Source organism: Dipodomys spectabilis, unplaced genomic scaffold (genome assembly GCF_019054845.1).
Source record: "Dipodomys spectabilis isolate Male_0828 unplaced genomic scaffold, ASM1905484v1 ptg000826l, whole genome shotgun sequence".
NCBI classification, from domain to species: Eukaryota; Metazoa; Chordata; class Mammalia; order Rodentia; family Heteromyidae; genus Dipodomys; species Dipodomys spectabilis.
This window is the reverse complement of record NW_024871503.1, coordinates 624531-675551: the sequence shown is the minus strand read 5'-3', so window position 1 is coordinate 675551 and position 51021 is coordinate 624531. Positions and strand designations below refer to the sequence as shown.

Genomic DNA, 51021 nt, shown 5'->3' with positions numbered 1-51021 from the left:
AAATGGTTCATAAATGAATGAGTAAACGAACTGAATTTCTGCAAAGTCTAGCAAGAGGAATTCTTTTATTTCTGAGTCATTGCACGCATCATCCCCCGAAGAGTCTGGACCACTTAGTCCACAGGCCTCAGTTGTCCCACCCTGGTCAGCTCCGCAGGCCGACTTCCGGAGGCGGTCCTCATCGTGGCCACGCCCCCGCCCGGATACCCAAGGCCAATTGAGGCAAGCGAGAGCCGGCCCGCAGCTTCCTCTTCGCGTGCGCAGTGCTCCGCCCCGCCCCTTCGGCCCCGCCCCTCCTTCCCTTCCCTCCTCTGCCTATTCCGTCCCGCCCTCTCCTCTCTGCCCCGCCCCTCGCCGTCCGCTCGGCTCCGCCCCGCCAGCTCAACCCCTCCTCCAACCCGCCCTCGAGGACACGCCCCCTTCCGCTCCCCCTACCCCCTCCGGCTCAGCGGGGGGGGGGGGCGCGCGCCGGCGCGGGAGGCGGCGGGGCGGGGGCGACGGACGCTGAGGGCGAGGGGCGGGCCCGGCCCGGCTCGGCCCGGCCGCCCGCCCGCCCGCCCGCCCGCCCGCCCGCGCGCGGCTCCTGGAGGCCCCGGGCTCGGCCCGGCGGCGTCGGCGGCGTCTCTAGTTGCAGGCCTCGGCGGCGCCCGCGCCCCACGCGGCAGCCATGGCCCTGGTGACCCTGCAGCGCTCGCCCACGCCCAGCGCCGCCTCCTCCTCGGCCAGCAACAGCGAGGTGAGCCGGGGCCGGCGCGGGGCCTGGGCCGCGCGTGCGGGGAGGGGACCCGGGACTCCGCTGGGTGGGACTGACGCGGACCCCCGGCGGGAGCGGCCTGCGGGGAAGCCGGGGCGTCGTGCCCACCGGGGCCCGACCCTGCCCGGCTGCCAGGCTGTCGCCCTGGCGGTGGCCCCGGGGGGGGTGGTGGCCGTGTCTCCTGGGTGGGTCCCTGTGTCCCTGCGTGACCATCACTGAGCATGCTCTGGGGCTCGGGGCTGGCTCTTGTGTCCGTGCGTGGTTGGGAATGGAGTTTTCCTTTTCCATCCTTCCGCCCTGTCTTCATCGGCGTGTTTTCTAGGCCTTTCTGGGGCTCGGGGGGGTTTCCAGACTGCTACGGGGCAGAGGGTGTATAGCTGCTCCGTGCCGGGGACCAGGCCCTGGTTTAGTGGGCTCTATGTTTTCTGGAATAATTGGGGCAAGTGCCTCCCCTATGAGTCTGCAGAATGAGGCTTTCTGCCCAAAGCCACGGCCCCATCCTTGGAGTTGGTCACAGCAGCAGCTGAAGGCTGGCCCACCTTCTCTTGGAGAGCCCTAAAGGCGAAAGTCCTAGCCGACTGAAGACGGCAGGGCAGCAGGAGCCCCTTAGCTCTGTGGAGAGAACAGAGCAGCAGCCCTGCAGGCCAGGGACGTAGCCAGCCAGCATCTGGGGTAGGCCAACTCTGGAGCTGCAGATCCACTGTCAACATGGGAAGGGTTGTGTGTGACCGTGTGAGACCTCTTCCCCCTTACAGCTCTTCAGCTTCTCTTTACTGGGACTGGCAAGAACTTTTGCAGAGTAGCTGTGAGGTAAAGCCTCCCCCTCCTGCCTACGGATTAGAGGCAAAAGAATATTGGTGGTCTCTTTCTGCAACCAAAAGTTAGGTTGTCCTGGTGACCCTGCCCTGCAGCGCTCTGTTCTCCTAATCACTCCTGTTACTGCCAGTCTGGAAGTTTTACAAAATACTTTCATGCACTTAATCTCACTTTTTTTTTTGTTTTGTTTTTGTTTGTTGGTCGTGGGGCCTGAACTCTGGGCCTGGGCGCTGTCCCTCAGCTCTTCAGCTCAAGGGTAGCTGCACTCTACCACTTGAGCCACAGCACCACTTCCGGCTTTTTCTGCTTATGTGGTGCTGAGGAATCAAACCCAGGGCTCATGCATGCAAGGCAAGTGCTCTACCACTGAGCCACTTTCCCAGACCCTAATCTCAGATTCTTTCACACACACACACACACACTACTGGGAGCTGGGGGAAAACACACACACACACACACACACACTACTGGGAGCTGGCGGAAAACACACACACACACTACTGGGAGCTGGCGGAAAACACACACACACTACTGGGAGCTGGGGGAAGCGACACACACACACACACACACACACACACACACACACACACACACACACACACACACACACACACACACACACACACACACACACACACACACACACACACACACACACACACACACACACACTCTACTGGGAGCTGGGGGAAGCGCCTGGCTGCCAGGAGCAGCAGAGCCTTTTTAGTCTGGATCTCTTGATTCCCAACTTCATGTCCCTTATGAAACTTAACACTTGATCTGCTCCTGTCTCAGACACATTTTTCAATTCCTCTTTTATCTTGCAGTGGAGATAGAATTCATGTACTGTCCACTCGCTGTTTCAAGCACACAAGTTGGTGGTTCTTTAGTATATTCACAGGATTGTTCAACCATCACCACTAATTTCAGAACCTTTTCCTCACCCCAGGAAGCAAACATAGCCATTAACTATTGCCCACTAATTCTTTCTCTCTCTCTTCCTCCCTCCCTCTCTCTCCCTCTCTTTCTCGCTCTCTCACTCTCTCTCTCAGGATTTGCCTGTTCTGACCATTTCATCTAAGAAGAATTGTGCATAATATGGCCTTTTATGTCTGGCTTCTTTCACTTAGCGTTATGGTTTAAAAATTCATCCACATTGTAGTATGTGCCAGTATTTAATTCCTTTTTGTGGCTGAATAATACTCTTTGGTTGTACTACATTTTGCTTCTATTAGACACATTTTAAATTATAAAACATGCATTATCAAGTGCCAGTGATATCAACAGACTGAAACGGCAGCCAGCTTTTCTGTTACTTCAGTACATTGGCACATGTCTGGCCCCATGAGGGAGCAGGGGCTGGGATGTACCTTGGAAGGCAAGAATCTTCCAGACTGTAGTCCATCTTTTCTCCAGTTGCCTTCCCCTTTGTCTGTGCCCCAGCTTGTCCAGACACCCACATTACCTCTTATGGGGTTCTTTGGCATCTGTAGCTTCTCAGGAATAACTGGCCGAACGTTGCCCTTCACCGGAGTACCTCAGAGGGTGACGGAGAGGTTTGTGCCCACAAATCACTGCATCACTCATCAAAATGCAACTCCTTCTGTGAGTCAGAAAAACTGCTTCCTGACACAGCCGGGCTGGCTGTGAGGCGTGGGAAAGGCAGGGAAATCACAGCCCTTTACCCTGAAGCAACTCCCCTCTTGGTTATTTTTTTTTTCTTCCTCATTCTTTAATTATCTCATGTATGTCATTTTCCTGTTAACCTAATCTCAACTCCTTTGTGAGAACAGGCAGCAAAGAGGCACAGATAAATGAGCGGTCTGCAGGAAGGGATGGCTCACATTGTTATTTTTGACCACTATTCAAAGTGACTAAATTTTTATGGGCAGATCTCCAGGCACTTGCAGGGAGGTTTCTAACACATGGGACCAGAACATTCTCCGTGATGGGGGCTGCCCTGTCCTGTGGAGTGTTTTAAAGCCTCTTGTCCTCTCCCCACTAGGTAGCAATAGCACCCTCCAAAATCCATGGCAGATATTGCCCAGTGTTCCTGGTGCAGGGGACTTGCTGTACGGTGCTGGCGTCCACCTTTGTTGTTACTATGGCTGTGTCGTTTGCCGCCCTGCAGGACGGATGACCCAGCTCTGTGGTCCGGAGTCCGCAGAGCCTTCCCCGGCTTTCCCACTGCCCCTCAGTGTAGGGTAGGACATGTCGGGGAAGGTGCCCTGGTGTGTGAGGCCATGTCATTCCATACAGACATGGTCATGCAGGGCCCGTGGTGGGCTCATTCTTGGTTGAGATGACCACCTCCCACCTTAAAGCGCTAGATTGTTGTTTTGCCCCTGACTTTGGCCTCCTTTCTGTCCCCAGTCAGCCTTGCATCCCTCCTGGCCAAGATGCTGTTCCAGGATTCTCATCCCATTCGGTGGGCACCTTCTGTGTAACATGCAGATGTGCCAAGGCCCTGTGATGCGGCGGCCCTGGAGATGTGAATTCTTCTACAAAAGTGAAATAAAGAAAAATTGTGATGGAGGCTGAAGTCAGAGTTAATTTTGGAGATCAACCTCTTGGCCTTTGGCTTTTAGAAATATCGAATATTCTTTTCTGTCAATTATATAAATAAACTAACAGTCTCCAATGATTCATATTAAATATTTAAGTTTTTCTGAGAACTAGCAAAAGCTTTTGAGCTCCACAGCCTGACCCCTGGCTGCCTTCTATGGTACAAGTCTTGCTGAAATAGACTGGTTTTGCTTGTTTTTATTTCTTGAGACAGGATCTTCTAGCTCAGGCTGGTCTTGAACTCCTGGACTCGAGGATCTTCCTGCTTCAGTCTTCTTAGTAGCTGTGAGGTGATAGGTATGGAGCCACCTTTGGGACAGAGTTTTGTTTACTTATTTGGAATTTTTAAATTTTTTTACATTTGTGGATTGAACTAAGGGCCTCACGCTTGCTAAGCACACGCACTATACTTGAGCCATACCACTAGTCCCTTTCTGCATTGGTTCTTTTCCTTTTTGTGTGCCAATACCAGGGCCTGAACTCAGGGTCTCATGTTCTTGCTCATAGTTAGTGCTCTACCTTGTGAACCTCTAATCTAGTGGTTTGTTGTTGTTGTTTTCTTTTGTTAATTGGAGATGGAGTCTCTCAGACTCCTACTCATGATCCTCCAGGTCTCAGACTCCTGAGTAGCTGAGATTTCAGGTGTGATTCACTGGCTGCATTCATTGGTTATGTCCAAAATAGGATCTTACTTTCTGCCCAGGCCAGCTTGGGTGTGCGTCCCTGTGTTGCTGGCGATGGTAGTAGTTTGCCATTGTGCCCATACATTGGTTGAGAGGCCTGGGCTGGCCTGGGCCCATGATTCTCCCACCCCCGTCTCCACCTCCCAGGAAGGTAGGCTGATCGGCATGAAACACTCACTATACCACTTTGGATTTTTTATTTTATTTTTTTGAGATAGGGTCAACTGTGTAGCCCAAGCTGGCTTTGGATTCAAATGGAGTTCCTTGTTTAGCTGTTGCCTGGCTTTTGACAGAAGGGATGCATTCTCTTAAGATCCTAGCCCCTTTCCTTAAAAGCAAAACAGGATAAGATCCAGAACAAATTTTGGGAAGTTGAAAGCTGAGGGCTAAAAGATGGTTGGGTAGCGACACCCGTTAGGAAATCCTGTGTTCACAAGGGTCGGTCCCCCGGATGGTGGCAAGAATGTGCGTAAACATTTAGAAATCTGGAAATTCCTCAAAGGAGCAGCAGAGCAGGTTGGGGAGGAAAGGGCAGGGCTGTTCAGAAGTAGCCAGGTTTCCTGGATGTCTTTTATCTACTCTCTGGACACCAGGGAAGAGAACGTGAGCTGCTGGCTGAGGCCGAGGCCACCCAAGAGTGCTGTCTGGTGTAACATTCTCTTTCTTTCCCTGTAGCTGGAGGCTGGCAGCGATGAAGAACGAAAGTTAAACCTCAGGTAAGCAGATTGTATTTGGGTTTCTTCAGTCTTTCTTCCAAGCATGGAAGGGTTACATTTGTTGCCTTTGGGAAGGAAAAACCCTCAGGAATGCACTGGGATTAAAAAAAAAAAATTTTTTTTTTTTTTAGTGCTTTAAAATTTTTACCTTAAAGCATAAAAGTCATGCTTACAAAACTGCATAACTACAGTGTTAAAAGCTGGGTGAAGGCACGCTTGGAATCATAGCGGTTTGGGAGACTGAGGATTGTGAATTCAAGAGCAGCTTGAGGCAAGACCCTGTCTCAAAATGAAATGAGATAAAAAAAAAATAATTGAACATATTTGTCCATAGACAGGTTTAATTGGACATATTTAACTGTAGATGGTAGGGGCGGGGAGATGGGTGATGCTAGGAATCAAACCCAGGGCCTTAAACCTGTTAAGTTGTATGACTAAGCTCCAACCCCCGCCTTTTAAACAGCTGTAATAACAGTATATCACATTTAGAAAGAAAGTGTTGCAGTTATTCTGCCATCTTAGCATGCTAAGCATCTTTGTGTATTTTCCTGTAGACTTTTCCTGTGTGGTTAAAAATATAGCCTCTATAGTATGCCCTTACTTTCCTATCCTGTTTGGGTTAGCTTTTCATTTTCCGGTTAAATATACCGCCAGTTTGAAATTGATCTTCAGCCTCTTAGTTAATCAGCTAATTCAAGGTGGGCTATTTGCATGAACTTGTGAGAAATCTTCAGCTATCTATGCTTATTTTTTAAAATCCCTAATAATGTATTCCTGTGTACTATATTCACAAGTAGATCCCAAAGACATTTGTTTTTTGTTTTTTTCTCTCGCCAGAAATGAGAGCCTTCCCTTTGTTCTGGTATTTGCCGGTTTACAGAAGAGCAGGCACTCACTTCATTATACAACATTCCTTTGTAGCGTGGAGGTCAGCGAACTTTAGAACATCAGCACCATAAACAAACCATCAAGGATTTCATTCCTTAAAAACAAATATCTGTTTCATCTTATGAGGAGGAAGAACATTAGTTGGGAGAGGAAAGAAGTATTCAGAAATTGGGGTCAGCCATTCATTGCTGGGAGCAGGATGTTTTCTTGGCCTAAACTCATGCAGAAGTGGGGGAAATATGCTCATCCCATCTTTGAAGTTTTCTAATGTTCAAGCAAAGGGAGGGAAGCTGATCTTGGTGATTGTGGCACCCCCTGTTTGTAAAGATTATGGGGCTAGGGAAATAGTAGCTTGCAAAAATCAGAGATGTCTCTTCGTAGCGGCTGGGTCTTGTTTAGAATGTTAGTTCGGCTCAGGGCAGAGGACAAATAGCTTCTTTCACCCCTAGGGTTTGGGGCTGGTCAGGGCCAAGGCCTGGGTTCCCAAGCTAGAAGCCAAAGCCTTTGAGCTCACAAGTAGGAGTGGTAATGGGTCTTACTGCTTCAGCATCTGGTGGAGGAAGAGGGGAAATGGAATCCAGACCGGAACTGGGAAAGGAGTTTGCTGACCCCTGGGACTGGCCCTCAGGGCCTCTGCAGCTGTGTGCCACCCCCTGCCCCCTCCCCTGCACCCTCACTGCCCTTTCCTGGGGTTAGAATTCCTTCTACCTTCCACCTACCCCTTTCCAGGCTCTGGTACCAGTTTAGCATTGAGCTTGCTCCCATGGACTGTCTTTGGGCAGTGAATTGGTCTGTTAATTACCCTTCCTGAGCTGACAGCCTATTGTTTGGAGGAGTGTACAGTTAAGAGCTATCCCAGTGTGTGGAGAAATGTGGATGTGGTCCGCTTTCGCTGGCAAAGACCCCTTTCCTGCCTGGAGGAACTCGATCCAAAGGATGGATTGGAACTCACCTCACCCCAGCTTTATGTGTTGTCCTGCTTTATCTTCAAAACAGCCCCAAAGGAAGGCATTTTTAACTGATTCCAGGTGGGGAGCAAGAAGGTTGCATGTGAGAAATAACCACATTCAGATTGACGCTCCCTCACCTCTAAACCCCAGGAAGACCATACGACCTTTCTGGAGACCAGGCCAGTTGTCCTGGTGAACCAGCTGTCCTGAACTTGCAGGGGAGGGTACTTGTCTCAGGACAGGCCGGTGGCTCAGTGACAGGCCCAGAACCTGGCTAACTCCAGGCAGCTGTCTCTTGGAGCCTCAGGTCACTCTGGGCTCACAGCAGGTCTTCAATGCCATTGGTGACACCTGGAGCTCTTGGGGACCAAGCCTCTCACCCAGGATGAGATGCTGGTTTCTGAGCTTATCCAAGTCCTGATTCAGTTGTCCTCACAGATCATCCCTCTTTTTTGTTTTTTGGGATTTTGGGTTTTTTTTGGGGGTGGTACTCTCAGCCTGTGTACTATCCGGAAGCTCCTTTTGCTCGAGGCTAGCACTCTACCACTTGAGCTACAGTACTGCCTCCAGCTTTTTCTTTGATTAACTAGAGATAAGAAGTTCGCTGACTTTCCTTCTCAGGCTGGCTTCAAACTGCCATCCTCGGATCTCAGCCTCCTGAGTAGCTAGGATGACAGCTGTGAGCCGCTGGCACCTGGCCTGATATTTATTTAGCCCGTCCTAGAGCTTGAACTCAGGCCTGAGCACTGTCCCTAGGCTTCTTTTTGCACTCTCACTTGAGCCACAGCGCCACTTCCGGCTTTTTCTGTGTATGTGGTACTAAGGAATCAAACCTAGGGCTTCATGCATGCTAGACGAGCACTCTACAACTAAGCCAGTTTTATTTTTGTGCCAGTCCTGGGGCTGAACTCAGGGCCTTAGCCCTGTCCCTGAGCTTCTTCTGCTCAAGGCTCTACCACTGAGCCACAGCATCGCTGCTAGCTGTTTTGGTAGTCTTAGGGATTTTTTTGCTGAGGCTGGTTCCAAACCCAATTCTCAGATCTCAGCCTCTTAAGTATCTAGGATTACTGGTGTGAGTCACTGACACCTGGCCTTTTTTAGGCAAAGAAAACCATTCTACTTTCTGTTCCTTTCCCAAACAGGAAGGTTCTGTGTCCTGGTTTAACCTTTGAACCTTATTTGCATTTTTAGGCCAAGTCTGTTGTAGAAAAACATTGTGGGGTCTGTGGTGGTTTGTGTTTTGGCAGAATTGAGGGAGAGATTCCTTTCTGCTTCATATTGATCTAGGAGGTACTGTTGTTGTTTCTTTTTTCCCTGAGACAGGTCTTACTGTATAGCTCAGCTTGAGCTTGTGAAATTCCTGCTTTACCATCCCAAGTTCTGGGATTATAGGTGTGAACTACCATGCCTGGCTGAATTATAGTTCCTAAAGAATGCTGATAGGGAGAAAAACTAGGGGAGCAGGGGCTTCCCTCTCCTTCACTCAGTCCATTATTTATTATGCCTAGTCCTCTGTATTCTTGCTCCCGCATCCCCAGGTTCCAACCACCCAGGCTGTTACAATGTTGCTGGCCAGCACATGTACAGTTTTTCCTAAACAATACAGGATAGCAACTGTTTACAAAGTGTTTACTAGTAGTTGGGTCTTAAGCAATCAAGGCATGATTTAAAGTACATGGGAGAGTATAAGCCGGTTCCATGTAAACAGGAAGCCATTTTATATGGGTGACTTGAGTACCTGCACAGTTTAGTATCTGTAGGGCATCCTTGAGTCCCTGGCCCATGGATGTGGGGATAGTTTAGTTCTTCAGTCGTCGAAGTCAGAGGGAGTCATCCATGCACAGCAATTCGTTGGATCCCTGGGTTGTGGTCCTCTTCTGTGTCCCCTTGGTGCCTCCTCCTGGCCTCATTCCCTTACCTCCCATTGCATCTCAGGTTCATCCATCAGCCTACCCTTCTCCCAGAGCGTGGCGCCGCAGGGCCCTTGGTGCTTCTCCCTCCTGGTCCCCCTTTCCTTCCCATCCTCTGGCATGTACTGTTTCTCCATTTGATTTTGGGACTACGCCCTGTCCCTCCCCACGCCCTGTCCCTAGTCTGTTTCTTTCCCACTGGCCTATTCAAGTGCCCGTCCAGCCACTGTCATCAGTGTGTTTCTTTGTGACAGAGGCTGTCATAACCACCCTGTGGCTGCTGTGTGTTTTGTCCTAGTCCTGACTGCAAGTGCTCTCTTCCCTGGCAGGCTTCATTCTCTGCCTGCCAACAGCACCTACACAATTGAAGAGGGGAACTTTGGGCCTTGCAGACATTGCAGGCCTGTGAAAATAGTAGGAGCTCCAAGTCAGGCAGGCACGCATGTAGCTTCTGGTTCCTATGCCCACATTCAAACTTCCATGCCTGTGTAAGTGCCCAGAGGCTCTGGGGCAGAGCTCTGTGTCGGTGTGGGTTCCTGGGGCTCCGTGGGGTAGCTAGCAGCTTGTCTGAAGCCCCTTGCACAGAATAGTGTGCTCATGGGCTTGGGGCTGTTTGGTATTGCTCAATGCAGTTTCGCCTCTTGGCAGTGCTGTGTCCTGGCCTTAGAGGGTCACTGTGGGTAAGCACCGTGCCTAGGAGCAGCCCTCCTGACTTCAGCTCTGTTTCTATAAGATGTAAACCAATGCACCCTGGAGGGATTTTGACAGTTTCTCTGAAGGCCTTCTAGAAAAGTCTCAGGAACTAACCATCTCTCACTCAGACATAGACAATTGGTGCCCAGTGGCAGAGCCCAGGTTTTCTCCTCGTTCCTTGCACACAGCTGCTGGGCCTGAGCTGGGCTCTTCTGGAAGGGGTGCTGTTCAGACTGTGGGAATCGGTGAGCAGATGGCACTGCTGGCACAGCTCCTGGCTCCCTTGCCATCCTGGGAGCTGGCTCAGGCTGGCATCAGATACAAGTGGTTGTGCGCCAGGCAGAGCACTGGGGAGAGGAGATGGTAGTGAGGTCCCCAGTGTGTGGATTGGGAGTGAGGGCTTCTTTCTTTAATCTGGTATTTCTTGTTTTGTTTTGGGAGAGGGAGTTGGCAGTACTGGGTATGGAACTCAGGACTTTAGGCTTGCTAGACAGGTATTTACCACTTGAGTCCCAACTTCAGCCCTTATAGCATTCATTACTTTTTTTTTTTTTGGTCGGTCATGGGGCTTGAACTCTGGGCCTGGGCGCTGTCCCTCAGCTCTTCAGCTCTACTACTTGAGCTACAGCGCCACTTCCGGTTTTCTGGTGGGTTTATTGGAGATAGGAGTCTCATGGTCTCTCCTGCCCGGGCTGGCTTTGAACCGCGTTCCTCAGATCTCAGCCTCCTGAGTAGCTAGGATTACAGGCGTGAGCCACCAGCGCCCGGCTGCGTTAATTACTTTTTAGATAGCATTTTATGCATATGCCTGGTCATATATCCGGATAGTAGTCCTATGTATGCTTCCTGTGTAGCTGGGATGACAGGTGCACACCACGGCACGCAGCTTTGTTCTCTGTTTTATTTGGTTTCAGTGGTAAACTGTAAAACTCCCTTCCACCTCTCTCTGCTGTCCTCAATACTCCTTCCCCTTCTGGTCTTGACCTGGGGTTCACGGGAACCCTGTTCTGCCTTCAGCTTCTGGAAATCTGGGTTTGTCTTCTCTCCCTTCCACAGGGCGGGGATGGGCAGAGTCAGCCTGTCCCTGCCCTGAGGGCCACACTTCCTCTTCTTCATTGAGCGCCTGTCTTGTGCCCCATCTACTCTCTAGGACTCCCCTCTTCTTGCCCAAGAGTGATTTCAGCCTGGCCTTCATAATCTCTGTTGATCTGCCTAGGAGAGTCCTGGGGAGAGGTTGCCCCTGCCACGTGTCCAGGTTCTGTGTTTGGCTTCCATGCTGCCTCTGGTCATGTGTGTCGGTTATTGTCAAATCACCCATTGCTGCAAAACAAGTGATTGCAAACTTTTTTTTTTTTTTTTTTGTCAGTCGTGGGGCTTGAACTCTGGGCCTGGGCGCTGTCCCTCAGCTCTTCAGCTCAAGGCGAGCGCTCTACCACTTGAGCTACAGCGCCACTTCCGGTTTTCTGGTGGTTTATTGGAGATAAGAGTCTCATGGTCTCTCCTGCCCGGGCTGGCTTTGAACCGCGATCCTCAGATCTCAGCCTCCTGAGTAGCTAGGATTACAGGCGTGAGCCACCAGCGCCCGGCGTGATTGCAAACTTTTAGCAGTTAAAAACAGTACACAGTTGTCAGTCTGGGAGTGTAGTTCAGTGGGAGAGCACTTACCTCCATGTGCAAGTCCCTGGGTTCCGTTCCTAACGCACACGCATGCACACACACGCAAGCACATGTGTGCGCACACACACAAGAACCAGTTCATGTTTGCCATCACGATGCAGAGTATAGGGTGTGAATGAGCTGTCAGCCCTTTCCAGCAGACCAAGGACTCTGGAGGGCAGGCCTTCCTAGCCTTTGGCTCACAATGCCCAGCGTGCACCGGCTGGCCCATGGAGTTCGTGTACATCGAGTTTTCCGTGTTGTCTTGCATGGAGCAGCCAAGAGTGGTCGTGGACCACATCCCATAAACAGGACGAAGAGTCCTCCCTGCCCTTTTCCTCTGCAGCTGGCGGCAGAAGCACTTTTGAGCAGCCTCGGTACCCTTCTACCCAATCTCTAAACCAAGGAGCCATTTATTATCAAATGTTTATTGAGCTCCTACTGTGTGCCAAGCTTTGTTCTGGCACGAGGGAATACAGCAGTGGCTGTGACAGACAAAACTCCTGCCCCAAGGCTGATGTTCTGTTGGCAGACGAGACTGGAAGTCACTGAGGAGGAAAGTAAAGCTGGGATGGAGGACGTGAACTGAGTGCTCAGCTACACCCTTAAGTGTGGGTCTCATTTCACCTATGCTAAGGTCCTGGCAGGAAGACACTGTGTTTTATTCTGCTCTGCCCAGCTGGGTGAATGAGAAGACAGACTCGTTTTATATGGCGGTACACAGCGGAGCACGGCAAAAACGCCAGCACCTCACCCCCTCCTCCCACAGAGCACTAGGTGGCAGCGTGGAGTTGTCTCGAAGACCATTCTGGCTGCAGACATCTGGTCCAGGCTGAGCTGTGTGCTTTCCTGAGAAGATAACTGGGGGCTGGGCCTGTAGGTCAGGCCCTGAGCTGGGCTCTGAATCTGTGAACACAGGTGTGTCCTTCCTCTCTCTGGACTCCCCTCTCAGGAGTTGCAGAGCTACACATGTGCCAGTCTGTGTGTAGTTTGTGCCAATCTGTCCTGTCCCTTCCCTTCCCCATGGCCTCTCACTCCCTTTGAATACTGAGCTACACAGACTGTTAAGCTTGTGGGCCTTTGAGCCTGGAGCTGTGGCTCGTGTCTGTACTTCTAGTTACTCAGGAGTTGAGATGTGGAGGATCAAAGTTTGAAGCCAGCCAGCCTTGTCAGAAAAATCCTGGAGACTTCATGTCCATTTAACCAGCAAAACGTTATAGTGGAGGCATGGTTCAAGGTAGAGTACTAGCCACGAGCAAAGGTTTGAAACTCATGGTTTGAAGTTCAGGCAATACCAGCACAACACAAAGAAATCTGGGCTATTGTAATATACTTGGGAGGTTCCTTTTAGTTCAACTTAGGTGTTATTCCCAAATAGGTTTTTTTATTTTGAAATCAGAATTTTCCTTCAATGTGTATCTATGTTTGTGTGTGTGTGTGTGTATAATTTTTCGTACCTGTAGCAGTTGTGAGTTGAAGACAGTGAGGTGAAGAGTTAATTTGGCCTTATCAGATCTTAATTAAACTTCTCATTACAGTTAAATAAAATTTGCCTAGCATTTGTTACTAGGCTCCATTAACCTTTTGAAATGCCAGTACTCGAGTTCAGAAGAGCACTCTGGTCTCATTCTCTTCATTCTGGAATGTGCCATACAGGAGCCAGGAGCACCGGAAGCCTGACGGTGGCTCTGGGGTATGGGGGTGAAGCTGCTGCTCTCTCCTTCACCCATGCAGTGAGGGGACTTGCTCAGGAGCCTCTGCCCACCGGGGAGAACACCTGGGCAGCCTTACCACTGAGACAGGAGGGTGGCAGAGAGGAGGGTCTCTTGTGAAGCAACCTGGTCATAAGGGTGTTTCTTACTTTGTTATTTGCTTTATTAACCCAGTCAGTGTGCATTTGGTGCTTATCTATGGCTTCTGTGCCAAATACTCGGAATTCCATGTTGAGTAAGAAGAGTCCTTCCCCCTTCTTCTTACCCGTAATGTGTGGGCCATGTCTACTGTGGCTCATTCCTGAAATGATTTGAAATAGCTTTAAATTCATAGAAAGCAATGGATTATTACATTAGTGAGAACATTGAGGCATGGTGAATGTAGAGAGAAATAAGATAAAGTTGGGTAAAATTTATACATGACATACATTGATAGTTACCAGAGTTTGACTGCAAGTCTGACTGAGCCTCTTAGTCATCAATGTAAGAGAGAAACAAGATCTATGGCTTGATTCATTGTGCCCTTAAAATATGAGCAAGTCAGAGAGCCAAGCATGGTAGTACACGCCTGTAGTCCCAACTACTTGGGAGTCTGTGTTAAGATCACTTGGAAAATTACTTGAATTCTTGAGTTTGAGACCAGCCTGGGATAACATTAGCCAGTTCAGTCTCAAAACAAGTAAGCAGTTCCTCTGAATAACTCTCCGAGAAATAATGTGTGATGCTTCACCAGGACGCACCATGGGACAAATGAGCAAGCAGGTTGTCTTGGATGTGGTCCTAAGGCCCACAGGGAAGGCCTGGTGCTGCATGTCCGTCTTGCCAGTTAACCTGGGTAATTGCGGGTGAGGTAAAAGCAGCACTCCGTGCCAAGGCTACCACTGCCCCAAACATGGGAGCAGGATGCTGAGTCACATCCTGCTGGGCTGAGCATCCTGGCTTCCCTGCTTCTCACAATGGGAGGCCCGGTCAGGCAGGGCGGCCCTTGTGATCCCGACATGCGGTCCCAGCAGGAGAATGCTAAAATTAGGTCTTCTGTATGGGAGAGCCCTGGGGTCTGTGCATGCAGATGAGAGGCCCTGGGAGAGCCGAGATTCCTGCTCTTCTCACCCTCTCTGTTCTGGGAAACACTAAGAGGGAAAAGGGCCTCAGGCCCGGGAAGGGCTCCATTAGTGAAGGTAAAGAGATGGAAAGGGGAGAGTCATGAAATATGCCAGTAAAAATGATCAGTATAGTGACGCATACCTGTATCCCAGCACTAGAGAGCTGTAGGAAGAGGGATCGCTAATTTGGGGCCAGCCTGGTCTACATGTTAAAACCCTGTCTTTAAAAAGCCACAAACCCAAATCACGGCAAAACAAAACGGTCAGCAAATGGGCTGAGTGTAGCTTCATGGTAGCATATTGGCCTAGCATGTCCCAGGCATGGATTTCATCCCCAGTTACACACACACACACACACACACACACACACACACACACACACACACACACACACACACACACATTACAAAAATCTGATTAACAGACTTTTAAAAGGAAACAAGTTTTAATTTCAAACTTACAGAGAAGTTGTTCCTACAGTGTCCTTCATTATAAAAGCAGCTAGCTCGGGAGGGCTCATTGCCTTTAGCTTTCTGATTTAGTCTGGCCTAGTCCTCCGACTTCCTCTGGCTTTTACAACCTGGGCACTGTGGTATCTGAGCACACATTTGGTAGTGTGTGGCATCTTGGTATGGTGTCTGCTGGCTCTTGAGTGGCCATGTTCGTCTTTGGCAGAAACAGAACCGCATGTGACTGAGGCAAAGGCAGAAACAGAACCGCATGTGACTGAGGCAAAGCCTTTTAACACGTGATCCTGTGCAGGATACTCACCCGAGCCCTCTTGGTGGGTTTTGCCTGGCTTCTGAGAAAATTAGATTACAGTCTGGTCCCCGTCAGTGGTGGACTTCTTAGTGTATTTGTGTCTGTATGCACATGTGGTGTACCATCTGGTAATTATGTCATTACCATTCAGACGTCTCACGGTGGCTTCAGCGTGCCTCTGACATGTGCGTGAGATATTTCTGTGTGTTTTGGTACTGGATTTTCCAGGCCTCATTGTGCCCTTCCCTGCCTGCTTCCTTTCAGTAGAGGATGAGGTTTAGGGGTCATTGGGCCTAGCTTTATTGCTTTGGGATATCGTAGCCTTGGGTCCTCTGGGGCAGAGTTAGAGAGCATATGTGTGGATGTGCATGTATAAGCACATGAATTTATGTTTAAACATGCTGAAAACCAAGAATTCAAACTTATGCCTCCGGTTCTCATACCACACCTCCCAGTCTATCTTGAGTGTTTTTTTTTTCCTCCCTTCATATTATGTAGTCTCCTCCACCCACTCCTACCCACCCCCCACCTCACCCTGGCTTTTGTCACTCTCTAAGTGTGTGAGTTTGAGCAAGTAGTTCAACCATAGAGGAAAGAGAGCCATGGCCTCAGCTAGGGCAGCCAGGGAAGGCTTCCTGGGGGAAACGAGGTGTCAGAAGGCAGCACCCTGGAGAGAGGGGGAGGCCATGCTAGCACCCAGGGTCTCTAAGGACCACAGTGGGCAAGGAGGTGTCAGGAAATGTGGTGTGGCAGAGGAGGAAGTCACGTGAGAGTTTGTACGAGGAAGACTTTTATTACAGTCTTTTCTCTGACTGGATTATGAGCTCCCTGAGTTCAGGGCTGTCAGATTAATGAAACTGAAGTTAATGACCTGTGACCAACAGCTATAGACTGTTGTGACTGCCATAGAAAACCTTAGCCCAGGAAGTTTGGGCTGTGTGGATAATGTCATGTTGTGGAAAGTTCTGGGGCTGGCGAGGAATGCACTGAAATCAATGGCTAAACTGTGCGGAGCAGGCTTGAGACCCAGAGGCCTCTGCCTGGCTTCTCGCCAGCCGGAGGCTCCCTTGGCCTCAGCCATAGGCTGAGGTAAAATTGCTATTATTTTTTTATAGTACTAGGAATTGAACCCAGAGTCTCACATACGCTAGGCAAGTATTCTTACTATAATACTAAGTCAATTAGCAGTTTAGTTCTTTGGTCACACTGACCAAATTTCAAGTGTCCAGTAGGCCCCTATAGGCCAGTAGCTACCATAGTGGGCAGTACTAAGAAAACATGTCCACCTTCTCAGACAGCTCTGCCCTACGGGACATTCTGGGCCCCCCGGCTCTAGGGGGCTGGGGGATTGTTGTAAGACTGGAACTCGAGGTTCTCAGAAGCTAGGAAGCCCCTGAAAAATTTGTGTCCAGGTAACTAGTGCCTAGGCGACGGAGCGACAGCATGAACAGCACTGAGTACCTGCGATGGCGCAGCTAATCTGCTGTGGGAACTCGTGTTGTTACAGAATCAGTTCCTCCGCGCCTGCCGTTTCTGGCTGGCTGGCTGGCTTTGCTGCCATAGCGTTTCCTGCACAATGCAGCCTTTATGCCTTCTGCCCCCAGGAAGGGGGGCTTCAGGCCGGCCTGGTATCTCAGATGACGAAGGCCGCAGAACTCTGGTCCCACCTGCCAGAGGGCGCCCAGGGTTCATCAAAGAGCTATCCTAAGGTTTGAAGGGCCTTGTCGGGCTCATCATTAGCCGTCTTTCTCTCTTCTTAGGTGAACGAATGGGTTGCTTACCCCCCTGCCCATTAGTATGAAGGCGGCTGTGAAGCTGGCTGGAAGACTGTCTCTTGCTGTCTGAAATGCTGCTGGACATTCCTTCTCTCTGAGAGAAACCTACGCCTCCAGCCAAACAATACATAGCCTGGCAGCACAGACGTCTATAATAAGTCCTGTCCCTGGGCATCCAGCCCCGCACAGCCAGTTTCCCTCTAGTCAGCACTGTGTGTTTAGGAGAACAATTTGGGAACGCTCACTGACAAGTGTGTCCCCTGAGCCACCTGTTTCCTTGTGCTCTGAAGAATGGGGTTTGGAGCAAGGCCCCGCTGAATCACACACACACATTTGAGATCAAAGAATAGCAGCTCATCTAATGTGTGTGAAATGAGTGAGCATAACCTCTTTGTACATCATCTTTATAATAACAAATTTTGTTTTGTTTTGTTTTGTTTGTCCTAGGGCTTGAACTCAGCCTGAGTGCTGGCCCTGAGTTCTGTTTTTGTTCAAGGCTAGCACTTTACCACTTTGAGCCACAGTGCCACTTCTGTTTTTCTGGTGGTTTATTGGAGATAAGAGTCTCGCACACTTTTCTGCCTGGGCTGTCTTCGTACTGTGATCCTCAGATCTCAGCCTCCTGAGCAGCTACGATTACAGGGGTGAGCCACCAGCGCCCAGCTAAAAAATTTAATAAAGAAAAAAATGAGTGAGGAAAGCCCCTGTGGGAGAGCATTAGAAACCTGCTGTCCTTAACTAATCTCTCCAAATAGTAAGTCTTCATTCTCCTTTTCATCTAGTGTTCAATTTATATCCTTCTAAACCACCGTATTTTGAGGCTGTTCTGTGTCCATGAGCCTTGTCTGTTGCCATAGCTGCTGCAGGTCCAACCATCTGGCCCTCTGCCCTGGGATTCAGCAGGAAAAGACCATGGCTTGGAGCTTCCCCACTCTATCCTGCCCACTTTCCATAGACCTACAGAAGCTGTGCATCTTCTCCCAGTCTTGGTTCTTTCATCATAAGAATGGAATTGCACTGGTTAAGTGAAACGACATTGGGTGAGCCTTCTGTAAACGACAAAGCGCCATTCAGACCAGAGCTGTAATTTACTTATTTAAGTCCATGTGCACTGAGTGCCTGCAGGGGACCAGGCTTTTGGGTGCTGAGAACCTGCTATGCTGACAGATTGATGGCTCAGCCACAAGCCTAGGGTTTGGTTTCTCAGCGTTGTACATTCTGCAACTTGATTTCTGAGTTTACCCAGTGATGATCAAGTTCTGAGGAGCCACTTTATGCTCACTAAGCATCTAAGGAACTGACAAGGAAAGAATTTACACACACATATTTGTGAACATTCATCCACAGTGGGGCCTTTTACAAAAGAAGCTACATCCTCTTCTGGTCCCTGGAGGGCATGTGTCACATGTCCTTTCGACCCTGCTCTTTAGTGATGTTCTTGCAGCCTGGCTCAGTCTCAGGAGCCCCTGTGAGTGCATGCCTGCAGTACCTGAATCTCCTTTCCTGAGCCTGTCTGACCCACAAGACTGTGCGATATTCTCTGGGCAGATGCTGGATTGGTGTTTTTAGTCCCAGGGCTTAGCCCTCTCTGGGCACTGTAGACATTCAGTAAATATTTCTTGATCTAGGGGCTGGGAAGGTGGCTCAGTGGTAGAGCGCTTGCCTTGCATGCATGAGGCCCTGGGTTCGATTCCTCAGCAACACATAAGCAAAAAGAAAAAAGCCGGAAGTGGCGCTGTGGCTCAAGTGGTAGAGCGCTAGCCTTGAGCTGAAGAGCTGAGGGACAGTGCCCAGGCCTAGAGTTCAGGCCCCAAAAAAGAAAAAATTTCTTGATCTAAAGAATTAGCAAGGCCTCTCTGACATGCATCTCATCTGCAGTGACTTCATGTTAGTTCTTTTTAACTCTGTAATCCCTTCAGCAGTCACCATTGATCCATAGTATCACTTCTGGTTTTGGAGCGGTTAATTGGAGATAACAGTCTCATGGGAGACTTTTCTGCCCAGGCTGGCTTTGAACTGTCATCCTCAGAGCTCAGCCTCCTGAGTAGCTAGAATTATAGGCATGAGCCACTGGCGGCCAGCTTTAAGGGTTTTCTGTGAAATCCAACAAGTGGTCTTCTATCACTGTTCCATTCAAGGTCTTTGAGTCCTGGATGGACACCCAGCCAGCACCTGCAACTTTATAAGAGGCTGGGCCTCAGAGTTCCAAAGGCTGTTAAGGTATGTGGCCAGCAATCACAGTTACTGTGTTTACACAGTAACCTATTTGTGTTCTATAAGCAATTGTGTTCATGATGGCGTGGCATGTCCTCACTCAATGTAGGCACATGCATTCCCCCTGTGCCCTTCACTGACCAAGAGATCAGGTGTGTGAACAAGTGATCAGGTGTGTGAAGGAGTGTGCATTCAAACCCAGACAGCTTGTGGGGTGGCTCTGTGCTAGAGCACTTCCTAGCATGGCTGAGGCCCGGGGCTCATCCCAGCATCTCAACCAATAATCATAATGAGAAGATCCTAGAAGATGGGTTCCCAGACCAGTGCTTTTTATTTCCTTAGGCTTTCATGTGCCCCAGAATCCCACTGTGGGTGCCCAGGCTGTCTTTGGGGATTTGAGTTCCGAGTCTGCCTGATTCTTTGACTTGTTTTTGTGGAGAATAAATTGCTGAGCTGCAGGAAGTTGACAACGCGGGTGGCTGAGCACCACACAGGCCTCTGCCAACTTGGTCCACACTCATCGAGGGGAGTCCACTTTGAAAGCATGGACCTTTCATTCAGGACTAGCTGATCACTTGGGAGCTGGGGGGAAGCCTCCCAGACAAGACCTTCTAGAATCATCTTCCTCATGCTCCATCCCCTCCTGTGTTCCCTACCTACCACTTGTTTGCTGACTTTCCTCTTCTAGTTAGGACACTTACCGTATCTTCCCTTGTGGTTATTCATGTCCTTATTCCCAGAGTGAAGGAAGGGCCCCAAAACAGCCCACTCCTGGAAGTTTGGCTGGTAAATTTGAGGATTGTGGTCCCCCCCCCCCCCCCCCCCCCCCCGTGGGCCTGGTCCAACACTCCCCATAGAAGCTTCCAGGTGTGGCTCCCTCCATCTAGACTGTCCCCAGCTGAGGGTCACTAGGCTGCTCACGTAGCTGTTAGCATGACTGAAGCAATTTCAGAATGTAAAAGCACTTCTGAAAATGGGGACTGAGTAACTGTGGTGCTGCCCACGTCCCTCTTCGTCCCCTGTTGGGTGGATGTGTGATTATTTGAAAGAACATTGATTCTAACCAGAATGGGGTCCTCTTGCTTGTGTTTTGTTACTCGGTGGCCAGCTGTGTCCCCTCGTGGCTCTCAGTGCACCCCCATGGCTTGTTCCCAAAGCCACCGCAGCAAAGCTGTAGGAGTGAAGTGATGAGAGGAACTTAGGCTGTTTCGCTCCTCTGAATGGGTCCCTTTCATCCTGCAAGGCTGGGACAAGGGCCTTTTCAAGCCAAAATATCAGAGCAAGACAAGAGCCACTTGCTCCTTGGGTGTGACCGTCGTGGAAGGAGGACTTCACCACTGCCACTCCTGTGGAAGAGCGGCCAGCCTCCTCACCTGCCCTGTGTCCGGTGGGGAGTGGACGGCAGGGCTCCTCAGCACTGGATGTCTCAGAGGGGGTGGTAAATATGTGAACTCTGCACTTTGCCGTCATGGACCTCTGTTATTTTTCTGACTTCTGCGTCTTCCTTCGACCAACTAAGTACCTCCACTGTTCCGAGGTTTGCAGCCCAAATTAGTACGTATGACCACAGCAGCCTGTCTTCCCCCTGCCCGTGGGTTCTGGATGGCACCTGCTGTTTATGTTCCAACGGCTGGGCTGCGGGGGGGGGGGGGGGGGGGGAGCGCTGATTGAAGGTTGTGTCTGTCTTCCTGTCTTCTTTGCTTGTAGAAGCTTTCATCTTGCAGGGTCTCCTCAGAGGGCTGTAGTCAGTGTCTGAGGAGAAGGCACTGGCACTGCAGAGATAAAAGCACTGAGTTGAGGTGGTGGGGAGGGAGTGGCCTAACTTTTTTTTTTTAATTCACTTGGCAAGAGTTTTCTTAGCAGTGGAGGAGTGTGACCCAGTGTGTCTTTTGGGGACACGGACTCCTTTTGTGAGAAGGCTGGTTTGTTGGTGCCTGGGGTCGGCGGTAGATGGGTTTATAGGCTTCCTCGCTGTGGTGCACACCATCGTCCATGAGGACTTCTTAAACAGCCTCTCCAGCAGGTGCCCTGGGTGCCCATGGGTCTGGGGACTGAGCTGCTGGGTGTTGGAAGCTGCAGAGAGAACCCTGGGAGGCCCTGGAGTTCCACTGGGAATAGTCCTCCAAACCCTCGCAGGAGAGGCTATGGGTGACAGTCGTGCAGGGGCCAGGTCACAGATAGTGTCTGCACGGATGCCTTGACTGGTCACATTCTGTGGCACCTAAACTGAGCAGCATCCCAGGACGTGGGTGAGCTCAGCCTGCCCTCTTCTGAGCTGTCAAGCTTGCTCTCTGTGAGGCTTCCAGGACCCCAGACTTGGTGCGTGTGGTTGTGGTTGGGGGGGGAGGGACTCCGATTCTTATCAGGCTGAGCATAGTCAGTTTGTAGTGATCACAGAGTTCAACCAACTTTTTTTTTAATTGTTCCCTTTTTTCCAAAGGAAATGTAAGGGAAGCTAAGGGGAATTTTTGCCCATGATTTCCAAGGCAAAGGTCACCATTCGTGGTTGGCTGTTTCCAGTGTGTTGTGGTTTCTGGTCAGTATGGATTTTTTTTTTTTCTTTTCCCCAAACTCATGAACAAAGAAAGGATGATGTTGCCTTGAAAGGCTTCCCCCAGCTGCTTTGATTGTTTTGCTTCATGGGCCTGAGAGTCCCTGGCCGGGCTCTTTGGGTTTGGAGGAACACACATAACAAATGAGGTGTGTGAGGATCAGCATAGCTCCACTGACTTGGTGGGACAGTTGGGTGGGACGATTAGGGGGTCCAGTGGCCTGCCGAGGAGACCGCCTGCATTGTGGCTGTGCCAGGTGGGTACTCAAGTGCTCCGCGCTTCATGTGGGTGAGGGGAGGCAGGGGAAAAGGATCCATCTCCCTTCTTTCACTGCTTACTGCCCGGGGCTTCCTGGTCCTTGGAACTCAAAGCAGGAAGGGAAACTTGGCAGCAGATTGGGGTAGTAGCTAAAAAAGTGCTGCATACCTGTGAATTGTAGGTGTCAGAAATAATCAGTTGTTGGTATTACAAAGGCCCGTAGTTGCAAGGCAGACCAAGGCTTACTTTTCAGGGCCGAGCACTCTGTTGTAGCATAGGAATTTAGCCGGAACAGTGAACAGATCTGATGATGGACTTTCTCAGAAGCCACTGGCCTACTTGCTAGTTCATATGCTACTTCCTTAACACTTGGAGTTATATTCTGAACTTAGCTGAGTTTTTGTTGTTTGTTCCAGACGGGATCTTTCTATGTATCCAGGATGACTTCGAACTTGAAATACTATCTCAGTCTCCCAAGTGCTAGGATTATGGGTGTGCACTACTTTTTCTCTCTTTTACTACTAAGTTTTTTCTGAGATAAAAAGGTTCAATTACTAAAATTAGATACTTGGAATAAAGTTGTTGGTTTTTTTTGGTCAGTCATGGGGTTTGAACTCTGGGCTTGATCACTGTCCCTCAACTCTTCGGCTCAAGGCTAGTGTTCTGCCACTTGAGCCACAGCACCACTTCCTGTTTGAGTAGTTTATAAGAGTCTCACGGACTTTCCTGCCCAGGCTGGCTTTGAACCAAGATCCTCAGATCTCAGTCTCCTAAGTAGCTAGGATTATAGGTATGAGCCACTGGTGCCCAGCTTTGCTTTTTTGTATTGTGTTAAATACCTTCTGTTTTCTGCCAGGAACTGATTTCCCTATGCTTAGAGGCTCTATTGTTGGAAGTCCTGCTTTTTCTTAAAGATTTTCCTTCAAGACACATACATTAATTGGTTGTTCATGGGAGAATTGCTGCATTTTTATAGATCTGTGTAATTTGAACTGATTTTTTTTTGCAAAATTACTAAATAAGATTTTTATTGTTGTATTTTACATGTTTCATGTCACCTTGGAACTAAAAATAGTGTGTTCAGAATGGGCTGGAGCATGGCTAAGCATTGGGGAGGTAGAAACAAAACCAGACAGCAAGAGGGGGCAACAGCTAGCCAAGAGGAGGCCAGCAGCTCCCTCTGCTCACCAGGCTTGCTCTGTTTTGGGGAGACCCTGCACTGAGACCCCGTCTCGTGTCTGCTGGAAGGGGCCCTTGGTACTCGGAGAGCACACAAGGAACCTTGGTCCTTTTAACAGGGCTGTTCATCCGTTCCTGAGACTGCAGCAAGCTTTCTGCGAGGGTGAGGGAAGAGTGACATACAGAGTTAAATAAAACTAGTTCATATCATTCGCCTTGTATGCCATCTGTCCCCTCTGAAGCTTTCCCTCTGCAGCGGGTCTGGGCCCATTTTCCGCCACGAATGCAGTCTAACCGTGCTCTGGTTTTGTTCTTCCCAGCTTGAGTGAGAGCTTTTTCATGGTGAAAGGAGCTGCGCTCTTTCTCCAGCAGGGAAGCAGCCCTCAGGGCCAGCGGAGTCTTCAGCACCCTCACAAGCATGCAGGTGACCGCTCTTCCTCTCTGCTCTTACCTTGGGAACCTTCCGTGGTGGGTGGGGAGCAGTTTGCTGGGGGACATAGGTGTGCGAGGATGGGTATAGGTGGAGATTCAGGTGCTTATATGGAGCCCTGGGAGGAGTGAGCCTTAGCAGTTGTGTGTGCCTGAGGGGTCAGCCATGTCCTGTTGGGAACAACTACAGACTTTAATTATGGTGGGACTGCTAAACAAATGTGCCGAAATGTCTCCTAGGCTGACGTGGTCCACTTGAAAATAAGCACCTAAGGCGCTGTGCACCTGCAGACTGCTGCCATTTCTCTGAGCGTTTGGTCCTCATGATCTCACTTGGCTTTTTTCCCTCATGGCCAGTGTTCTACCACCAAAGTCACAACTCAGCTCTGGCTCTTGCTGGTTAATTGGAGATAAGAGTCTCGCAGATTTGTCTGCCCCAGCTAGCTTCAAACTAGGATTCTTCTCAGATCTCAGCCTCCTCTGTGGCTAGGATAACGGGTGTGAGCCACGGGCTGTTTTGTTGTTCTGGTGGTGCTGGGTCATGACCTCTGGGCCCTGCACTTGCTAGGCAAGTGTTCTACAACTTGAGCCAGGCTCCCAGCACTTTCTGCTTTAGTTACTTTGTAGATAGCATCTGTCAGGCCTAGCCTCAGATGGCAGTCCTTCCTGTGTCTCCTATATAGCTGGGATTACAAGTGCCTGCCATCATACCTGCTTTTTGTTGAAATGGGAGTCTTGACAATTTTTTCTGCCCAGGCTGGCCTACCACCATCCTCCTCCCGATTTCTGCCTTCCAAGCAGCTGTGATTACAGGTGTGCACCACTGTGCTCAATGGAAATTTCTTTCTTTAAAATCTTTGGCTTGGGGCTGGGAAGGTGGCTCAGTGGTAGAGCGCTTGCCTTGCATGCCTGAGGCCCTGGGTTCGATTCCTCAGCACCACATAAGTAAAAAGAAAAAAGCCGGAAGTGGTGCAGTGGCTCAAGTGGTAGAGCGTTAGCCTTGAGCTGAAGAGCTGAGGGACAGCGCCCAGGCCCAGAGTTCAGGCCCCACGACCGGGCCCCCTCCCCCAAAAAAAAAACAAAAAAACTTTGGCTTGCACTCCGAGTGGTCTCTGTATTTAAATGTTTTCATTCAATGGTGACCAGTTTGGTTTTGGAAAAAGGACAAAAGTACTGGAGTGGCATTCATAGAGAATATTAGCATAGGTCCAAACACAAACTAGTAGGTAAAGCCTGGAAAGTATTAAGACTGGTTTTCTTAGGCAACATCACTCGGAAGCCAAAGGCAGTCTGAAAGAGGAATTCATCAGACACTTGCCTGCAGGTGGATCCTAAAGTAGGTCAGGGCCTCCTGGGGCACCTCTCTGAGAGGCAGCATAGGAGCCGGGAAGACATGGCCTTTTAGAACTGTAGTGAGCGAGACCAGCCAGCCATGGGGCTGTCGTTCTGTTACCTGGAATTCTGTCTGCTTAGGGTCTTGAGGCTCAGGTCAAAATTTCATGCCTTTTAATTTCCAGCCCCCCACTTAGTCCAGATTTTCACAGACTGATAATGACAAAGGGAAAGCTCTTTGCTACCAGGTATTGTCCACCAAGTATGACAGCAACTCCGCATAGCTCTTGAACGGACATGAGGGCAAACTCCTCCCCCTACCCTGAAGAGCCCACCCATTGCAAGTATTTCAGATATAAGAGAACTCTGCACCTTGGGGCAGTAAGCTGTGGATCAGAGTTCAGTTGGGGCTCAGGAGGGACAAGAAGGGCTTTCTTTGATGTTTCTCCTGTGGTGGGATAGAGAGATTTTAACTTCCACATCTTCAGCCCTCAAGGGCAGCCTTCAGAGGCTCCTTCCCAGAAAGCAGGCAAGCCTTCCAGCGAGCGGCCTTCTCACATTGCCCCTTGCTCCCTCAGGGGACCTGCCGCAGCACCTGCAAGTGATGATCAACCTCCTGCGCTGTGAGGACAGAATTAAGCTGGTAGGAACGGCGGGCAGAGCAGTTCTTGTGCCTTCTGGCACTTGGTGGAAGCTTCTCTCACACTGGGCTGAGGGTGGAGCTTGGCAGTGGAACTCATGCTTAGCATGGGCAGGGCCCTGCAATGCGGAGCCAGAGGTCCAGCAGAGGCGGCCCCTGTGTTGGCCAGTGCTGAGTGTAGATGTCTTCCTCTAGTTCACGCATGCTGGGTGGCGTTCTGCACCAGGTCTGTGTCTGCCAGCGATGGAAGCGAGGCCTGCCTTCTGTTCTCGAAAGAAGTGTACTTTGTCTCCCCTCAGGAAGGGAAACCCATTGGTCTTCATTTGGGGAGGGAGTGAGGCTGGGAGGGCCAGCCACTGAGAGCAAGAACATCATCTCCATGCAGGCCGTGCGCTTGGAGAGCGCCTGGACCGACCGCGTCCGCTACATGGTGGTGGTGTACAGCAGCGGGCGCCAGGACACGGAGGAGAATATCCTGCTGGGCGTCGACTTCTCCAGTAAGGAAAGGTGAGTCTCAGGCTCGCTGCTTCAAGGGCTGCTGCAGAAGAGGCTCCTGTGGTGTCTTGTATCCACAGGCGAGGGTGGGAGGCATGATGGGGGGCAGGGAAGACTTGAAACCTGGTAATAGGAGTGCTGCTGGCTGAGCTTCTGCATTCCATTGCCATTCCTGGTCCAGTGTCTGCTGGCAGGAAGTCAGAGTATACTGAGAGGTCAGGAGAGTCACCCTGCCTAGAGCTCAGCACTGGGATCTGGAGGAGAGGGGAGGAGGGCTTTGATCCCCTCCCTCTTATTACAGCAGAACTACATGGGACTGACAGTTGATGAAGAAAAGAGTTTTGTTAGGCTCATGGTTTTAAAAGCTGGAAGTTGAAGATGGGTAGGTAGGTGCTGGCGGCACACCCCTATAATCCTAACTACTCAGCTATTCAAGAGGCTGAGATCTGACTTTCAGAGGCAGCCCAGGCAGAAAGTTCTGTGAGACTCTGATCTCCAGTTAACCACCAAAATGTCAAAAGTGGAGCTGTGGTTCAAGTGGTAGAGCACTAGCATTGAGCATAAAAGTTCAGGGACAGTGCTCAGACCCTGAGTTCAAACCTTAAGACTGGCACAAAAAAAAAAAATTAAAAGTGGGTTGACTCTTCTTACTTTTTTTTGGGTCCGGTCGTGGGGCCTGAACTCTGGGCCTGGGCACTGTCCCTCAGCTCTTCAGCTCAAGGCTAGCACAAGTGGGTAGACTGTTCTGTGTGGTCTCTTCTGTGGGCCTCAGCTGTGTAGTCTCATAGGAATGCCCTCCTCTGCATGGCCTCATCTTTGTGGCCTCTTGTGCTCAGCCTTTCCTACATGGCCTCTTCTGTGTGGTCTCTTCTGTGTGACATCACAATGGGGGAGCCCATGGGTCAGAGGTCGTCATAATCACCGGCTCTCACAGGAAATGAGCCACTCTCTGAAACCAGCACTCATTCCTTCCCTGGGTACCTGTACTACCACTTAGGCCTCCAGGCCTGCCCTTCATTGAGGCTGTCAGAAACAGACGCCTCCAGCCTCAGCATGAGGCGGAGACATTAGTGGCTCTCAGTATGGCAGTTGTGATGGTTTGTTCCGATGAGAATGGACATGTTCTAGTTGGTCTGGCTGTCGACTGATTCTTCAGTTACTGCCCAGCCCTTTAGGAACCTTCCAAGGCCTTCTCTCACCACAGAGTCCATTCCCGTAACTCACTGTTCTTGAACTAGAGCCTGCCTGTGTGCCCTGTACCCCTCACTTTGATTCAACACGACCTGTAGAAGCCTTTTCCTATCATCTCTGTTGTGAGCTGTGAGCACAGTACAGCACAGGATGCCCAGAAGCTACTCGAATCCTCCAGTCACCCTGGGCGCAGTGGTCCTGCTCCACACCATGCAGACGAGGAACCGTGGGGTCACCAGGGTCAGCCCAGCCAAACTCAGAGCAAAGTTGGGTCAGACCTACCTCTTCTTTCCCCAAGTGCTGCTGCAGTTCTCTTCTATACATTTTGATCGCTCGTTCATAACTTCTTTCCCACCTCATTCAGTCATTCGTTTGTTCATGATAGCAGACTCACGATAGCCTCACGCTGTATCTGCACACGCGTCCTTGGGAGGCCAGAGCAGCCACTTGTAGCTCTTGAGTGAGCTTGGGGTCAGGGTCAGGAGCATTTCCAACTCCATCAGCTTTGTGTGCTAGTGTGTTGCCTGTTGCTGTCTAGAAAGGTCTTCCAGAATGGACTCTAGGGACAGGCCTGTCTCCTGCCAGTACCTTGTCTGTCCAGGTCCAGCTAGCTCTTGCTCTGACTACTTTGGGATCTGCTTTCTGCTCCATAGTTGCTCATACCAACTTCATTCTTCAGGAACCTCCACCTCCTCCTCCTCCTCCTCCTCCTCCTCCTCCTCCTCCTCCTCAGTCTTCTTCGTCGTCTTCTTTCTTCTTTCTTCTCTCTCTCTCTTTTTTTTTTTTGCCAGTCCTGGGGCTTGAACTCTGGGCCTGGGCACTGTCCCTGAGTCTCTTTGTGTTCAAGGCTAGTGCTCTACCACTTGAGTTATAGAGCCACTTTTGGCTCTTTCTGAGTAGTTCATTAGAGATAACAGTCTCATAGACTTTTCTACCTGGGCTGGCTTTGAACCATGATCCTCAGATCTCAGCCTCCTGAGTAGCTAGGATTATAGACATGAGCACCAGCACCTGGCATGTTCTTCTTCCTAAGAGATCCCCAGTGTCCCTTCCCTATCCCCACATGTGTGACCTCATAGTCCCCTCCTTCACTGTAGAAGCGTAATTGCCAATCACTATGGGGCTGTTGAAGGGAATGTGTGTGGAGGTGCTGTTGTGTCATGTCCCTGCTAGTTCTCGGTCTCTGCTCCTCTGTGGGCTTTGGTCCCACCAGTGTAGGGCATGCCTGCTTCTTCCTCTGTCTGTGCTTAAGGAAGGAAGGCCAGTATGCCTCCACCTACCCTGGCCTTGGGCTGCAGCCTGTGCACCTTGCACTTGTGTATAACAATCTCCTTCTCTTCTGCCACAGTCCCCTTCTCTCCGCCACTCCTGGTACGGGTGATTAGCCCAGATCCAGTCTTCCAGGACCAGGCCTGTCTGGCTGTTGAAGTGTCACATTTGGTCCCTAAAGGATGGTTGTTTGCTGGCACTGACTTACCTGAGTGGTGCCGAGGGCTCTAGAGACTCAACATGAATTTTCTTTTGCAGCTCTGCAGAGGAAATACAGTGAGCAGGAAGGGGAGTCAGAATTGGCCAAACTCTTAATGGCTTAACCTGAAGGCCTTTTTTTTTTAAATTTTTTATTTATTTTTTTGTTTTTTTTATTTTTTATTGTGAACATACTGTACAGAGGGGTTACAATTACATGGGCAAGAAAATGAGTACATTTCTTATCAAGCATTGTAGCCTCCTCCTTTGTCTACCCTTCACATCCCTTTTTTAATTTATTTTTTATTGTGAAAATACTGTACAGAGGGGTTACAATTACATGGGCAAGATAATGAGTACATTTCCTATCGAGCATTGTAGCCTCCTCCTTTGTTTCCCCACCTGAAGGCCTTTGAACTACCCCCTCCCTCAAAGATACAGGAAGGCAGGATTCAGGAGGCACGTTTGATGGGCAACGCCCCAGAGCAGGAGCTGGCTCCAGCCCCAGAACCATCTTATCTCTGTGTGCCCACAAGGGTAGGGTTGCCCCTCCATGCTCCCCCAAGGCTGCTAAGCAGTAGCAGAGGTATAAGCTCAGGATTCCTGAGGCTTGGCGGAGCTGAATCTTGGCATCACTGCAGCCATTTCTCACAACCCAACTCTTCTTTAAGTGCCCAAAGAATTTTCAACATAATGTGAGGAGACCCCTCTGAATAGCCCTTTCTTTATGTTTTTCAGTGGCGCCAGGCTCTAAAGTCAATAAGTATCGTTTCACTTTTGGGATGGGCAAAACAAAAATCAGTGTGAGTTAGTGTGTGCAGTACATGAAAATTAGAAGAGCAGAAATCTGAGCGTAAACTGCAATCAGTGGTGGTATGGCTCTCTCCCTTCTCCTGTCCCCCAGGACATATGAAGCCAGGGTTGGCTGCCACTGATTGTTGTGGACCCTGGCAAGATGTGGCCCTCTGCCGGTTCCCCTGCATGGCCAACTGGGTGCTCACAATTCCCCAAGAGCCTCAGCTGGTTTACAGAGGTGCAGCCACACAAGTGGTGCAACCCTCCTCTTAGTGACTTGCTTCCATACTGGGACCCATGTCTGGGGAACCCAGTGGTGAGGGGCTCCTGCCAGGCAGCCTGAGAACTTGTCCACATGCATGGTCAGGTGGTGGGCTGTGAGCTGGCCAGGCTAAGTGAACATTGAGGGAAGACTACATGTTCTAGGTGGATGCTGACTCTTTGCCTTCTCTTTCCCCACTAGTAAGAGTTGCACCATTGGGATGGTTCTCCGGCTGTGGAGTGACACCAAGATCCACCTTGATGGAGATGGGTAAGGACATGCCTAGAGAAGGCCCTGAGCCTTGTAGACCCTGAGCCTGAGCTGGTTGGGTAGCTGGGAAAGGGGTTCAGCTCATGGAGTGTCACTGGGAGCGTCCCAGTGTGTGACACACTGCTGTGTGACACACATGAGCGCAGGCAGCTTGCTTGGTGGCAAATCCTCACTACGCACCCTCTCTGGGCTGCGCCCAGGCAGTCCACAGAGTGCCGCCCAGCAGGGCTCTGTTCTGTGGGGCCAGGAAGGAACAACTTCCTGGGGCCACTTTGGGGGCTGCAGAAGAGGAAGGTTGAGGGAAGGGCCACCTCGGTTCCATATGTACTTCCTCCAGGGAGTGCATGGGGAGAGAGATTTGTTTTTTTTCTTCTCTTTCATTTTTTTTTTTTTTGTCGGTCGTGGGGCTGGAACTCTGGCACCTCAAGGCTAGTGCTCTACTACTTGAGCCACAGCACCACTTCTGGTTTTCTGGGTGGTTTATTGGTGATAAGAGTCTCACAGACTTTCCTGCCCAGGCTGGCTTTGAACCATGATCCTCAGATCTCAGCCTCCTGAGTAGCATGGGCCACCAGGGCCCAGCAGGAAGAGAAATTTCATAGCTTCAACATGTATTAAAACATGTATCTGCTAAAATGGTAGGATGATGGGGATATTTTTCCTTTTTATAAATATTGTGTTCCATTAATGTATTTTCATTAAATTTTTTTTTAAAAAGAGGGGCTGGGAAGGTGGCTCAGTGATAGAGTGCTTGCCTTGCATGCATGAGCCCCTGGGTTCGATTCCTCAACATCACATAAGCAGAAAAAGCCGGAAGTGGTACACTGGCTGAAGTGGTAGAGCACTAATCTTGAGCTGAAGAGCTGAGGGACAGAACCCAGGCCCAGAGCTCAGGCTCCACGACCTACAAAAAAGGAAGAAAAGGGAAGGGAGGGGAGGGGAGGGGAGGGGAGGGGATGAGTACATAGTGCTTGAGGTAGTGGGTGGAAGAGATGGTTGTGGAAACAGGATGTTGATGCTACCTTGCCTGGCCCTTTTTTCTGTTTTATGTTTGTTTGTTTGTTTCTGGCCTGGCTGGTGAGACGCAGGTTTTCCTGGGGTGACACTGATCAAGATGCATTGTACTCATAAATTGGCATGTTGAATGAAACCCCTTTGTGCAACTACTTCTAAAGATAGTTTAAAAACAAATCAACAGCTGGGCATGCTGGTGGCCCATGCCTGTAATCCTAGCTACTCAGGAGTCTGAGATCTAAGGATTGTGGTTCAAAGCCAGCTGAGGCAGGGAAATCTATGAGACTCTTATCTCCAGTTAGCCAAACCTAAAAACCAGAAGTGAAGCTGTGGCTCAAAGTGGTAGTAGTCTGCTAGCCTTGAGTAAAAAGCTCAGGGATAGTGCCCAGGCCCTGAGTTCAAGCTCCATGACCAACAGCAACACTAACAAAAAGGAAACCAACAGGTCTTCCTGTAATCCCCATCATGAACCCTTGAAGTGCTCCCTCCCCTCAGTGAGTCCGTTCAGGGCCTGACTGCTCAGCACAGTGTCTTCTTTTTGTTTTTCCGCTCTCAGTGGATTCAGCGTGAGCACTGCAGGAAGGATGCACATATTTAAGCCCGTATCTGTCCAAGCCATGTGGTAAGTGAGGTTTGGGAACCTTTTAACTCCTTAGAAATAATTTTCTAGCCAGGCACTGGTGGCTCACGCCTTTAATCCTAGCTACCTCAGGAGGTTGAGATCTGAGGCTCACAGTTCAAAGCCAGCCTAGGCAGGAAAGACTGTGAGATTTTTACTGCCAGTTAACCACTAGAAAACCAGAAGTGGTGCTGTGGCTCAAAGTGGTAGTAGTCTGCTAGCCTTGAGTGCAAAAGCTCAGGGACAGCACCCAGGCTCTGAGTTCAAGGCTTAGTTTTCTCTGGAGTGGTGAGAGTTAGGCCACAGAGCAGTATCATGCCTCATTCCTCCTCCATTCCTCCTTGCTGCAGCCAGTCCCTGATTCCCGGGGAATCAGGAAATCATGACCTTGCTGCACTCATGCCCCAGATGATTCTTGGTGTCTGGATAGATTTTTGTCTCTTCAGGGAAGTGAAACAATTAGGTCCACTTTTTTTTTTTTTTTCCTGAAAACTTCAGAACTAAGTTTAGTAAATGTTCAGCTCAAGGATTATTTCTCCCAGCAGTGAGGCGGCTTGCAATCTCTATGGCATCTCACACATTCTCCATAACCCCTCCTTCCCACCTCCCACGGCTCTTTTACCTCTGCTGGGGTCTCTTGCACCCACTTACTGAGACATGGCCAGCCGGGATTCTTGTAAAAGGTAAAAGAGGGTGACTAAATAAAACAAACACTTACTATTGTGTCTTCTGCCTCTCCAAACCTGCTCTCAGGGAGTTCTTAGAACACATTTCCTTCAGACATCTGAGCATCTGAGGTTTTTAGCACATGGTAGGCCAGTGCGGGGTGGAATGGCTAAGGACATGGTCAGATGCCAGGCCGATGGTCAAGAGCTTTCTTTCCTACCGTGAGGCCTCACTGTGCTTCCTGCATGTGTGGTTACCATGGCTCCAGAAGTAAACCTTAATTCAATGTAGTGAATTGGTAGAGTATAAAGTAACCTGTGGCTGGGCACTTGTGGCTCATGCCTGTAAGCCTAGCTACCCAGGAGGCTGAGATCTGAAGATCATGGTTTGAAGCCAGCTGAGCAAGAAAGTCTGCAGGACTCTTACCTCCAATTAACCACCAGAAAAACCAAAAGTGGAGCTGTGGCTAAAGTGGTAGAATGCTAGCATTGAGCAAAAAAGCTCAGGGCCAGTTCCCTGGTCCTGAGGTCAAGCCCCATTACCACCACCACCATCAAAAAACCCTGTGAACTAGCCTGGTTGGAAGTTCAGGGTGGGGCATTGTTTATTTTTTTCCCTTTGGAGATGGGAGGGATGTTCTATGCACTGGAGGACTTTGTTGGTACCTGGGTTCGAGACCAGTGGTAGGACCCCACAGCTGTAAGTTTCAGGCTGTCGTGTGTCCTCCGTACAGCCTGTTTGTATGTAGGACTCCAAAGGACTGACCCACTGTCCTGCCTAAACCTTGTGTGGGAGGGGAAGACCAGCCCTTCTCGTGCCTTCGCAGACCTGACACCCCTCCCCTCCTCAGGTCTGCACTGCAGGTACTGCACAAGGCCTGCGAAGTGGCACGGAGGCACAACTACTTCCCCGGGGGCGTGGCACTCATCTGGGCCACTTACTATGAGAGCTGCATCGGCTCAGAGCAGAGCTGCATCAACGAATGGAATGCCATGCAGGACCTGGAGTCCACTCGGCCTGACTCCCCAGCCCTGTTTGTGGACAAGTATGTGCCAAGCCTGCCTCCCCATCCCCTGGGCCTGACCTTGAGCCTGCACAAGGTCATTCCTTGTACAGGCCCTTGATGACAGTCACCTTCTTAGAACCAGTGTCTAAGGCCCTGTCCTGGTCTGGAGCCTATGGGCAGTCTCTACAGGACTAGCCCCTCACTTCTATCATCCCCACAGGACTGTGCTGCTCTGCATTTCCCACTCCTAACAGTGCTGTGTCCAGGCCTTTCTGCTGGAAGCCTGCCTTGCTCTTAGGAGGAGCCTGGGTGCAGCGTCTGCTTCCTGAAGCTCAGAGCACTTGGCTGTGTCATATGAGCTAAGGCCATGTCATGTGGCCTGAAGCTGCATTCTTCAAAGTCTTGTTTGAGATGACGAAGAAGAAGGAGAAGCTGTTCTTTGCTTCTCTCTCAATCAGGCTTCCGGTCACTCCAGACCTCTGTGTTGTGCTGGCGCCTGTGTTTTAGGAGGATAGCGACAGTCCTGAAAAGGAGTGGGAGAAGTGGTGGTCACCTTCCTGGGGAAGGATTGCTGTGGCCTAGGTGGCCTCGGGCCTTGTTAGCGTAGCACTGGCTTGTAGAAGTTACAGGGGTGTCCTAGGTTGTGAGTCCATGTGAGAGGAAGTAGCAGGAACTGGACACAGCTGGGACAGGTAGCTCAGGAAGCAGCAGTAGCCACACACACAGGCATGCTCAGGTAGAGCCCCAAGGGCCCAGTGGAGTGCGGATGTTCCGCTGGCAGTTCCGGTGTCTTGCCCCAGAGGTCTGCAGGGTCTGAATGGGAACAAGTTTCTAAATGGTCACCTGTCTGACCTGCTTGCCACTCTGTGGGCTCCTCCTGTGGGAACTGGAGCAAGCTCTGCTTCTCTGCTTCTCCTGACCCCTGAGAATCTGCCTCTGCATAACTACCTCCACACCACCAGACCCAAGTGCCTGGTGTTTCTGCATCCTCTGACTTTAGTCCTGTGCTTCTGCAATTTCCTAAATGCCCTTTCTTTCCAGGCCAACAGAAGGGGAAAGAACCGAGCGTCTCATCAAAGCCAAACTTCGGAGCATCATGATGAGCCAGGATCTTGAGAATGTGACCTCCAAAGAGGTAAAAGAATGCTCCCTGCCCTAGCAGGCTCTTCTCTGCTTGTGCTGTGGCGCAGCAGTACCAGTAGGGGTATAGGTGTTAGAGTAAGGCTGTAGTTTGACTCTGGAGCTACTGCTAGTAAAGTTGTGACATCTTGGTCTCATGTCTGATCCTCTCTAACCTTATCTGGATAACCTAAGACCTTGGGATACACTGAAAAGTAGTTCCCTATTTATTAGTTTATTTGCTTATTTATTTTTTTGTCAGTTGTGGGCCTTGAACTCTGGGCCTGGTCTCTGTCCCTCAGCAATTCAGCTCAAGGTGAGAGCTCTACCACTTGAACCACAGTGCCACTTCCAGTTTTCTGGTGGTTTATTTGCTACCTGGGCTGGCTTTAAACCCAGATCCTCAGATCTTAGCCTCCTGAGTAGCTAAGATTATAGGCGTGAGCCACCAGTGCCCGGCACTACTTAATTATTACTGGTCTTTGGGATTGAACTCAGGGCTTGAACACTGTCCTTGAGCTTTTTTCACTTAAGGCTGGCACTCTGCCACTTGAGCCACAGCTCTACTTCTGGCTTTTTGCTGGTTACCTGAAGGTAATGGTCTCGTGAACTTTCCTGCCTGGGCTGACTTTGAACCACAATCCTCATATCTCAGCCTTCTGAGTAGCTAGTATTACAGGCTTCAGCCACCAGTGCCTAGCTAGCACTTTGCTTTAAAAGCCCTCTCCTTGTGAAGAAAGAATTCAATGGATTTTAATGGCAGCTTGGACTAGGTAGATCTAAGAACTTGAAGTCGCTATTTTAAAAGTCCATATGCTCTCCTATTATTAATACTTCTAGAGGTTTTTATTTTGTCTGCTTTTGAAACAGGGTCTTTCTGTATAATCTAGGCCGACTTTACATTCTGTCTTTCTGCCTCAGTCTCCTGAATGCTGGATTTGTGGGTATGCACTACCCCACCTGGCTTAATTAACATACTTTAGAACTTTATTTTTTATTTATTTATTTTTTGTTTTGTTTTTGGTCGGTTGTGGGGCTTGAACTCTGGGCTTGGGCGCTGTCCCTGCGTTCTTCAACTCAAGGCAAGCGCTCTACCCCTTGAGCCACAGTACCACTTCCGGTTTTCTAGTGGTTTATTGGAGATAAGAGTCTCACGGACTTTCCTGCCCGGGCTGGCTTTGAACCATGATCCTCAGATCTCAGCCTCCTGAGTAGCTAGGATTACAGGCGTGAGCCACCGGCGCTCAGCTACTTTAGAACTTTATTGTGCTACATTCCTGAGACTGACTTTACGTTCTCAGGACAATGTATTTAATAGTTAATTGTAAACATGAGCACCTTCAACGCAATGGAAATGAACTCAGGTAAAGCAGATCCCTCGTGTGAAATCACAAATTCCTCCGCTTGGGTTTACTCATAAGCTGAGTAACCACTTTCCTGCCACCTACACACAAATGTTGCGAGTGTCCAAGTGCTTTACTGTGGATGGGGGGAGGTAAAACTTATCTCCCTTTTTGTAAACACCATGGTTTGCATTGTGATTTTAATCATTTAGAGGTGGGCAATTGTTTTCTTTAACAAATCACTTTTCCTAATGGTTTGTGCTCTGCAGATCCGTAATGAGTTGGAGAAACAGATGAACTGTAATTTGAAAGAATTCAAGGAATTCATAGACAATGAGATGCTACTTATCTTGGGACAGATGGACAAGCCTTCTCTTATCTTCGACCATCTTTATCTTGTAAGAAGCACAGCTTGGCGGTATCTAAGTTGTAGGATCAGAAATCAGACTCACTGTTGGGGGGGGGGGGGTGGGGGAGTAGGTAGAAAACTTGGGTCATGGAGCCTCTGCCCCGACCCTTTCTCTGGCCCGCAGCCTCTGCCCTGCTCTGGAGCCAGGTGTATGAGGTGTAGCTTCAGCTGAGTTTCGGGGAGTTACCTGGAAGCAATTTGGCCTCATCCGGTGGTATGTGCTTTCAAATCCTTGCTAATACACTAGCCCATCTTGTTACCCCCAAATGGTTCATGGGCCATAGACCACCCTGTGACTAACAGACAGATAGCCACCCAACCCCACAGTTCCACCGGGACAGAGTGCACAGCTGAATTGTAGCTTCTCCAGGCCGGCCAACTCCTGTACCCCACCCCGAACCCACCCACCAGGGTGGCTTGTGCTGACTCTTAGTATGCAAGCCCGTGCTCAGTGTCTTCATGCTGTAAATCTCCTTAGAAGGCAACTGGCAAGTGTTCAAAGGCAAGCATGTTGCTAAAATTAGAGCAGCAGCTGAGGGGTGGAGAGGAAGTCAGACCCAGCAGGGCAGACTTTCTTCTCTGCTGCCTTACCTGCTCCTGACTTTCAGCTAGTCAGTTGGCCTCTCCTGTCCTCCATCCTGGACCTCACGGGTGATGCCGGGATTGCATAAGACACACCCTGAGATGCCAGAGCATTGGCCATGAATGGAGATCAGGGGTAGGGAGGCTGAGGGAAGAGGGGCCCTGGCTGCTGAGACCAGGGTGGCTTCCCTTCCACCTCAGAAAGTGAGCAGTCCCTCAGATGGCTCTGCATAGATACATGTGTTTCAGTGCTCTCGATATGTAGACGTCTGCCTAGATAGAGGCTTTGTGTTAGAACGTTAACATGTAGAGGCACATGTGGGTTTGAAGCTGTGCTTGAAAGATACTGGAATGGGCTAGGCTGATCTCCCTGAAAGCCATGCATGTGAAGGCTCCCTTTTCTCCTCCTCCCTCCAGTCTCCACTAGGTGGTGGTAACAATCAGAGGAAATTCACAGCCTCTAGAACCCTGGGCCCTCTCCGTGTGGTTTGGCGCTTTATGTCACTTTTTCCATGAGAAATATGAAAAGAATTTTTATAGTTGAGGTTCTCCTTCAAAGATGAAAACCCAACTCACAGCACTGTTTGCCAACATGGTCAGAGCCATTGAGTCCCAAGGGCCCTGCGGGGACTTGGCCTGGAGCTGTACACTGGGTGTCTCTCATGTCATCTGCCTCCTAAGAGCAGTGACCCTTTCTGCTTGCTGTTTTCCCTTCTGTTTCTCTGAGTGCTAAGGAAGAGAATGGAAGAGTTTCTTTTGTTTTTTAACGCTAATACTTATTTAAGTATTAAGCTAGTAAGTTGTAGACAGTCGGGAATGAGAATCCATGAGAGGAAGAAAAAGGCACTTCGGAGTCCCACACTCATGGTGGTCCCTCATAACATCTTGGTGGGTTTATTTTCCCTGTCTTGTTTTTTTTTGCTTTTTGGGGTGGATTTTTTTTGGAATTGAGTGTGGGCCATCATTGAGTGTGGGCTTCTTTTTTAGCTTCTTAAGAAAGAAAGAAAAGGAAGCAATCATAATGTTGGTTTATACACATTCTTTTTTTGTTGTTATTTTATTTTTCCTTACATGGTGTCTCCAAAAGGCTGCTTTATCTTAATGGCTCCATTATAGGCCTCTCTCGTCATTTATTTTATCGGTTTCTTCCTGTGGGTCCTTTGGGTTATTTCCATTGTTTTATTATGAATAACCATAAATATCCTTGCCCTTAAATCTATGTGAATTCTGGTCATTTCCTCAGGATAGCTTTTTGACAGAGTGCAATTACTGGGTCAGAGGGTAGGAACTTTTACAGTATTGCCAGAATACTTCCCAGCAAAGGTAGACCAATTCCCATGGTGACCCAGGGGTAAGGGAGGCACAGACTGTAGCCTCTGATGGCTGAAGCAATAGGGTGGAAGAGCTGGGGTCCCTAAAGCCAAGGGGCCAGTGAGGACCGTGCATGCGGGCAGGCACACACACACACACGACCATGCACGTGCATGCGGGCAGGCACACACACACACACACACACACACACACACACACACACACTCTCTCTCTCTCTCTCTTTCTCTCTCTCTCTGTCATGCTGTTGGACCTCAGGACCCTGCTTGGATTTCAGCCTCTGCCAGTTCTGTCTCCAAGGCCAAGGCTGCAGGGTTAGGGAAAACTGTGCATCCATAGCAGCTCTGAGGCTGACGTGTGACACTCACGGGGTTTGTGTGATCTGTCCCCCAGGGCTCTGAATGGAATGCATCCAATCTGGAGGAGCTGCAGGGCTCAGGGTGAGTCTGCTCCCTTGTCTTCCCCTCCTTCCAGCAGCTTAGGAAGCCTCCACTCAGCCTTGGCTGTGGAGCCCAAGACCAGGGCTGCCCACTGCTGACTGCCTCTCCCTGCTCTCAGAAGTGGCTGGAGGGGCTTTTGCATAATGAAACTGAAGCCCATCAGTGATTATTTAGTGATGGATGGGTTTTTAATTCTGGAATCTTGAGGATGGAGTATGTCAGGGAGAAGCCTCCTAAATCATACTCAAATGACGCATAGGACAGCCTGGACTTGCTTGGGCCCTAAACTCCCTACCGCTGCCTCCTCCATGAAGCGTGGCCGCTGCCCCCGTGTGCACGGCGTGTTTGGCTGCGTGACCAGTCCACAGCCCTGACAGCTCCATCACGCTCGCCTCTGTCTGGTGTTCTGCTTTGAGTCCTGGGGGGAATCTTGAACTGAGTGCTGTGTGTTGGGCAGGAACATGCTTGTCTTGGAGCAGAACTCAGCAGTGTAAGTGAAAATGTTTAACGGAGACCTTCAGGAACAGATGTCTGGACTTGTGTTAAAAAACAACAACAACAAAAAAAAAAAAACAAACAGAGCCACAAAATCACCCTTCTGTGGTCTGAGGTGACAGCCTTCTTGAATTGCTACATTTGAAAACCAAGACTAAACAAATCTTAAAATATCTCTTTAAAACTATTGGTTAAGAAGTGTGCTCAGCCGAGTGGCACTCAGCTGTGGGGAGACACTCCATGCTTCCATTTTGCCGGGACCCATAGGTGGCTTTTAAAGATACTGTTTGATACATCTTAAGTACTTATTTGTGAAACCTATGGGAGATGTTTTCCAACTCCTGAAATTATTTTGGTGGTCTTGCAGAAATTAAAATACATCTTGGATGCCATCCTCCTCCTTACACTACCCACACAACTGAGATGACAGGTGTGAACCACCACGTCCAGCTTTTTTCTTGAGATAAGTCTCATTAACTTTATGCCCTTGCTGGCCTTGAACTGAGATCCTCTGGATTTCTGCCTCTTTTGCACAGCTGGGATTATAAGTGTGAGCCACCATACCTTGGTCCCTACCTTTTTTTTTTTTAAGATAACAATCTCATTTCTGCCTTTGCCATAGCTGGGATTACTATTACAGGTAGTTGTTGTAAGTTTTGGAGCTTTAGAAATATAGTTAAATAACAAATAAGTTTGCTTTTCAGGGTTAGTACTGGTTAACAGTGTTTCAGACTAAATGTTCTTTTCCTTTTTCTCTCCCTTCCTTCTTGCTTTTTTTTTAATGTGATGGTACTGGGGCTTGAACTCAGGGCCTGGACTCTGTCCTTGAACTTTTTTTTTTTTTTGGTCTGTCATGGGGCTTTAACTCTGGGCCTGGGCACTGTCCCTGGGCTCTTCAGCTCAAGGCTAGTGCTCTACCACTTGAGCCGCAGCACCACTTCTAGCTTTTTCTGTTTATATGGTGCCGAGGAATCAAACCCAGGGCCTCATGCATGTGAGGCAAGCATTCTACCACTGAGCCACCTTCTCAGCCCCTGTCCTGGAACTTTTTAAAAGTTAATACTCTACCACTTGAGCCACAGCTCCACTTCTGGCTTTTTTGGGATTGTTAATTGGAGATGAGAGTCTCACAGACTTTCCTGCCTGGGTTGGCTTTGTACCTCAGTCTCCTGAGTAGGATTACAGGCATGAGCCACCAGCACCCAGAACAGTTTTCTTTATTAAAAGGTTTTTTAAAAATAGATTTTGGTGTATGAGTCACATGTGGGATGTGTGTGTGTGTGTGTAAATATTCATTTTTATCACCTGTAGGCAATATAAAAAAATTACTGTCCAGTAAAAACAGAATCTCAACCTTTATTTGTATGTATTTAAATTGTTTTTCTCTGCCAGTTTTTTGTTACTTTGTTTTTTTATAGCTCCTCATTCTGAGTCTCCAGATTTGTTTTTGCTTTGTTTCCATTGCAGGGTTGACTACATTTTAAATGTTACTAGAGAAATAGACAATTTTTTCCCCGGCTTATTTGCATACCACAACATCCGAGTGTATGATGAGGAGACCACAGACCTGCTTGCCCACTGGAACGAGGCGTACCATTTCATAAACAAAGCCAAGTAAGTGGGCAGCGAGCAGGGCTCAGGAAGAGACTGGTCGCCAGAGGCTGGGCGGGCAGAGGTGCAGGGTAGGCCAGGGCTCAGGAGCTGGCTGGATGGAGGAAACATTGCCATCTGCTGACCTTTGGTTTTAGCTGCAAGACCCCAGACACCAGAGGGGAAGTTGGGTCTTCTCCAGGTGGGGTCCTGATGGGCTTCTCTCCCAGCTGCCTTGATAATGGCACGAAAGCATCATGAGCAACACTGACTCCAGGCAAAGGCTCCATGCCAGGGGCCCCTGGGGGCTCCCTCCAGTGGGAGGGAAGTTCTCTGGGTCAGGGAAGAGCCGATGCTTTCTGGCTTAGATTTCTTGGATCTGGCCTTAGATTTCTTAGATCTCTTGCTCCCCAGAATAGAGGCTGCTTTCTCCCCCTCAAGTTAGTTCCATCCTTCTGTTCCTGAACTCAGTGGTCCACCTCTTACTGAGGTCCAGGGTGGTGACATAGTTAATCCTGAGTTAAGAAACACCCTCCTCTGTACTGCTCCAGCCCAAAGATGCAGGTGTGCCCTTGCCAAACCCCAAGGACACACTCAGGGCTCCCTGGATGGCGACTATGGCAGAAGGAATTATAGACCTGGGGTACAGAGAGCTGGAGCCCAGTCCTACCGGGTGTGTCTCCCTCGTATGAAAATCAAGGTTCACAGGTGCAGCCCTTCCCAGCATGACATTCCTTTTTTTGGGCGGGGGGGAGGGGGGGGTCAGTTGTGGGGCTTGAACTCAGGGCCTGGGCACTGTCTCTGAGCTCTTTTTGCTCAAGGCTAGCACTCTACCAAATTGAGCCATAGCACCACTTCTGGTTTTCTGGTGGTTCACTGGAGATAAGAGTTTCATGGACTTTCCTGCCTGGGCTGGCTTTGAACCACGATCCTCAAATCTCAGCCTCCTGAGTAGCGAAGGTTACAGATATGAGCCACCAGCACCCAGCTTATGCATTCCCTCTCGTCAGGAGCAGGACTTAGAGAGATGCTGTCCCCACCCTGGCTGGGAATATGGCTACATCAGCCATGCCTGGGCCTGGCCCCGCCTCCCTACAAGTCACAGTCAGCCCCATCTTCCTCCCCAAGTCTGGACTGTGCTGTCCACTCTCGCCTGGCTAGCCCCACACTGCTCATTCCCCATGGCCCAGCTTTGCTGACCTCGTTTCCTCAGCCAGCACCTCCATCTGCAGAGACAGTTGGGGGAAGCCTTTGCTGAGGCCCCTCAAGCAGCTCCTGGCTCCCCAGGAAGGTTTGTGGGTGGCCTCACCTGTCCCAGGGCTGGACTGGCTCCCAGTTTGTCCCTAAGGACTGTGCACTTGAGCTCAGCTGCCAAGTGAGGCCCTGCCCGGTCAAGGCAGGTTTCTCATGCTCTCTGTGGTGTGCTGATCTGCCTCTCAGCAGCACTGTTTCCTTTGCAGGCTGGTGGAATGAGCCCCAGAAATGGAGGACTTGAGAGGGCTTGGGCTGTGAGATAATTTGAGGGTTTGGAAACCTCCCGTGGCAGAGCCTGCGTGATGAACATGTCTAATCCCTGCTCCCCTCCCTGCAGGAGGAACCATTCCAAGTGCCTGGTCCATTGCAAAATGGGCGTCAGCCGATCTGCATCCACGGTCATTGCCTACGCCATGAAGGAATTCGGCTGGCCCCTGGAGAAAGCGTATAACTATGTGAAGCAGAAGCGGAGCGTCACCCGGCCCAACGCCGGCTTTATGAGGCAGCTGTCTGAGTATGAAGGCATCTTGGACGCCAGGTGGGTGCTGGCCTTGGGAGAGGGGGGCGGGCGGGCAGAGCCTAGCCAGCCAGGTTGACAGTGGCTTCTGAAGCCAAAAGTATAGGGAGTGAGCTAGTTTGAGAAAAACATCTACTATTTGGGTTTCAATTTGTAGTTCCCAGGAGGAATCCATTTGAGTTTGTTGTCACACTGAAAGCTTCGGGAAGGAGCCTGACCGCTTCATTGAGGCAGCGTGTTACCCAGTATGTGCTGTGGGTACACACTCCTCCCATTTGCTCTCTCCCAGCCATCAGGTGCCACCAGGGATGGGCTGGCAGTCTCTCTAAACCCTCCTCCCCTCTCCTGTACTCTCCTGAATGTCAGCTCTGCGGGCACTGTGAGAAGCATTATGGCTGTCCCTCCAGAGCCCCAAGGAAAGCTGCTGCATGGCCCAGCCTTTCACCTGGGGTGTGTACCAGGTGTTTATTTTACATAGCAGCAGCCCTTGAAAGCAGCCCAAAGGTAGCCACTGATGGATGGATGGATAAATAATGGGAGACACACACACAATGGAACTTTTCCCTGCCATAAGAAGGAAGAGAATTATATTCAGGCCAGGTAGTGTATGCCTGTAGTCTCAGCGCCGTGGGAGTCTTGAGGTGGCAGGATCGCTTGAGTCCAGGAACTCAAGGCCAGTCTGGTCTACATAGTAGACTACATGTCAACAAAAGGAAGGAAGTAAATCTGTCACTTTCTATACCATGAATGAACCTTAGGGTATTGTGCTAAGTGAAAGAAGCCATTGGCACTAAAGACGTAGAATAGCTCTGCACTTATTTGAAGGCCTTGAATAGTCAGACTTAAAGAGACAGAAAGTAGGGCAGTGTTGCCAGAGGCCAGGGGAAAGGAGAGTTAGTGTTTAATGGGACCTGGAGCTCTAGCAAGATGGAAGCCGCTATGGAAGCAGATGGTGGTGATGGGTGAACGTTATAAATGTTCACTGCAGAGCTGTGCACTTGAAATGATCAAGATGGCAAGTTTTGTGTTATGTATATTTAACCACTCTTACCTTCCATTAACCACCAAAAAAAGGGAAGTGGAGGCAAAGAGCTCAGAGACAGCACTCAGGCCAGGAGTTCAAGACTTACAACCACCACCACCACCAAAAATCTATAAGTCCTCAATAAATGTAGGTGCTAAAATCTGTGACTTTATTCTCGCAAGGGTCTTTCTGCTTCAGGCTCTCCTCTTTATGAGGACGAAGAAGGAGCTGGCGCTGTCTGCCTCACAGCCAGTGGACAGCAGGAGGGAGATGCACAGGCCAGGCAGTGATGGCCTTGGTAGCAGAGAGAGCTCAGTGAGGGGGCCCTGAGGTTTTCTGCCTACTTCAGGTGTTGGGGGCGGGGCCCCCAGTAATCACAGACAGATCCCTACGTGACTGATAGCCCAGGCTGTCCACACAGAAGCCAAGAGCTCAGGGCTCGCTCTCTTCCTCCCTCTTACCTTCCCTCGGTCTGTGTGAGTGGTGGCCTTCCGGATTCTTTCTGCCTTGTGTTGGAAAGAAGCCAGAAGTGAGGTCCATCAGCTTCTTGGCCAAGTTTGGGAAAGCAGGCGTGTTCTGGCAGAGTTGAACAGTCCAAAGAACCGCTCAGGGCATCTCCGGACTCCTTCACTGTTAGTCAGTGAAGAGCAGCTGGACTGGTCCCCAGGCAGGGCTAGGGGAGGAGAAAGAAGGGGAAGGGAGGAAGGAGGAGGAAGACTCAGCTGGCCACTCACTATATTCACTGCAGCTGAATTGGGTCTGCAGGCTGGGCATGGGGCTACACAAGATTGACCTTGCATTGTGCCCCATGGTCAGGATGCTCCCTCCCCCTGGAGCCTCTTAGCGTACACTGCGCTGTGGTTACTTATCTTCTCCCTCCCACACCATGCCAACACTTTTCCTGTGAGGCCTGTGGAAGTGTCTTTATTTCATTACATATACGTCTGTCTGTCTACCTGTCTTTCACCCTCTCTTCCCCCCTTTCTTGCATAGTTCAGTAGAGGAGCACTAATTAGCCTAGTAATCACAAGGCCCTAGGATTCCATCCTCAGCACTAGAAAACAAAGCAAAACAAAATCTAAATGATGTGTACTAAGGCATTTAAAACTGATCCATAATCTCTGGCCTAAACAAATAGCAATTTTCTAGGCTCTTCCCAAATGTATTTATGCACATTGTGTTTCCATTACATTAGTGTGTGGATTTCACTACAGTTGAGTTAGGAGAACAAACACTGAGGAAGGGGTATCAGTGTGTGCCAAGTGTGCGCAGTTAGATAGAGCCAAACTCCTGGGCACAGGTGACGAGTCAGAACTCCCTCCACACATCTGCCCCACTGTCTCCACAAGGGAAAAGTTACACAGCATCTTGTGGGAGCCTTGATGATTTAGGGTCCCAGGTATATTCCTGGGAGCCCAGCACCCTCACCAGGGCCCTGGGTCCTAGGGTGCTATCCTTCTGACACTCCTTCCTCTACCCTTCCTCCCCACAGCAAACAGCGCCACAACAAGCTGTGGCGCCAGCAGACGGACAGCAGCCTCCAGCCACCCGTGGAAGACCCCACGGAGCCCAGCGACTTCTTGCCTGAGAGCCTGGATGATGCCCCAGACACCCAGCTGCTCTGCCTACACGATGCCACCCAGCCCGGGCTTCCAGGAGGCCAGACCCCAGGAGGGCCCTCTCTCCCCTACTCATTCCGGAGACTCTCTGATCCCCACAATGGTGCAGGCAGCTTAGTCCACCTAGAAGATCTTGAGAGGGATGCTATGTTGGATGAGGCAGCCCAGCCAGCGGAGGCGCCCAAGCAGGCCCCGCAACCCCAGGAAGAAACTGGGCTCTGCAACAAGGACGTGAAGAAGAGACTGGAGTTCGGGAGCCCCGAAGCCCACAGCACCTTGCAGCAGATGGAGGACATGGACCCGGAGGAGAGTCCCAGGGTGGGGAGGTGGGGGCGGCCTGCTGCCCCGCCTGCAAGGAGCCCACTCAACCGGGAAAACCTAAACAATAACAACAGCAAGAGGAGCTGTCCTGATGACTTTGAGGTAAGCCGGAGCTGGGAGATGCCCGCTCCACAGAGCAGCCCCCCCCCCCCTTTACCTTCCATGGTTCGCATCTCAGCCACCTGCGAGTTTACAGAGTGGGGCGGGGGGGGACTGGGGCTGGCCAACTAGGAAGGTATGTGTACCTATCTAGGAGATGAGGGTCAGGAGGGAATAACTGGACCCCAAGAGCCATCTACCCCTCATACCCCTTATTTGTATCTTGGGTAAAATTTCCAGCTCATTTCTTTCCCTTCCTCCCTCCCTTTCTCCCTTCCTTCCTTCCTTTTCTCCCTCTCCATCTCCCTGAACTTTTGTGCTCAAAGCTAGTAGGCCACAGCTCCACTCCTAGCTTTTTGGTGGTTAACTGGAGATAAGAGTCTCATGGAATCCCAGCCTGGGCTGTTTCAAACGGTGACTGCTGATCTCAGCCTCCTGAGTAGCTAGATTATAGGTGCCTGGCTTCCCCTCTTTTTATGTATAAAGTCTAAGGCCTGCAGCTCATCACCAGGTTCACCTCTCATCAGTATATGGATGACCCCCTCCCCCTGCAGTGCTCCACCGTGTGGTCACAGTGCCATGCCAGCCTTTGGGAAAGCAGCAGCAGTCCCTCCATCCTTAGTATCTGGTCTTCCGGTTCCCAGACCCATCTGTCCCTTGAAGCTATTGGTTGGAGTGAGTGGTGTGTAGCAAGGCCAAGCCTTAACCTCATTCTTACTCAGACAATCAGCCACCTGTCTCAGAACTGGCCCAGGGGCTGGGGCTGGTTTCGTGTGGGGCTGGCTCTCTGGAGGGTGGAGGGTATTGCCTCTGCTCTGGCTTCCCAAGGCATGGGGCTAGGAGCTAGCTTCATGTTCCCTGGCATTCCCTGCCCACCTCACAGGCAGCTGGGGTTCATTCTCATGTGAGAGCAGAAAGGACACGGAGGTGGAGAGCCAGCTTGTCTAACACAAGTCCCAGCACAAAGTGTGCTCCTGTGCACACCCCAGGCCATCCAGTGCATTGCAGGTGGGAGAGGCCATGCTTGTGGATTCCCCCACTTCTCACCAAGCCTCAGAAAGCAGATTCCCCCAAAGACATGCTGCAGAACCGCTTCATCCAGGAGTGGTGCCCTGACTGGTTCCAGTGGCCTGACCGAGCCACTGCATGGTGACCAGGGGAGGGGCTGGCATAGGACTTGGGCTCCTTCACCCACCAGCATTCAATCAGGTTCCTGGAAGCAGCAGAACAGGACCTAGCGACAAGCATCCGTCAGCGTGTCCCAGTCCCGTTACTCACCATGGTGTCAGGATGGCACAGGGCTGGGCTTCACATCAGATCACCCTGCACACGCACAGTTGGATGGGGTAGCTGGAGGGCGAACGTGAGGACGTGACAATGATGACATCATGCAGCTGGCACAGGGAGTGCTGACAGATCAGCCGTGGCAGTGACTAGCTTGCCAGCAGCGAGGCTGAGAAGGACTGCCATGCAGAGCCTCCTGGGTGGAGAGAGCTTGGCGGGAGAGTCACGCCGGCAGGACAAGACTGCCAGCTGAGATTCTGCCACGACGGCAGGGACACGCAGCCCACCCCTCTGCCTTACAGCCCTGTTGCCCCATGGCCTGGTCAGCCCCTGCTTGTCCAAGAGATTTCTGCTGAGGCACCCATTGCACTGAGTAGCCTTCCTCTGGGGAGGCTCCGCCCAGCCCACCCACCCTAGCACTTCACACAGCTTCCAGATCCCTCCGCATTGTGAGCCCCAGGGCCGTGTCTTGTTCACAGACCATGCCCAGTTGAGATCTTGGCATGGAACCGGCACTCCCTAAATGAATGAAGGCATTCTCTCCTGCCTGTGTGCCCCGGGCTCTGTAAGGTGCACTCATACCTCAACTGTGCCAGATCTCAGCCCAGGTTCTAGAAGAAATTAATTGGTAGATGCTTTGGTTAAAGTCTCAGGCAAGCTTCTAGGTCAAGAAAGCTGGTCCAGCCAAGCACCAGTGGCTCTCACCTGTAATCCTGGTTACTCAAGGAAGCTGCGATCTGAGGATCTGAGGCTTGAAGCCAGCCTGAGCAGGAAAGTCTGTGAAACTCTTATCTCTAATAAACTACTCAGAAAAAGCCAGAAGTGGCGCTGGGGCTCAAGTAGTGGAGTGCTAGCCTTGAACACAGAGAGGCTCAGAAACAGCCTCAAGACTGACAACAGAAGCCAGGTGCTGGTGGCTCTTACCTATAATCCTAGTTACTTAGGAGGCTGAGATCCAAGGATCTTGGTTCAAAGCCAGCCTGAAGAAAACCTGAAGTGGCGCTGTGGCTCTAGTGTAGAATGCTTAGCCTTGAGCTGAAGAGCTGAGGGACAGCACCCAGGCCCAGAGTTCAGCCCCAAGACCAACAACAACAAAATGACAACAGGAGGGCTGGGAAGGTGGCTCAGTGGTAGAGTGCTTGCCTTGCATGCATGGGGCCCTGGGTTCCATTCCTCAGCAGAAAAAGCCAGTAGTGGTAGTGGCTCAAGTGGTAGAGTGCTAGCCTTGAGCTGAAGAGCTGAGGGACAGCACCCAGGCCCAGAGTTTAGGCCCACGACAACCACCACCAACAACAACAAAAAAAAACACAAGAAGAAAAAGAAAAGAAAGCTGATCCCAGGGTTCCTGACAAAAGAGAAGCCCACCTCTACTGCCATGCACCTGTGTCTGCTCCACAGGCTCAAAGGTGGAGCCCAGTATTCTTTGGGCTTCTCTTTTGTTGGGCCACCTTGACTTATGACCTTGGAGAACTTGGGTCCTCTGCCATCCGCATTACTTTGGTTATGGCTCCACTCATGGGGGAGGGGGCCTGGAGAGAAGGGCTCATGAGAAGCCTCCATAGTTCTTAACCTGGGAATTCTTGACCCAGCTCCAGCATCTCATTGCCACATAGCACCGAGTTGGCCCCTGGCTGCCCGTGTGTTTCTTGTCTCTATCTCAGCCCCCTTCTGTTGGCCTATGGTGGGGCAAGGGTGGGGGACAAGAAGTGGAGGCTCACATTCCATCCACACAGACCCCCCAGGAACCAGAAGTCCATGATAGAAACTGGCGTAAAACCTACCTCCACCCCACTTCCATCTGGGCCTGTAGGCTCCCGATGCGGGTCGGGGAGAGCTGTCAGCTGCCTGTGGCAGAAACCATGCTTCCAGAGCCACGCAGTGTTCCTGCCACACAGCAAGGACTGTGCACACACCTCTCCCCTGCTGGGGAGAGGGGAGGGGGCTTTCAATGTTTGTCAGAACATCCTCTGATTCCTTTTTCCAGAACCACTGGCTGCAGGGTGGTAACCTGCTTTCCAGGTGAGATCGGGGCCTGGAAAGGCTCACCCTGTGCTTGTGCCAGGGGGCTGAGAAGACGGGGCCTGCGAGGCTCTGCCTAACCGTACTAGCCGTGGCCGAGGCCTGCCCTGGGCCTAGGGTCAGTTTGGGCATCTCTTAAGTACTCTCTGACCTCACTTCCTCGTGATCTAATGGGTTCCAGAGGCCTGAGGGATTCATGAGCCACACGGGCAGCCTCCCCCCGCCCTGCCACTGCTGCCCGCCTTGCCCTCTGCTTCCCGGCTCAGCGCTGCCCTGTCTCACCGTGTTCCGTCCCTTTGCAGCACGATGCTATGTTTGGGATCCTTAACAAAGTCAAGCCTTCCTACAAACCCTGTGCGGACTGCATGTACCCTACAGCCGGCGGGGCTCCTGAGGCCCTCCGGGAGCCCCGCGAAGACCCCCGCGCTCCCGCCATCTGCACCCAGCCAGCTTTCCTGCCCCACGTCACTTCTTCCCCTGTGGCCCACGCGTCCAGCAGGTCTCAAGCCCTGGACAAACCAGCTTCTGGCCCAGCCGACACTTCCCCATTCCTACCACCAGCAGGCTCCAAGAGGCGGGATAGCAGTGGCTCTGGGGCTGCCCCAGAGCTGTCAGCTGGCCTTCCAGAGCCTTCTAGAGAGACCCCAAAAGTCCTGCCAAAGTCCCTTCTGTTGAAGAATTTTCACTGTGATAAGAGCCCTCCCTGCATGGAGGTTGTAAAGGAAGAGATGTCCCCCAGGAGAGACCCGAGAGCAGCTAAGGACCTGAGGCTCCTGTTCACCAGCGAGTCTGAGAGACCCACGAGCAACAGCTACCTGACGCAGCACCAGGAGTCCATCGTTCAGCTGCAGAAGGCAGGCCTGGTCCGCAAGCACACCAAACAGCTCGAGAAGCTGAAGAGCCTGCCCGCAGACGCCGCCGCGGCGGCCCGCAGGGACAGCGCAGCCAGCAGACTGGAGGCCAGCATCCCCGAGGGCCAGGAGCTGGCTGCCGGGCAGGAGCCGGGGCCCCCTGCTCTGCCGGGTGATGACAAACCAGAGGCCGCTCCACCGCCATCCGAAGGAGCCTCCCTCAAGAGTCCTGCTTGCTTCCTCTCCCGCCTGGATCACACCAGTAACTTCACGAAAGATTTCCTGAAGACCATCTGCTACACCCCTACCTCCTCCTCCATGAGCTCCAACCTGACCCGGAGTTCGAGCAGCGACAGCATCCACAGCGTCCGCGGGAAGCCCGGGCTAGTGAAACAGCGGACGCAGGAGATCGAGACCCGGCTGCGGCTGGCGGGCCTGACCGTGTCGTCCCCGCTGAAACGCTCGCACTCTCTTGCCAAGCTTGGAAGCCTCAACTTCTCCACAGAAGACCTGTCCAGCGAAGCTGATGTGTCCACCATTGCCGACTCCCAGGATGCCAAGTGGAGCGAGTCTTCCTTCCTCCAGGAACCCAAGTCTACTCTGAGGAACCCAGCCGCAGCCTCTAAACCATCAGGGAAATCCGCCCCAGAACACTTGAAAAGCCCCTCGCAGATGAGCAAAACCTGACCCACCTTTTGCTTCCATGGACCTAGGATTCCCTCCCTTTGTCTCATTGTGGATTCCAAGCCACCCCTTACATCTTGATTTGTCTCAAGACAACGGGAGTCATCCAGTCTCTCTCCCTCCCCCCTCCCTCTTGCCATAAAGAAGAAACGAAATAAAAATAACATACAGCACAAGAAGGGAGACTGGGCATGGCCTGGAAATCCAGACACCGTCAGCCAGGGACACGGGACTGCGATCCGCACGCTCCTGGCTTTGAGGAGATGATATCTGTGCCCATGTTCCTAGCCCAGTCAGCCTTGTGGGAAAGCCCTTGGATGGCAATAAGTCCTACCTCTATTCTTGCTGTGCTTTTTGTTTTGAAAATAGGATCATGACCAAGACTCATTCCCAGGAGTAATAATGCTGTGTCACAAAGGATTTTTCCAAGAGAAGAAGGATTTAGGGGGTGTTTTTTTTTAATTCCTCATGATTGGCACCCCAGAGTGGTCTAGACTTCACTGGTCCACACCAGGTACTTGCTAGATAAAACTGTCAGATAAAGACATCTAGTTAGCACTGTTGAGCTCACTCTGTACTGAGTGGTGATCAACTGTGTGGTCAGAGTCCTTTGTCTTGGTTCTGTGATTGTGGTTGAGTGGTGAGCATTCAGTTAGCATCGAGGTCAAGT

The 51021-nt window shown here is 50.7% G+C and overlaps 1 protein-coding gene across 1 annotated transcript; it reads left to right on the top strand.

Annotated features, from left to right (window-relative positions):
* The first annotated feature begins 598 nt into the window (after window positions 1–598).
* On the top strand, window positions 599–50690 carry Ssh1 (slingshot protein phosphatase 1). Its single transcript, XM_042673423.1, has 15 exons — window positions 599–736; window positions 5494–5534; window positions 23507–23610; window positions 25526–25590; window positions 25973–26094; window positions 29999–30067; window positions 31638–31703; window positions 33217–33411; window positions 34414–34507; window positions 36104–36232; window positions 38548–38594; window positions 40557–40703; window positions 42271–42471; window positions 44967–45516; window positions 49119–50690. The coding sequence occupies exons 1-15, from the start codon at window positions 668–670 to the stop codon at window positions 50352–50354; spliced, it is 3135 nt and encodes a 1044-aa protein (XP_042529357.1). The 5' UTR covers window positions 599–667; the 3' UTR covers window positions 50355–50690.
* Window positions 50691–51021: the final 331 nt, after the last annotated feature.

Excerpts from the sequence above, each read along its gene's own strand:
- Ssh1 (XM_042673423.1), top strand. The coding sequence starts at position 668 with ATGGCCCTGGTGACCCTGCAGCGCTCGCCCACGCCCAGCGCCGCCTCC. Across the intron at positions 30,068-31,637 it reads ATCCACCTTGATGGAGATGG|TGGATTCAGCGTGAGCACTG; the intron begins GTAAGGACATGC and ends TTCCGCTCTCAG. Across the intron at positions 33,412-34,413 it reads CCAGCCCTGTTTGTGGACAA|GCCAACAGAAGGGGAAAGAA; the intron begins GTATGTGCCAAG and ends CTTTCTTTCCAG.